General features: G+C 36.1%; 2 protein-coding genes across 2 annotated transcripts; one reads left to right on the forward strand and one right to left on the reverse strand.

The window, feature by feature from the left end:
- Nucleotides 1–411: 411 nt before the first annotated feature.
- On the forward strand, nt 412–33,950 carry trim3a (tripartite motif containing 3a). Its single transcript, XM_079885186.1, has 14 exons — nt 412–582; nt 19,694–19,867; nt 21,915–22,155; nt 23,059–23,210; nt 23,481–23,661; nt 23,800–24,147; nt 25,085–25,475; nt 25,894–25,997; nt 26,991–27,158; nt 29,922–30,090; nt 30,190–30,249; nt 30,543–30,613; nt 30,854–30,994; nt 31,910–33,950. The coding sequence occupies exons 2-14, from the start codon at nt 19,722–19,724 to the stop codon at nt 32,060–32,062; spliced, it is 2,325 nt and encodes a 774-aa protein (XP_079741312.1). The 5' UTR covers nt 412–582; nt 19,694–19,721; the 3' UTR covers nt 32,063–33,950.
- c4 (complement component 4) lies at nt 33,167–48,257 on the reverse strand. Its single transcript, XM_079885177.1, has 41 exons — nt 48,099–48,257; nt 47,777–47,969; nt 47,504–47,684; nt 47,301–47,371; nt 47,132–47,217; nt 46,834–46,916; nt 46,666–46,753; nt 46,472–46,577; nt 46,158–46,284; nt 45,796–45,911; nt 45,503–45,676; nt 45,118–45,315; nt 44,807–45,001; nt 44,571–44,714; nt 44,279–44,408; nt 44,119–44,196; nt 43,827–44,027; nt 43,230–43,347; nt 43,028–43,098; nt 42,786–42,925; nt 42,442–42,645; nt 42,246–42,297; nt 42,076–42,159; nt 41,678–41,881; nt 40,810–40,885; nt 40,470–40,626; nt 40,281–40,385; nt 40,039–40,207; nt 39,635–39,822; nt 37,710–37,865; nt 37,273–37,332; nt 37,090–37,180; nt 36,662–36,836; nt 36,447–36,534; nt 36,024–36,098; nt 35,716–35,818; nt 35,539–35,628; nt 35,354–35,446; nt 35,174–35,257; nt 34,073–34,220; nt 33,167–33,986 (listed from the first exon to the last, which is right to left on the reverse strand). The coding sequence occupies exons 1-41, from the start codon at nt 48,155–48,157 to the stop codon at nt 33,845–33,847; spliced, it is 5,103 nt and encodes a 1,700-aa protein (XP_079741303.1). The 5' UTR covers nt 48,158–48,257; the 3' UTR covers nt 33,167–33,844.
- Between the last annotated feature and the right edge of the window lie 3,039 nt (nt 48,258–51,296).

Consider the following 51,296-nt stretch of genomic DNA (forward strand, 5'->3'; position numbering starts at 1 on the left):
TCATTCGTGGGGAAACGAATATAATGCTCTCTTTTTGGATTTTGGACACCCTTTACTACCTTTTAGTAGATTTATAGACACGCAAATTTGATTTTATTCGTTTTTTTATTTGTTTATTTGGTTGTTTTTCAATGATAACACAAACAGACACTTGTCGACACATACGGGCATGTAGCCTAACGTTAACGTGATTCAAATCAGTTAACGAACCTTAACAAATCTTGTCAATCAAAATATTCAAAAGATTCGAGTCACTGGGTTGAACCAAAAACCCCACCACCAGTGAATCACCCCTTTTCAGATATGATTTTTAAATAATTACATATTCCAAAATACTAACTCTTATTGGCTATCATAGCTCCTCCCATTCCAATGCTGGCCAATTAGCGAACATCTTTTGCATTCGCACACGCCCACAATCTCAGTTCACTGTCCCCTCCTTACCGACTCCCATTCGGAGAAAAGGACTGCAGTTTTTCATAAAAATCGTAATAAACGGATTATTTATCGGACATTGACAATGAAAAACGCTTTCTCCCGTTATTCATGCTGATTCCTCTCTAAATCCGGTCCAAATTTCACGTGAGTGTACTAGTTTCTTACCGTCGCCTCTTCCCAAATTAGACTCGTTTTGTCATTGCGGTGAATGCGTTGATACATGCTGAATAATTCATTGACATACTGGAGTGGAGACACGCATCTCTTTGGCGTGACTGCTGAAATCAGCCCGTTCTTTGTAAATGTTAAGTGTTTCAACGTCCACCATCTCCGAGGATTTTGAGGAAGTCTTAAAATATCTGCAGGATGTAGTTACCCTTTATGTCATGGGGCTGTGCTTTAGGTCAACGAGTTGTACAGTAATTGATTGTTTTCATATTCCATTGTTTTGTGCATGTAGAATGAATGTCATCCCATCACATATTATTATCACTTTTTATAGCTATTAGTGTCCTTAGGCTGTGATCATCCCTGTATATAGACATCTTGTCTCTCACGAAAGTAGCCTAGCCTACATCTTTTTTTAAAGTTTATAAAGGCCTTCTGATGATTAGGTGCTGTATATGACTTGTGTGATGCATAATAAATCACACTGCATGTTTTTAGTAGAGATTGACAATATAGGTTTTTCTATGACTAATTATGATTATTTTAATGTGTTAAGTGCCCCAAAACAATTGTAAAACTGAAACTTGTTTTTAATTATTATTATTGTTATTATAATTGTTATTCTTACACAATGGGAACTAAATAATTACTGGACATCAATAAAACACATTATGCATTTTGCTTATTTTATTTGTAGTCATAATAATAAGAATATTGTTGACACAAGTCCATTATGACAAAGTTGAATGTTTCCGCAAGGAAAATTGGAACATCATTTTTCCGTTTGGTGTAACCTATTCTAGTCTTTAGCACAGTTTACTACAGTCTTACTGTACGTAAATGGCCCTTGTCTCTGCAGCATTTGTGTTCCCTCAACAGTGTCTTAATGGCTTTAGTTTTGTGTGTTTTTTTTTTTTCAATTTCCTCCATCATACACAATTGCTCATGCATGACATGAATTTCAGAGAAATTCAGAGAATTGGGCAAAATTGAATCACTTTTAGTGTCCCATACATCAGTTAATTTGCAGTTTATTAATATGAGTTAAAGACATGTTAAGGTATATTTATGAGGATATATATATATAATATAATATATAATATACACTCACCTAAAGGATTATTAGGAACACCATACTAATACTGTGTTTGACCCCTTTCGCCTTCAGAACTGCCTTAATTCTACGTGGCATTGATTCAACAAGGTGCTGAAAGCATTCTTTAGAAATGTTGGCCCATATTGATAGGATAGCATCTTGCAGTTGATGGAGATTTGTGGGATGCACATCCAGGGCACGAAGCTCCCGTTCCACCACATCCCAAAGATGCTCTACTGGGTTGAGATCTGGTGACTGTGGGGGCCATTTTAGTACAGTGAACTCATTGTCATGTTCAAGAAACCAATTTGAAATGATTCGAGCTTTGTGACATGGTGCATTATCCTGCTGGAAGTAGCCATCAGAGGATGGGTACATGGTGGTGATAAAGGGATGGACATGGTCAGAAACAATGCTCAGGTAGGCCGTGGCATTTAAACGATGCCCAATTGGCACTAAGAGGCCTAAAGTGTGCCAAGAAAACATCCCCCACACCATTACACCACCACCACCAGCCTGCACAGTGGTAACAAGGCATGATGGATCCATGTTCTCATTCTGTTTACGCCAAATTCTGACTCTACCATCTGAATGTCTCAACAGAAATCGAGACTCATCAGACCAGGCAACATTTTTCCAGTCTTCAACTGTCCAATTTTGGTGAGCTCGTGCAAATTGTAGCCTCTTTTTCCTATTTGTAGTGGAGATGAGTGGTACCCGGTGGGGTCTTCTGCTGTTGTAGCCCATCCGCCTCAAGGTTGTGTGTGTTGTGGCTTCACAAATGCTTTGCTGCATACCTCGGTTGTAACGAGTGGTTATTTCAGTCAAAGTTGCTCTTCTATCAGCTTGAATCAGTCGGCCCATTCTCCTCTGACCTCTAGCATCAACAAGGCATTTTCGCCCACAGGACTGCCGCATACTGGATGTTTTTCCCTTTTCACACCATTCTTTGTAAACCCTAGAAATGGTTGTGCGTGAAAATCCCAGTAACTGAGCAGATTGTGAAATACTCAGACCGGCCCATCTGGCACCAACAACCATGCCACGCTCAAAATTGCTTAAATCACCTTTCTTTCCCATTCTGACATTCAGTTTGGAGTTCAGGAGATTGTCTTGACCAGGACCACACCCCTAAATGCATTGAAGCAACTGCCATGTGATTGGTTGATTAGATAATTGCATTAATGAGAAATTGAACAGGTGTTCCTAATAATCCTTTAGGTGAGTGTATATATACAATATATTTCTTTGGTCTGAAAGAAGTTCAAGACACAAGTGGGTTTGTTTTAAAATGGACAGGTTTGTTGGTGACAAAGGCAGTATAATTATGCTGCACAGGTTGCTATGTTCTGTTAATGCATGCAGCAATTAAAATGATATTTAATGCTTTCTCTAGTCAATCACAATGATTTGTAGTCCATATACTGAAAGACTTGTTGTTCACTACACAGTCATCTGACAAGTGCGGCAATAAATGCATATGCCTCAACGATATACAAAATTATGAGAGGAAATGGCAAATTGAAACACTTTGATTCCTGATTCACAAATATAATAAGATCAGATACCTTAAAGTAGAGTTAGAAAGTGTGATTCCAGCTTCCAAGGAGCCACTAGTTTAATGTTAAACTACATGGAGTCAAGACTTCCAAAACCCTGACGTTACACTTGTTTATGATACCCTCATTTGCAACCAGAAACAACTACTGTATATAAAGTGGGATTCTGATAAAATGAAGTAGAAACAGTAGTCTTGAGAAAGTTTTGCCAGCCCGTCTGCTCAATATAACAGCTGTTGCCTGCTTTGGCACAGTTAATGCTCAGCTGTTCCTGTCTTTATTAGTTTGAGAAGAAGGATGAAAGTGTAGTCTTTACATCAGCATTTTTACCCAGATACAGACAATGCATTATCTATCTGCATTTTCACTGACATGTAGAAATGATTTCCTGCAGTGCCATCATGAGAATCTGCTTTCTGAGTAGGATGTAAATGCACATTCAGTGACCTTTCGTTGTTTGCTTTATAAATGCTGGCGAATCCTGAGCCAGTTGGATAGTGAGATGCTACACTATAACTAGACTTAGTTAAACCCCATATGTAATGAAGATAACATGTTACTGCCGTTGATTGTTATAATTGCAACGAAAATAAAATGCACCGTCGCTGTTTATCCGACCAGAAGCATAGCTGTGGAGAAGCTTGTCATGTCATGTTTAGTGTCTGTACAGGGTTTGGTGTTGGCCTTGCTTTTGCTGGACAGATGCTGTCAGGTTGATGTTAAGCAAAGCAAACAGACAGACAGCAACCCGTTCCAGGTGAATCAATGTGCGGGAATCATGTCTTCGTGTGAGTGACAGTTTACTCTGCATTCTGCCATCGAGTTGACGGGGCTGGGCGGCGCCTGGTGGTCTGGAATATTTTGACCTTGCAGAAATGTGCAGTTTGTGTATTACTCTCTCTCTCTCTCTGTGTGTGTGTGTGTGTGTGTGTGTGTGTGTGTGTGTGTGTGTGTGTGTGTGTGTGTGTGCGTGCAGAATTACACACAAGTGCACTCATGCATCACAATGAATCCAATCATGCTGACTAGATTTGTCTAGGTAGTGTGAGATTGATTTTATTGGATATGTCTCTCTTCTTCTTTCTTTTCTCTTTCTTTGTTTCTCTACCTTCATCTTACCATATACAGTCAAAGTAAACAGACATTTAAAGACTTTTTTGGCCAAATACTTTTTTTCAGATTGACTGGTATTTGTGTAACATCTGATCTGACTGATTTTTCCTTAGTCTCATTTCTATTTTTGGTCTGAATAAGAACTAAATAATCATTGGACAATAAAACTATATGTTAAAAAAATCGAATATATTTTCACTATGCATGACTTTAATATTTATGCGCATTTAATTTGTGATCTGAATAGTTGCAAATTTATTTTGACCTACTGTTTACTTCTTAATGCTATGCAATTCTCTCTTAAGAACTGTTACGTTAACAAAGTATAATTTGTTCAAATAATACATTCTATTCTTTTACTCGCAAAGACTGTTTAAAAAAAGTGCATAAGAAATTTAGTTAAATATCAGTAAAAATAAAATTAATTAAAATTATACCATATTTAATGCATCATACATCCTATTACAAATAACCAATTTAGTTGAAAAGTATAAATGCGAGTAAAAAAAATTATTCTTATATCCTATTTATTGTATCACGCAATATCATATTTAATGGAAAGTAAGTAAATAAATAAAGTTAATAATAAATGAATAAATAAATGGAAAAATATCAGACCATTATTTTAATAATATTTCATCATGCCAGACTACTGCAGATGCACTGATAGTGTCCAGATGACCACACCAAACTGCTGGTGGAGTCGGACAGTAACACAAGTTTACATAGTGTGACTAATGACTGCTTTGAAAAATGTGGCTTAACTTGTTCTGCAGCAATTTGCCTTTGCCTCAGCATCTTAGACAAATGCATGGCTTCGTTTTCATCCACTGTTACAGTGTACTAATGAGTCAATGTGGCGTTGAATAATCCTTGGGTAAATGATATGGGGTAACCGATAGGAAGTAATGGACAGATTCATTCATCTGGTTTTAAAGACACATGGAGCTGTGTGGCACAGCAGACAAGGCTTTCATTAGGCTGAACAGTCAGGAGCCAAGCATTTCTCAATGGACAGCCATGTCCTCATGCCTCATAACAGCACTGTTTGGTTATTCAGGATCAGCTGTGATAAGACATTCATGAACTGTCTCGTTTGTGACGAGATCCACTCTTGGTTGTGTGTGGATAGAGATCATAGTTGATGATATCAACCTCCTCTGTTTTCCCTATGGTCAATGACTGTTAGTTCATCTGATGGTGAAACCAAAAGAGCTGTATGATGTGCTGACACATCATCATTGTCAGAAAAAGCCACTCAGTGTTTATGTGACACTGATTAGAAATGGATTGTGTTACCTCTTTTTTTCACACCAGCTTTCTCTAGTAGTCTTTCTTGATTAATGTGACAATACTCTTAGTTTAGTCACTATTTACTCATGTCACATGTCATGACAAAAATATAGTTTTGAAGAATCTTCACACAGCTTCCCCCCAAAAAACACCATAAAAGTATTTTAACTGAATCGGTGAGTCTGTGATTTGAACTCAAACTGGATTATTCATATTTGTGAATGAATCATTTATTTGAATTGGTTCTTTTCATTGAACTGTTGATTCAGGTCACAAATCACTCAGACTGAACGATTCATTGATGAATCAGACTGGGATGCGTTTTTCAGAAGAATTGTAAACTTAAGTAGACCGTAAACACCATTTGGTGCCAATATTTTCAATTATCTACTTGCAGCCCTGGTCTGGTTCTTGAACTCACTGACTCTTTTTTCAGTCCAATTTGTGAACTGGATCAACAATCAGAATGATTGATTTTGAAATGGAACTTATGCAGTTCTTGTGTTCAACTCAATGATGCAACTCTTGAGTTATCATATGGCTTTAGATAGAGGACTTGAAATATAGTACATGAGTCACGTGGACCAATTTTATGCGGTGCCCTTTTGCCCTTTTTTAAGCTTGACAGACAGGGACACTGTGAACTGCTGTGTGAAAGAAGCTGTGAAAAGATCCTGTGAAAAGACATCCTCCATGAGGACATAAAATCTGTTCAACTGTTCATCTATCCCTTTTAAAAGCATTGGAATTACACACTCAAATGTTAAAAAACTGGGCCTTGAACTTTGATCTTACAGATTTATACAGAGAGAACAATAAAACTATGCAAGATCATTGCTCATAGTCCAACTGTGAAATATATCTATCATGCAATACAAATCCATAGTCAGTGTCTGCAAGCCATGTTAAAAGATATTTGAATTTGTTCATTATTCATGGATGTACAAACAGTGTAAGGAAGTAACAGGAAGTAACTATCCGGCCCACGTCTGCAGTTCAAACCAGACATATAAGGATAAAGAACCACGGATGCATCACTTCTGTTAGTGCTCTGTGACTCATGGCATCCCCCCAGACACAACACTGTAAATGCCGCTTACGCAATGCTCAGCATGCAAAATCAACCCAGTTATATGGAATAAATCCATGTGACTGCTTCCTTTTGGGTCTTTAGATGTCATAGGTTTCTTAAAAGTCTGAACACGTGGATATCTGTCCTGAAAGCACTCTCTTACGACCTGGTGTCGAGGATCTTTTAATTGTTTTCTGCAGTCCTGCGGTAAATTGCTTATTGCCTGCTGCGTGCAATATCCTTCAATTAGACACAGGTAATGGAAAGAGTCGCATGCTGTCTTGCTGAGCGGCTTCGCTAATGTTGACTAATTGCCAGAAAGTGAAATTTATGGAAATGATGGACTATCTATTCGGCTCTATTGTCCTAAACGGGCTCTACTGTCCTCTATTATTTAGGTGGCGGTCTCTGTCCCAGGCAGATTAGACCCAGACTGTTTTTTTTTTTTTTTTTTTGTGTGGAATGTAAGTCAGCGTTACAATCCGATTAAACGCCATCCCTGCTGAGAAAAGATCTTAGAATTGGGCATTAAGAAAGAAATGTTAAAGGCCCTTAAAACCTAATGCCTAATACAACCATGATATTTAGTTTCGGCATATTCACCTTTATTCTGTTATGGAAATTATTTTCAGTATTAGCCTGTGGAGATTGTACAAAACCTATATATTTAGTTTTTATCCTAAGCCACATAGCCACTTTGAAATGATGAGTATTTCACAATGACTACACATTGTAGCTGCTGTTGAATATTTATGCTTGCACAGAATGCACACCATAAATGAGATTCATTCAGCAGAAAATCATAAATCACTGTATGGTGAGGTCAGTGCTGTCTGCTGTAGAAGGTACTCTAGAGCTGTACTTGCAATATTCGTTGTGTTGGTCCTCATTATTCTGCAGCTATCTGGGACATCTAAAGACATATTTGTGTAGTTTGAGGTAAAGGTTTAATTTACTGTGTGTTATATGAACTCTCTCTGCCGCTGTAAAGCCAGGATATAGTTGATATTCAGTATGTACACTACCATTCAAAGGTTTGGGGTCAGTAAGATTTTGTTTTGAAAGAAATGAATAGCCTACTTTTATTTAGAAAGGATGCATTACATTAATCAAAGGTGACAGTAAAGACATTTATAATATTACAAAAGATTTCCATTTCAATTTTTTTTTATGTTATTTAGAATTGTTTTATTCATTAAAGATTCCTGAAAAAAAAAAAATGTATCACAGTCTTGACATTCTGTGTGAAATAGTGATAGGAAGATCTTTGAGTCTTGTTCAGCAAAATTAACTAATCTTTTTTCAAGTCATTTCATTTCGTTCACTTCAGCAGAATATAATTGAAATGTTTCATGTTAAAACTTATGCAAACGTTGATCACATTTAGAATAAGAACTAAATAAATAATAATAAAATAATAAAACTAGCCTATAATGTAGCCAAGGCCACATGAAACAGAAATGTATTAATTGCCTAGCTGGGTCAACGAATTTTTTTCAATCGATTTCAATCGATTTTCTCTTAATTAATCAAATAATCGATTATCCCCCCACTAATATTATTTATCACAAAAGTAAAGGTTTATGCAGTGTAGGCCTACTTAGGAAAGTTGTTTACTATGGCTGTTCACACAGTCTCTTTTTGGGATTTACAGCATCAGTTGCTTACCGGTGTGAATCCTGATATGTTTAGTTCATTAAGGAGATTAAAATATAGCTGCTTGAATATGTTCATTCAGCTGTATGATCAAACTGCTGGCAGTGTCCATAAAACCGTGAAGTTTTACTACAATTGACTAGCCTGGGTTTCTCCATGCTGCCTTGCGCGCAGCGTGATTTTATGGACCAGATTTTCCCCTCAAAAAGGGAACCAATCACAGAACGGGGAGGGAGCAGCAAGACGATGACGACGTCTATGCGACACACCTAAGCAGTTTGTTTATATCTATGGATCCAACATGGCATCAGACGCGAAGTTACCTTTCGATGCAGCCTTAGATAGTGTTCTAAGTAGTTTAGAACGCAAGTTTATTTCGTCTTCTTCCTCGTCGAATTTCTGCCGCTCTACATACGTCATCTGGTATAATTGAAACGATTGGCTATGAGCTACGCGAAGGCGCATTTGATAGACATTCGTATCGCCCAATAAACGGCTCTGGGCATTCGTAAACCACGCCTCAAATACGAGAAAATGAAAATGTGGTTCCCAGACCACGTCTCAATGAGACGAGGTCTGGCGTTAGCCAGGCTAACAATTGACAGTGCGTGATTGAAAAATTAGTCCAATAGAAGTTCATCCATTAGCTATTTAAAATAACCAACAACAGCAATAGACCTAAATGCTTTGTAACCAGTTGCAGAGAGCACATTTGAGCCACTTTTTACAGCAGCTCATAAAAACATAATGCTTTATGAATTAAGTTGTATTAAGCACAAAATATTGGATTGACAACCGTATTCTAGTACTGTGTAATAATTCACTGTAATAGTCCAAATACTTACACTGCTCTCGTTGTATTGAGATTGGAGAGCCCCGGGATATTTTCTTTTCAGATGCTCTTGCATAGAAGTTATGCTGCTGTGGTATGCCATTTCAGTTTTTATTCAGTCTTTGTTTAAAAAATTCCCACACTTTATGTCGGGCTCTATATTTTTGTAATAACTGCTGATTTTTAGCATGCCTAGGAGACGGCATCATTGGGGAAAATAAACAGTGCCACGAATCGACGCATTCCACACAGAATGACTAATCTATGTAGATGCATCGTTCCAGCCCTTCGTTCTTTTGTCACGTCACATCCTCATTAGGACTGGGTATTGTTCAAAAATTCCGATATCGATACCGATAATGCCAATACCTTGACTTTGATACCTGGTTCCTGAACTATACTTTTTTCGATACCAGTTTTATGAAATTCGTTTTAACAAGATAACATTACATGTTACCTAAAAAAAAAATTGGTTTGATTTTTTTCAGTTTCTTGACAGTTTACAGACTAAAAGACTCATATAGGCCACTGGGGTGCGGAATAAATCTTGCCGCAAATCACTGGCAAAAGTAGCTTAATGATTATGAATGTGTCGGGAAAAAAATAGGTCAGTAGCCGTGTTTCCATAACAGATTTGCGCAAAACTTTTGTGATATTTTATAATGTTGATAAAAATCTATTGCGAAATGACGGCATTTCCATTAACCGATGTTATGTGACTGAAGTGTAGGTGCAGGTGTTTACAGAGCTTTTATTTATTATATTTTCAATACTTTGCATTTTAGACACTGTCTGTCTGTCTGTTCAGTAGTTGATATATAACTAACAGAAGACACAAATTTAAAATTGTGTTGCTTCTAATTAAGTGATAAAAACAGTTGCAAATGTTGTACAAAGGCACACATACCATACTCATCTTTGCACTAATAAAATGTGCAACACTTTATGTTTTTACTACCAAATTCTATGTATCTAATTTATTTAAAGGAGCTGTATGTAAGATTGTGGCCAAAACTGGTACTGCAATCACTGTATCCCCTCCCCCTCCCCCCTGACTCGAGGTTGCCAGATATGTTGCAGGATCCAGCAGGAACGTAGGCTGCTACAAGGAGCTGCAGCTGTGGTAACTAGAGCAGAGCTGGCAACCCGGATGCCGAAACACTACTGACTTCGTGATTGGTAGATAGGCAGAGGGTGGAGCATCAGGCCAAAACACAAGATGACAACATCAACATCAGTTGAGGGCTGCAACTTCACTTTTTAAATGACAATATCCTGGCCGGACTACTGTTGTCAGTGATATAAGTATTTGAAATGAACATGATTTCTTAATGTCTAGTGACATATCAGGGCCATTTTATGATTAATTGAAATACATTTCTTACATACAGCTCCTTTAAATTACAGTGGAATGTTTTCCTCGACATCTTGCGATTTTGGGGCACATGAATTGCCTGAAAAACAACCTCAGGCAAGCGTGAAAACTTTGTGATATATGACGAGTTTCCATTGGGCATATTTTCAAATCGCAATTTCAATTTACTCAATTTGAAGGGTAATGGAAACGCGGCTTGTGTTGGCTGCAAAGATGACATTGGCGTTGTTGCTGACGCGTCATATCCCGTAGTATTGTGAATGTGCACACGCCTATAAATGCACCATTCATTTGGATCACATAATCAGAGAGTATTTGTTTTCGATTCAAATTATTTAGTTTAAAAGTAGATATTTCAATCTTTCTAAATGCCTATTTCTCATGTCTGTGAGGCAAGTAGCCTATACGCTGAGTTTCGGTTTATTTGACAGTTATTCCGTGCACTGTCAAGTGTTTCATCAGATTTGTCGTGTTGCCGGTCTTGGCAGCAAGTATCTTGTCGTAAATATTGCATCGTTCGCTGTTGGCATCATGCCTTGTGAAATGTATCCACACTTTTTATCTTTTCCACATCTTTTACATCTATGGGGGTTGGAACACTTTCACACTACAGCCTCACATGTGAGCAACGTCTCTGGGTGTAATCGGCCTGAACTAGTGTTTTTCCTTGATGCCTCACCACAGCCAATCATGCTGTATGATTATTGGCTCACTGATATTGACAATATTAACCCCTTAGCTATCGAAATTTGGTACCGAATGACAAGACATTTTTTGATACTCTATGGTATCGAGGCAGTTCGGTCATGCCTAAAAAGTATCGAACTCGATTCCCAGCCCTAATCCCTATAGGCTGAAGCAATGCAGTCTGTACCGGAAACCAAAATGATTAGTTCACCTCTCGAGTTTCTTTGGGGCTGTTTACACCTGGCCACTTCATGTGTTTTCTCAGATCGGATAGCTATCTGATTTATCAAAACGATTCCATTTACACCTGGTCACATAAATGTGTTTTTGCGAAACGGATTTAAATCCGATCTTCAATTCCCGCGCTATATGCAGATTTAATGGAGTGCACGTCACCGAAAGCAACAGATATGAGCTGCGTTTTATTGATCATCAGCTAAAATTTGAAAATCAAAGACCGCAATAAGAGAGAGCGGCAACAGCCCTGGTAATCATTTCGTTTCTTTACTTTTAATGATGATGATTGGGTCGTGTTAAGTGTCTGCGACTTACTTTCACTTTGATTTGCGATAGTTTGCACATTGGCTTAATGAATAGATGCTCAGCTTCTCATCTATGGTGATGCGTGTTCCAGTAGCGTCGTCATATCTGGCTATAACATTACATATAGCATATAACACGCTCTCACACGTTTTTTTTTTTTTTTAGCATTTTTGGGAGGAGTACAATTTACATATGTGGTTTCAACAACCAGATGCATTTACACTTGTCCAGTTTCGTCAGGAATGTGGCCCAGACCACCTCCTGAAGTGGTTTGAGCGATCGGATTCAAATCCGTCTCGAATGCGTTTCGGAGGGCATTTACACCTGGTCTTTTCACGATCGGATAGCTATCCAATCTGAGAAAACGCATGAAGTGGCCAGGTGTAAACAGCCCCTTTGGGTCTGAGTCATTCGTTCATCACAAGTTATGGAAAAGAACCATCGTGACAGAAATTCACAATTGTATAAATTATAAGATGTTTGAGACCAGAAATGCATCATGTAACTACTAACTAACTAACTAACTAACTACGTACTTGTTTGTACGTAAGGTTGGGAAATGGGAATATTAAAGGGGTCATATAATGGGACATGCACTTTTACAAGTTGATTGTACTGAAATGTGTGTTGGCAGTGCCTGTACACAACCATCATAAAATGATAAAAATCCATCCAGTGTTTTTTTTAAAAATCTCCTTATATGTTTTCCCCTGTCGCAAATCAAGCCGTTCAACCGTGTGACGTCACACGGTCGGACGCCCCTCCCACGATTGTTAATTGACAGCAGCGTTTCAACACAGACCCGCCCTCGCTCGTGAGCGAGCTGTCATCATAGTCCGCGCGGCCATTGTTGATACGCTGGAGCAGAATGGCGTCTAAGCGATTGTGGTGTTCTGTTCTTGGGTGTAATAAGGAACACAGCAGTCATTTTGATGTTCCTAAATCCGAACCGCTGAAGACGCAGTGGCTGAGTTTTGTTTTCGAAGGGAATATTCCCCACCACGATCAACAGCAATGCTTTCATGTTTGCGCGAATCATTTCACACCAGACTGCTTTACAAACGAGGGCCAGTATAAAGCTGGTTTTGGTTACGGTTATTGTTACAAACTGTGTACGCAGATGTTAAAGTTAAAGTGGTAATACTACACTAAGCTTACTTTTGTAGATGGTTTGTAACGGTGTCTGTTACTGATTAAGAAGTAATGTCAAAAAAGCAGTTATAACTGCATGAAGATGAATGGTAACACAAAAATCTTAGGTGTCCTTCAACTACTGTTAGAAACATTCCTGCCGTGACCTCATGTCAGTGCTTCAGCCCTGACAGTTGTACCTAACACTGCATAGATAACGTTACGCATCATCACTGACAAGCCTACATTTACCGGATTTTTTTTTTTTTCATGACCATTAGCTGTAACATTAATCTGTCAACGAACTAACGTATACATCAGTAAACACATAGCGTTCGTATCTCACTACTCTACCCTGCCAGTACACACAAAGATAGATCAAAGTGACATTACGTTAACCAACCATTCAGAAACGTCCTGTTCGAGCCTTAATTGTCGAACTTCTTCGGGGCCGTCATTTTGTTCTGGGTCCGACTCCGGTTCAAATTGATACGGTTGCACAGATGTGTTCTCAGAGACTCCCGCTGCCATTCTTCAAAATATACCCTCAACTGTTGTCAAGGCAACACTCCACGTGTGTTGTTGTGTCAAAACGCCCCACAGAACAGAGGGGCGGGGTGAGCAAAGCTCATTATCATTTAAAGACACATGCACTTAAACGGCGTGCTGAAAACAGAGCTGTTTTTGACCAGGTATAATGAGTGCTTTCTTACAATACTAATGAGGATTTTTAATTAAAGTATATTACAAACTTTTAATTTAGACCCTAAAGAATCATATTAGCTTGTACAAAAATGGCATTATATGACCCCTTTAACTAATTTCTGTATCCAATATAAACAATGAACGACTCAGACTTGAGATGTGAACTAATCTTTTCTGTTTCCGGTAAAGAACCTATGAGATGTTGTGCATGCACGGTCGGTCAACACAAAATGATTGACCCATCACTATTGTGAAATCGTGGAAGAGGGTGGGATCACAAAACTAATTGTCAGGTTTATGTTCTGTTCTGTTTTGGTTTAGTTTTTGTGTTCCCAGTTCCTGTCTTCCTTAGTTGACCTAGTTTCCTAGTGTGTGACCTAGTTCTAGTTGTTTTTTACCCTAGCAAGTAGCAACCTATTGTGTCCACCTACCCCTGTTAACTCACTCATTTAGTCTCTGTGTGTATATATATATATATAGTTTCTTGTCTGTTCTTATGTCTATTTAAGTTGGTTGTTCTGTTCCTGCAGCCTGTTCTCTCCTACTGAGTGTTTGTTAATTTTAGTTATGGTTAAAGTTTTACTGCTGCAACTAGAATAGATCTTGCTCCAACTGATCCTTGCTGCTACCACAATGACACTAATCTAATGCTGTTTTTTTAGGAAACTATTGAATATTTTGTGAATATTTATTGAGTATAATGTGACTATTCAAGTTATTGCCTATCCCTAATTGGAGGAATACATAAGGAAATATGATTCTAGAGATAAAAATGTAATGTAATTGTAATATCCAGATATATAAAAGGTGGTTAGATTGTGTTTTGTAATGTGTGTTTTATTTATAAACTTAAACGTATTTATACTTAAGTTTACTGCGTTCATTTATTTGTATAGGCTATAGCATAATATAACTACTTTTGATTGGCTAAATGAGCTAGAGATTAATATTAATAATATCAAATTTATTGTGGAAATTCACACTAAACTCATAAAAAAAACCTTTTTTGTTCAGACTGGATTTGTGAGGGTGTGAATATACACACTATATTCAGAGTTTTCAGAGTATCTGATCCAGACTGTTCATGGTGATTTTGGCTGCGGGGGGTCATTAAGCTATTAACACAGTGTGAGAAGGATTAGACAAGAGTATCGCATTATATGGCTTATTGACACAAGTTGATATTACACATGCTAAGCACCATTATTAATTTAAACAGTTTCTTAATAGTACATGCACTTAAAGGTACGCTGTGTAACTTTTGTTTTGATGTCAACGCCATATCGGGACACTGGCGGCTTCACTTCTCACCAATGGAAGAGAGGGAAGGGGCGTCGTCCTTATTTTTTTACAGTCTATGGTTCAGACCCTACTCTGAAGTAGGAGCTAAATTAGTTCCTCCAACTAAAATCATTCCTAGTTCCTGCGGTGCGAACACGCTGACATCCGGGTGCTTCTGCCAATAGTTCTAGGAATTATGAAAAGGTTTCCTCTGGTGCGAAAGCCCCTTATTGTGAAGGGTCATTTCATTTTGGTTGTTGTAGTGCTGTGCTGGATCTGGAATTTAGTTTCAAGGAAGTACCATGTAGGCAGGGGTATCTCTACTACAGTAACGTCTTCAGCTAGTCAGCTTGAGATCCTCTCCATCTAAACTTTTTATATCTCTTAAGCCTAGTTATAAACTCTTAATGACCAGTACGATAACCATATTCATCTGCACAGTCACGCACAGCCGAAGCACAACCAAAACAATGTTCTTCCGCAAAATGCATGCAGTTTTGTTTTAACTGCTAGAGGGCCAAAAGTTACATATTGTACCTTTAATATTGCAGTTTGCACGATCAGTGGTTTGGACTTCTGATGAAGTGTGACTGACTTTTGTCTGCTCTTATCTCCAGTCAATGCTAGTTAAGACAAATGTTGTCATCATCTACCCATCCTCATGGTGAGACTGGGACTAACTTTCACAAGGCTAATATCTCAGTGACCATAAGGTACAAAAAGTAACATGTTTACAGTTCAATAATGGCACCTTTTCTCAAGTCTGCCCACAGGAAATGGACTGTAATGTCAGACACAGACTCTGAAATGCTACAGCTAAAGGCTTTTCAAATTTCTACTGGGCTTTAGAGTAAGCATAATAATCTCGAGAGCATGAAGAGAGAAGGAGAGACAGCGAGAAGCGGTCAAAGAAGGAGGGAAGGGCAGCTGTGATGTCAGCGTTCAGCTGCTCTCATTCAGGGCTTATGATGAAGGGGGTGGGGCGGGACAGCGAGGGGGGCTGCGCTGGGGTTTCTTGGTTACTGGGCTTGGCTAGAGCGTGCAGAAAACCAAACAATGAGGTCTGCTTTAGAAAATCCACAGCTCTGTCTGGTGTGTTTTTCATGACCATGGATAAGCTTTCTAGTGTTTTGTGTGTGTATACATGGGAATTAACGTCCAAGTGCAGTAGCTAAACAGTGGGGCGAATTTACTAAACAGTTGCACATGGTATTTCAGCTAGTTTTGTGCATCATATTTGCTATCATTAAATTATATTATATATATGCAGTATTTGCAAACTGTCCATCATAGGGCTGGGGTAAAAAGGAAGAAGCAATTTCTCAATTTTAATCAATAAAACAGCTTGCAAAAAATATGTCAAAGCCATTCAGTGATGATAGCTTCTAGAAAAATTAACTATAGAGAGGGGCATTTTGCTAGTAGATATATACTATATTACATATTCATTATATTTTTACTCCACCTGTTCTCCAATATTTCATATATTATTTAATAAATTTATGACAGCCATATTATTTATTATACATTATATTATAACTTTATAATCTTTAAAAGCTGCCTTATGTGTAATTTAAATGTTTGTACACAAATTATTTGTAAATTTATCCCCTAATATTATAGTATGTACCAACTGACAGGGTTCCCTGTATTATTTACAGCTTTTGAGATTTAAGAGATATGTTTTTTCTTTCAGTAAAATGGACATTTACTGTACCTGATATACATCCAAATGAATCAATATCGAATCGAAATTGGTCTGTTTCTCTGACCATAAATCTGCTGTTTTCTTGGATTTTAACTGTTGTATAGAGTCTATCCCTTAGTTCTGACAATCAATCCAGAGGAATATTTTTGGTTTCACTTCTTTTGTCACTTATTCTGTCTTAATTGTTGTTATTTAGTATAAACATGCCTACTTTCCTTAGAAAAGATAGAAAATTAGTCAAATCATTATTGATGGAGCCTTAATCACAAAACCTTTTATTGAAAAGCAAGGGCATTTCTAGTATTTCATAAGCGCTAAGTTTTTCCAAAGCGTCAAGGTATTCGTTTATAAGTTCATGCATCATAGGAATTGAACCCAGCACCATGCTTTACCAGAGCATATAAAACTGTCCCCATATTGTGGTACTCTTTTTGTTGTTGTGTTATAGAATACTGTTATGGATATATGAATATAATAATAATAATAATAATAATCATATTTTGACTTTACCTGCACTCAGTACAGAGTCACTCACAAGCTGCATGAGCAAGAAAGAGCGGTCTTAAAACGTATATTTCGATGTGAAAAACCGCTGCAAACAATTCAGTGCATGAGTGAACTGTCCGAATGAATCACATCAAATAAATCACAAACAATTTCAGACCTTTTACACCCCTATTGAAAAGTGACGTTTGTGTACATTTTCTATTGATCATAACAGAATTAGAGGCTGTTTGCACAGAATGTGATTTTGCATTCAATTGTACATTTCTATTCTGCTGTTTAGCCATTTCAGTTCTTTTCATTATTGCATCACATCTCAAAAGCGTGTCTCGAGACCTTTGTGAGCTTTTAAAAAAAAATCTTTCCTGAGGGCTGCGTCTCACGTTTCTAAAAGCAAAAATTTGTTATTTGTGAATGGCCCCATAATTAATCAAATGATGATTATTATACCAATTATAATATATTATACCAATTGTGTTGTCAAACATATTTATGGCTTTTTAATGTGTCGGTTCAGGTGTCTGGGTCATTTTTTTACCATGCATAATTTAATTTGTGAATTTGGTGCTAAAACAACAAACTGAAACAATGCTATCAGTGGGCATCATTTGTTGTTAACCAAAATTCACCAGGGTTTTATCTCTGTTGTAGGCCTAATATTTTGGAAATCTTTCTTGTCTTTATATTTATTCGAGTGGCTAGCAAGTTGATCTTTCTCGCTCTCTCTGTCTCTCTGTGTGTGAACGGAGGAAGGAACTGGGAGGATTTTTAGGAAGTGCCTTTTAGAGACTTCCTTTTTGTCCTTCCTCCTGCGATGAGACAGAAATGAAAGGTGCGGTGCTCAGATAGATAATATTTCAAATGTGTGTGTGTGTGTGTTTTATTAAAGTCTGAAAAACCACTTTAGGGAGCATAAAGAGAACAGAATATTGCCGCAGCTCCGGGGCACCACAGTCTGCTGCTTTACCACAAGCTGGAAATGAAAGATTACAAGAAGCACAGAACGTCTTGACGTTACAGGTTAGTCATGATGGAATTGGGAGGTTTCTAATCCCAGGATGTGAGGGATGAGTCTGCAGTTTTCCTGTCTTCTCACAGCTGCTGGTGTGCTCATTCATCACACTGCGCTAATGTTAGCTACAGAGTACAGACCCTATTTGATTTGACATGAGTAAAATCCTAAAACCAACAACAGGGAATCAGACATGGGTCAGAGGTGGAATCTCACGACAGACGAGGAAGCACATGGATGCTGAAACAACAAACAATACCATTTGCTTACAAAAACAGACAGACAGACAGACAGACAGACATATGACTCTCAATAACAGAAAGGCTGTTATGTTTTGGGTATCATGGGATTTCACATTTGTTTGTGAATGATAAACTGCTGCTCTGTTGTTCACATTCATTTATTCTGAACAATAACATGTTGTAGTTGATGGAGAGAACAGGGTTAATCTGTTTACTATCTGAGCAGACAGATGTTCACATGGATATAGCTGATGGCCAAAGCTCCTGCTCTCAGACACGTCAAGCTGTTCATTCCTATGGACACTTTTATGTCCTAGGGGTTGGTTTTTATTAAAACTAACACATTTTCATACCACCATTCAAAAGTTTGGGGTTGGTAAGATTTTTTTTATGTTTTTTGAAATAAGTCTCTTATGCTCACCAAGGCTGCTTATTTTTGAGTAAAAACAGTAATATTGTGAACAATTATTACAATTTACAATAACTGTTTTCTATTTTTTCTATTTATTCCTGTGATGGCAAAGTTGAATTCTTATATGCAGATTCGGGGCTCAAGAAACATTTCGTATTATTATCAATGTTGAAAACAGTTGTACTGCTTAATATTTTCATGGAAACCATGTTTTTTGGGGAGATTCTTTGATGAACAGTAAAGTTTAAAATAACAGCATTTATTTGAAATATAAATCTTTTGCAACAATATAAATGTCTTTAATTTTAATGTCTTTGTCTTTTTATCTTTTTAATTAGTCATTGCTGAATAAATGTTTACAAAAATTCTCACTGACCCAAGTGTATAAACTGGTGTAGGAACTTTTCAAATGCCTGTTATATTTTGTTTTCCCCTAGTTCTGGACCCAGATTTTCAACTTAAAAAAATATGAAACTACATTATAATATGAATGATTACATTTTAAATACTTGGAGGGCATATTTTAGATAAAATATGAGATCCAAAATCAATGTAAATATTACTAGAATGCATTACATTGTACTGTGCATCATTTTTAATCAGTTAAATACATTTTTTGTTCTATTGTAAAATTGCAAAAAGTGCGGAAATATTATTTCATTGTATTTAGGTGTGATTTTATTCTAGGTCATGTTTCATTGTACTACCTTAAAACCTTGTCATGCATAAAAACATTTATTGTGTGATTTTGTTTGAGATTATGCAAGATTTCCATTGGTCTTTGCATAAACATGGGATTGTAGAGATGAAATATGCATATCTACAGCTGTATTCAAAGATTAACGTTCTCTTTCTCTCTCTTATAGTCTGAGAGGCCTCTGTCTCTTCATTTGAATGCCTCTCACGATGGCTAAGCGGGAAAGCGGCAGCACCAGCCCGGTGGTGCGTCAAATAGACAAGCAGTTCCTGGTGTGCAGCATCTGTCTGGAGCACTACCACAATCCCAAAGTCCTGCCCTGCCTGCACACCTTCTGCGAGAGGTAAACTGACACATCACAATAAAAGTGTCTCGTGCATGAATGATCGAATAGCCTGGAAGCGACTTTCAGAAAATGCAAAAGACTGTCTGTGTTCACTTGTGTGGAAGAAATTCGCTCAATACTGCCAAAAACACTAGAGGTCTGTTGGTTTGGGGGTGTGTCTGTAAAATCACAGCAATCTAGTTGTCTTCAAGATGATCCAGTGTTGGATAAAAAAAAAAACACACTAAATTAACTACATTTTTAGTAGCATGACAAATAAATTCTTCATTCTTCATTTCTTGTTGTTGTAATATTGTATTATAGCCGAGCAAACTGAGGTAATAATGAAACATGCTTGCCGTCCACTCTCTCTATTATGAAACGTTTGGGAATTTTATTCATTTTAGGGAATCGGATCATTTGGATAGTTCTGTTGAATGAGGCTCACATCCAGATGCTGTTTTTAAGTTCTGTATCTATATTTAAAATTATACAAGAATTTTTCTTAAATACATTAAAAAATAAAATAAAATAAACATAATTTCCCAATTGCTGGAGGATACATACAATGTCAATTTAATACACTTTTTAATTCTGCCATAGCCTAGCCACACTGAACATTTTATAAAATAATATCATATTTATTACATTTGAATAAAATGTGATTACATTAAAAACAAACTTGATTTCTGAATTGCCAGATCAATTTAATACACAATAAAAAAAATTAAAAAACTACCACAGTGTAGCCACACTGAAACAATATTTACAATAATTTTACTAAAAAATATTATATATTCAATTAAAGCTGCAGTCTGTAACTTTTTTTGTGTTCAATATTTACAAAATGTATATAATAAACGAATACATTATGAATCCATTTTCCAAACCGTGTTTTTGTCTTATCCTGAATCACTATGGTACACCTATAATTAGTGTTTATATTCAGACTATTTTAGACTGGCTCGGGTCGTACCACTGCGGAGTATCACAGTACCCGCTTGACTCGTCATAAACGTAAACAGAAAGAAGTAGCTCCGGCTACAATGTTCTTCCGCAAGACGCATGCAGTTCTGTTTATTAACCGTTAGAGCGCCAAAAGTTACAGACTGCAGCTTTAAATAATACTACAAACTTTTTTTTTAATTATTATTTCTGGATTGTCCAAGTACACATATAAATGTCATAATATATTTTTTTAAATCCCACAACAGTCTAGCCACATTGAGAATTTTACAAAATAATATTTATTAAATTTAAAAGTAGTACTAAAATATTAAACAAACTTTATTTCTGAATTGCCACAGTACACATTCAACGTCAATTTAATGCAATTTTGTTAATCCTGCCACAGTCTATAGCAACTTTAAAAACATGCAAACTGCATTTAAAATTAAGTTTATTATTGAATTTAATATAGTAAATTATTTAACAGTCTAATTTAGGCAAAATTTTAAATCGTCACTGCCTTCACCTCACAGTGATTGGCTGCCGCCCATTGCTTTTCACCACTCATTTGCATAAAGTTTAAGATTTCCCAAGATTTCAACACTCTCGCCACTCTGTTGTAAACCGCACTCTTTTATGTGCAGGTCTGCCGCTCACCTCCTATCGAGAATTAATTGAAATACCCCACTCAGATCCACTGTGCCAGTGAACATGTACAGTTTGACTTAATGCTCTTCCTGGGCTTCCAGAATTGTAAGAAAGCAATGACCCAGATGCTGGATTTTGGTTTAGAATGGCTGTCGTATGACATCATGTTTAGAAACCGCCCTGTAAAGCAAAGACAGAGATGACCATATTCCCTCTGCCGTCACTGACCTGGAATGTGAGCCACGTATTTTATAAACAGATCATATGTCCTCACATGACTGTTAACTATTTTTATTTTCTATCATTCTGTCAAAAATATTTACTACTGAGATTTAATGAGACTGAAAAAATACAGACCACTATTTACAGGTTACCACGTCTTGGGTTACATCTTCTTTCACAATCCACTTGATGTGGAGGGAAATCTTCACAGCTTGCTTTTATGTCTTGCACTATGTTTTCATCATAGATGCCTCCAGAACTACATCCCCCCTCAGTCCTTGACCCTGTCCTGCCCAGTGTGCAGACAGACCTCCATCCTGCCAGAAAAGGGTGTTGCAGCACTGCAGAACAATTTCTTCATAACTAATCTGATGGAGGTGTTGCAGAGGGAGCAGGACTGCACCCGTCCCGAGGCCTCCAGTGGGCTGGACTCAGCCGGTGCTGCTACATATGCCCCACCCCTGTCCTGCCCCAACCACGAGGGCAAGGTAAGCACCCACACATACTGACAGGCCAGTACAGATGGGAGTAGTGCAGTGAACTACTAGAAACTACTACTATGAACTAAATGTACATACTTCGCTGCTGATAGGAAAAATATATACATTTGAACAAGTAGATGGCACAAGTATTGGGACATTTGCAGCCTTTAAGTTGTAATTATTATAATTTGTAGTTATGTCCTTATGAATACATCAACCTAACCTTATTTACCAGAAGTGCTATTTTAATATTATATATATATATATATATATATATATATATATATATATATATATATATATACATATATATTTAAAATATTAATTTTCAATTATATATATATATATATATAGCCTATATATATATATATATATATATATATATATATATATATATATATATATATATATATATATATATATATATATATATATAATAGTATTATTATTATTATTATTATTATTATTATTATTTCAGATTTATTTTACCAAATTAAATGGTTACATTTAATTATTAATCATGTAATTATTATACCAACAATATATACATTTTATTTAAGTTTTTGTTGTTTAATGTTTTTAATCTATGTACTATTTTAAAATTTTCAGTTTTCTTTTTAATTTTAGTTTAAATTGAATAATTTTGTTATGTGCTTTTGTCATATTTTATTGTTTTAAATATATATTTCTATTTAAGTGTAATTACATTTTATTTTAGTTTTAGTCATTTTAGTACTTCAACTTAAACCTATTTATTTAAAATTCAAATTTGCTAAGTTTTCTAAATGTAAGTTTTATAATCTGATATTTATATTTTATTTTACTTCAGCTAATATTTATATATTTTTTTATTTCAGTCGTTTCCCATCAGTGTTCAGCATTTCAATGAGTTTTTGCCGCCCTCTGCAGGTCATGGAGTTTTACTGCGAGTCTTGTGAAACGGCCATGTGTTTGGAGTGCACAGAGGGAGAGCACAGAGAACATGTGACCGTTCCACTGCGGGATGTTCTGGAGCAGCACAAAGGCGCGCTGAAGAACCAGCTGGATGCAATCCGCAACAGGTTCACGCAGCCAGAAATAATATTAAGCTCGCTGTTAATCTGAGCCAGCAGCTCATTTTAACCCGTTCTTTATACACTGAATCATTCTTTAGGTTTAAAGCTCAGTTATTTAAATGGGAATAAATGAAATAATAAAATACTACAATCTTGTTTCCCCTTCTTTTTAAACATGTTGTATGTAGTATCTGCTGTGTTTTCAACTACTGGAGTCACACTATGACATCCTTATGGAAAGTTTGGCTGAACATTGTCCTCATTCTGCATCTGCAGGCTTCCTCAGCTGACTGTAGCTATAGAGCTGGTAAATGAGATCTCCAGGCAGCTCACAGACAGGAAGAATGAGGCAGTGAGCGAGATCAGCAATACATTCGAGGAACTAGAGAAAGCACTTACCCAGCGCAAGACTGCCCTCATCACTGACCTGGAGAACATCTGCAGCACCAAGCAGAAGGTGAAAAGCTTACTCCTCAAAAGCATAGTTCACCCAATATTTTAAATTCTGCCATTATTTACTCACCCTCACATAATTTCAAACCCATATGCTATTATGTGGATGCATAATTTGTAATTAGATCGACTGTTGTTGCAGGTGCTGCAGACCCAACTCACTGCATTACTGCAAGGGAAGGAGAACATCCAGAGCAGTTGCAGCTTCACAGAGCAGGCACTGAACCACGGCAGCCCCACTGAGGTGCTCCTGGTGCAGAAGCAGATGGGAGAGCGGATGGGCGTTCTCGCCCGCCATGCTTTCCCTGAGCAGCCCCATGAGAACGGACACCTGGACTGTCAGGTGGAGACAGAGGGGCTGCGTCGCTCCATACAGAACCTGGGAGTCCTGCTCACCACCAGCGCTGTGGGCCACACCAGCGTGGCTACTGGAGAGGGTCTCAGACATGCTGTTGTCGGGCAAAACACCACTGTTACAGTGACCACAAAGGTTAGTAGTGTCAATCTTCTGTTTGAGTTCTAGCATTCTGTAACTTAACCTTTTATTGTGTCCAATATAATTTACACTGCTCCATTGTTCAAAAACAGCCTCTTTGCAAAGTCTGTATTACATTGTGATAGATTCATAAATCAGTCAGTCAGTGTTGTAATATATTTCAAGACGCTTATGTAATTAGTCTTAATTAGAATTGCAGTGATAAAAGTTCTGTCTGATACATATATAATCAATAATAAATTAAACAATAATACAGTTTAATAAAAAAACAATAATTAAAATGAATGATATAAATAAATATAAACAATAACATTACAAGAAATTAAAATATAAAGCAAAAAATTAAGTAATCATTATAAAGTAATGATTTTTTATTTCATTTGAGTGTTTATTTATTGTAAATATATATATATATATATATATATATATATATATAAAATGTATTTTAAATGTATTAATAATTATTTATTATTGACAAATTGTTTATTATTTAAATATTATAAAAAATAAAATATCTTTATGAAAATAAATCATAATATCTCATATCTAAATATAATATTTGAAATAATAATTTAACAATAAATTCAAATTAGATTATGTAAAATACTTTATGATAAAAATAGATTATGATATACTTTTTAAATGTATTTATTTTTATAATTTACTTTATCAAAAGAATGATGTATATATTGTTAAAATATTATTAATGTCTAATCTCTAATAGCTGCCAAAATTTATTTGTATAGCGCTTTTCACAATACATATTGATTCAAAGCCAAGGTTTACAGAAAATGCATGTTGTTGTAGGTTTGATCTAATAAAATGAGCAAAGCACAAACCACATATTGCTTCAGAGGGTCTGTCCTAATAAATGCTGTAGGTCGATTTAGGTTTGTACTTCGTAGCATAAGTCTTCAACTGCCTTCCCTAGGACAAAGACGGTGAGCTAGTAAAGACTGGAAATGCTGCACTGAGGGCTCAGATCTGCGGTCCAGATGCAACCGTCACCCAAACAGACATAACAGACAACAAGAACGGCACCTACGAGATCGGCTACACGCTCCGCTCAGAGGGCGAGTTCTCCTTCTCCGTCCTGCTCTACGGGCAGCCTGTGAGGGGCAGCCCCTTTCGCCTGCGAGCCATTAAACCCTGCGACGCCCCGCAGTCGCCCGACGACGTGAAGAGGCGCGTGAAGTCTCCCGGAGCAGGTGGAGGGGCTGGAGGACATGTGCGCCAGAAGGCGGTGCGCAGACCCTCAAGTATGTACAGTACAACGAAGAAGAAGGAGAATCCCATAGAGGATGAACTCATCTTTAGAGTGGGTGAGTTAAGAGTAGGGTGTTTTATTTTACATCTTTACATCAGATTGTATCCTGAAATCCAATAGTAGATACATTTCAGATTGTAAATATACTTTAAAAGTACAGTTTGTAATATATTTTGGTATGTGAAGGTTTAAACTAAATATATTTCCAATTTAGGTTTTTGTTTTATTTTGTACTAAATGAGATTCCAGCCATGGAAATTTATATAATCTTAAAAGTCATGGAATTTTCAATGTCACAGGAATTGCTTAGCAAATTGGTATGAACTTACTTGCACTGTAAATCTACGGAGCCCCTAAAGGGACATGGTAAAAGAAAAAGTTAATCTGTAAAGATGAAAAGGTCATTTCTGCATTGTGCTTTATTGTTGGCCTGTGTCAGAATGTGTCAGCTTAGCTCTCATTTGATGTGACAGGGACGCGGGGGCGAGAGCGGGGGGAGTTCTCCAACCTGCAGGGCATCTCTACCACCAGCAACGGACGAATCGTAGTAGCCGACAGCAACAACCAGTGCATACAGGTAACACTAAGCAGCCTGTCGGCCACCTTTAAAGGATTAGTTCACTTTCAAATAAAAAATTTCGGATAATTTACTCACCCCCATGTCATCCAAGATGTCCGTGTCTTTCTTTTTTCAGTCGAAAAGAATTTGAGTTTTTTGAGGAAAACATTCCTGGATTTTTCTCCATATAATGGACTTCAATGGCAACCAACGGTTTGAAGGTTCAAATGTCAGTCTCAATGCAGCTTCAAAGGCTCGACACGATCCCAGTCGAGAAATAAGGGTTTTATCTAGCGAAACGATCGGTCATTTTCTAAAAAAAAATACAAATTATATACCTTTTAACCACAAATGCCCGTCTTGTACTATCTCTGAGATGCGCCACACATTACGTCATCAAGTTGGAAAGGTCACGCGTGACGTAGTCGGAAGTACCGACCCAGTGTTTACAAGTTTGGAGGAAGAGGACCGTTCAAAGTTATTGTTTGTTGAATGACACATATTTATATGTATTTGTGTCAGTATAGTGTTTAAAATGGTCCTCACGTGTGCATATCCTGGATGTTTAACGATGTCTCACATGACCTTTCCAACATGATGACGTAATGCGTGGCGCATCTCAGAGATTCAGAGATTGTACAAGACGGGTAAACGTTTTTTTTTTTTTTTTTTTTTTTAAATGACCGATAGTTTCGCTAGATAAGACCCTTATTTCTCGGCTGGGATCGTGTAGAGACTTTGAAGCTGCATTGAGACTGACATTTGGACCTTCAAACCGTTGGTTGCCATTGAAGTCCATTATGAAGAAAAATCCTGGAATGTTTTCCTCAAAAACCTTACTTTCTTTTCAACTGAAGAAAGAAAGACATGGACATCTTGGATGACATGGGGTTGAGTAAATTATCAGGAAATTTTTATTTGAAAGTGAACTAATCCTTTAACAAGTAAATATATGAAGAAATGTAGACTGTGTAGCCAAAATTAGTTTTGGTGTATTCTGTAATCTTATAGGTGTTCTCCAATGAGGGTCAATTCAAATTGAAGTTCGGGGTCAGAGGTCGCTCCCCTGGCCAGCTCCAGCGCCCCACTGGTGTTGCAGTTGACATGAATGGCGACATTATCGTGGCCGACTATGACAACAGATGGCTCAACATCTTCTCCCCAGACGGCAAGTTTAAGGTAAGTTGCATTTCTTTTATGATTGCAGTTTTAATTGTTAAAAGATTATTAATATAAAAAAGAATGAAATACATTAAATATAAAATGCATTAAAATTCTAATAAAATTTTGTAATTCATTAATAACTTTTTAAAATTATAAAATAAAACAATTCTAGAAATCATAGAAAATTAATTTTTGGAGATAAAAAATTCATATGATTTAACAATAAAATAAAATATAAACTGTGATTCCATTCATCATAGTTTTTGAACATTAAAAACTTACAATACAAAAAAACCCATGTATTTTACACACATGACATGACCTCTTCATTAAAGGGGTCCTATTATGCTTTTCCACTTTTTAAATTTTAGTTAGTGTGTTGTTGCTGAATGTATGTTGCTGTTTGAGAAAAAGATCTGCAAGGTTACAAAGCTCAAAGTCCACTCCAAAGTGAGTTATTTTATTTAACAACATCCACTTTCCAAGAACTACAACGAACGACTCGTTTGGACTACAATGTGATTTTTCCTGGATCTTATGAAGTCACAATGGTACTCATTTAAGTAATAAGCAAAAAGGGGACGAGGCCTGGTTGAGCTGCATTAGAGAAGAAAGTGTTGTCGCTATGTCAAAGAGACACTGTTTTGTCCGCTCTGTTTCCAAAACTCATTTGTTTGACATTCCTAAGGCTGACGAACTTAGAGCAGTTAAGTAAGGGATAATGTAGAGTGAGGCGGTTGTTATAGCGAATACAACCCCGACAGGCTGATCGAGACCCCGACGCGAAGCGTCCAAAAGCTACCCACCAAATAAATCAATAATTTGACACAAAATATTGATTTAAAAAGGAGTTTATTGATTTAAAAACAACTGTATTGCTTCCGCTAAAGAAAATAGTCCATTCCGTCTCTACGGTTAGAATCCATAGCAACGCTCTGTTTTTCATGGCAACGCTCTGTTTTTCATGGCAACGGTGTGTTATACTTCGCAGTGGTCTGTTATCAAGAAATAACAGACTGCATTCTACATTGGAATTCAACCAAGCCATGTAATAAAAAAAATTTAAACACTGTTCCTGAATATTATAACCCTAACGTTTATCTGTGCGCTACACAATTTATGGAGAACAGCTTGATTTCTGTTGCTTGTCAAGTCAAGTCAAATTTATTTATATAGCGCTTTTTACAGTACAGATTGTTTCAAAGCAGCTTTACAGAGATAACAGGAAAATGATGCAAAAAAGCTTGTTTCCAAAAGAAAATGGCATCACAGTCCAGCTTTAATAAGTTCAGTGATATTTCATTTTTCATTTTTGTTTTAAAAAAGGTTATTAATTTAGTTCATTTATATATATATATATATATATATATATATATATATATATATATCCTCTCTGGAGTAAACCGTGATGTCATCGTCCAGCTCAGTTCTTGTATAATATGTGTCAATGCAGGCAGATCAATATTATTGTTGAATATTAAATTAAATGTTAAATTGAATGTCCCCAACTAAGGAAGCCAAGCCAATGGCAACAAAGGTGGAAACATGCGATGGTGGAAAGGAACCAAAACTCCATCAGGTGGCAGAATGGAGAAAAAAACCTTGGGAGAAACCAAACTCAGTCGGGGGCCTGTTCTCCTCTGGCCAATGAACGAACAATGTATGATTATGATTCAGGCAGTATTACAGGCCAGAAGTCAGATTGGTTTGGAACAATCAGAATATTATTCAGTTCCATCTGGTTGAAGATCGGAGTCATGCCGGTATGGAGACGAGTTTGTTGAGGATCAGTGCCGATGGCTGTCGTGTCGATGAGGCCTTCACAGAAGGAGAGTCTAGTTGACACAATCTCTGCTGACACTTCAGGGATGTGTTTTGTAAGCGCTTGCTTTTGTAAGACGGTTCACTGCTCCTTAGGAAAATTAGCCATGGTTTTGTAATCGATTACTGTCTGTAATACTTTAGTTGGTGGATAACATCGTACCTATAATGTATAAGGAAATTACAAAAAACATACCACGCTGAAACGTCCTGTGAAATCCGTGCTTGCAAAGTCCGTGCATAAAAATCTGTTCTGTTGTTTGTTGTTGTTGTTTGATCCTCTTGTTTGTTAACATTGTCAGGGTCTGAATCAGGCTCGAATCGGTTTGAAATTGATACCATCTGTAACATTTACACCAGAGCAGAACTCGCAGTTATGGAGGGGCGGGACATTTACTGAACATGCACTAAGCTGTGCCAATCACAACACACTGGGCCAGCAAACCAATCACAGCACATTTCATATTTCGGAAGGAGGGGCCTCATCGAAATTGGCGTGTTTGAGCCAGACTAGGGAGAGAGGTGCTGTAATAATGTAAAATATGTGAAAAATGAAGCGGTTTTTGAATAATCAAGCATGAAAGTATATTCTAGTACACCACAAAAACAAGACTTAGTAAAAGTTCATAATATGACCTTTTTAACATGTGATTATGGGGAAAATCTAAAGTGACAAGAATTAGTATATGATTAAATAAACAGAAGAATGGTGACAGTTGAACATTTTTTTAAATGATAAATTGATGAGTAAAATTCATTCTAAAATCCTTTAAAACTATCATACATCTTGAATTAAAATGTAATGAAGTATTATTATTATTATTATTAACTCACTATTCCAAGCATCAGATTTTGCTGATTTATGTTGCTTGTGGTTCTCTACAAATGTCTACCACAGTGATTTGATTAATTAGTTGCTAATCAAGTGCTAATGTGTTTTACTTGGCTTTCTGGCAGAATAAAATCGGGGCAGGTCGGCTGATGGGTCCTAAAGGAGTGGCTGTGGATAAAAATGGTCATATTATCACAGCAGACAACAAGGCCTGCTGTGTCTTCATTTTCCAATCCAACGGCAAACTGGTGACCAAATTTGGTGCCAAAGGAACATCAGAGAGGCAATTTGCAGGTGATGTCTCTTATTTTGTCAAGGTTCTTGTGCTACTGCACTGGTCTTGAGCATTTAATTCATGGCCAGATTATGTTTTAATTTTCTGTTTCTCTGCAGACAAAAGTACTCCGAATACACCAACTGAGCCAAAGCAGAGTAAATCTGGCCCTGCCTTCAGTGCGTATTCAACTTTTTTCATTTTTAGATTAACTATTACTCTTTGTAGATTGTATTATTGATTATTGAATGAGGTCATTTTAAAACAGAAAAACAGAAAACAATGAAAGCATTGTAAGATAATCGATTACCCACATAAAGAGAGCAATGCTGAGAGAAATGTTTTTGGTGTGTGTGTGTGTGTGTGTGTGTGTGCGCTCTATGCTGCCAGACTTCCTTAGAAACAAAAGAACACCTTCTGAATGTAACAGTAACTCTTTCTCTCTCTTTCTCTCTCCTTCTATGGCCATAAGGTCCCCATTTTGTGGCGATAAACAACAAGAATGAAATTGTTGTGACAGACTTTCACAATCATTCTGTTAAGGTATGCTGAGCTCTTCCCTTTTATTGCGTAAATTGTTCCACATGCCATAACATGTATTCATCCAAATCTAACCAGGTCTGCTGTCTGTTTTTATGTTCTGCCTCTAATTAATGACATTTCAACTTTTGCAAATTAAAAGATGCTAATTTGATACACATTTCTTAACATTGTTCGCTTTTTTGTGGTCTTTTTTTTCCCTCTGGATTTAACATGGATTGTTTGATTTACGGCTTCTTGCAGGTTTACAATGCTGATGGAGAGTTCCTGTTTAAATTTGGATCGCATGGAGAAGGGAACGGCCAGTTCAACGCACCCACCGGTGTGGCTGTTGATGGCAATGGGAATATTATTGTGGCAGACTGGGGTAACAGTAGGATACAGGTTGGCTATGGAACACTCTGATTTTTATCTTCACATTTAACATAATTTATAATAGTTTTATAGTTTGGGCCAATTCATCAATTTTTGTCATAAAAGTATATGGAAACTTGACTGTTTCTATGTAATGACCCAAGTATTTGCACAATTTAGACAGAATTCCAAATTTGTGAATCTCATTGCATTAGATAAAATATCAAACAGCATCTGCAAACATTCAACTTATTATAGATCTTTCCTCAGAACTAAATTCTAAATAACTAAAAATCATTTTTATAAAAAGAAAAAAATTGACTTTTCTGAGACATATTTGCAATTACTAATTTTATTTAAAAACTGTTTATTTCATTTTATTTTATAATACAATTATATATTTCATTTAATAATGTGATTATATGTTTATTGTATTTTCATTTATTATTTATTGTAATTTCTTTTTATATTATAACATAATTGGTAACACTTTACAATAAGGTTACATTAACATGAACTAGAAATGAACAATACTTCTACAGCATTTATTAATCTTAATGTTATTCTTAAAATTTACAAATCCGTTTTAAGATCAAAAGTTGTATCTGTTAGCTGCACTGTGAACTAACATTAACGAAAGTTAATAAATGTTGTAAGAATATATTGCTTATTGTTAGTTCATGTAGTTAATTCATTAACTAATGCTAACAAGACCTTATGGTAAAGTGTTACCATATAATTATAGATATTTTTATTTAAAATTTGTATTAATTATTTTATTTAAAAAACGATTAACTGTTTCTTAACTTTTTTTGCTTTTTCTTTAAACCACCTAGCCCTGATTTATTTTTATAATTTTATTTTGTGTATGTATATGTATATATATATATTTATTATAATTATTATTATAAAATCTACTCAAACTACATATTTTTTGTCATGTAGGTGTTTGACAGTTCTGGCTCTTTTCTGTCGTACATCAACACGACGGCGGATCCTTTGTACGGTCCTCAGGGTCTGGCTCTCACGTCAGATGGTCACGTGGCCGTGGCAGACTCTGGAAACCACTGCTTCAAAGTATACCGATACCTGCAGTAAAGACTCGCCGTGATGGAAGAGTTAACAAATATACTGTAAGGTCTTTGGCATTTCATGTTTTCCTTTGCACAAGTCTCTGCACATACATTTCCAGCCATTTGACTGATGTTGATGTGAACAAACCCAGGGCTTCATGAATGTTGCATCTCTATTTGATCAATTTGTGTTAATAGTCATTTCCTAAATGAATGTACTGTATATTGAACCCTAGCAAGTAATAACAGGCGCTGTGTATGTAACAGTGACCGAGAGGGCAGCTATATTTGTGCTTTTTACAAAATTTTTCATGCAAAACTTAAAGCTGCTTAACAAACCCCTCTGTTAAATTTAACAAGCATTGCAGGGAATAAAATGGCAGTCAATAAATGTTTTCTGGGCAAATCATTAATGCAACAGCTTAAAAATGACCTGTGGATAGAGCTCAAAATTCTCACATCGAACTGGCCTTTTGTGCATTGACTAGCTGTACATGTGTACGTATTTGTATCATATGGTGTAAATTTGATCGCCATTGATTTGCTGTAATATCTTATTTTGAGTTCCACTCTCTCTTAGTGCGCTAAAGCTCAATATTAAAGTAACCCAGCTGTCAGTGTGCTTTACTGGCTTTACTAGAACTGCTTGTAGGTTCATCGTGCCTCTGATTTTAAAAGCGACTTGGGCTTGCTACATATCACTGACCACAACAGCACAATTGACATATTGCATGCTTTGTATTCACGTAAAAAGGTTATAAAGCAAGTTTATTTATTTTGTACACAATGGTATAATGTACAAGTTATTTTTCTAAGTTGAAGTGTTTTGTTTTCTGCAGTTATCTGCCGCCTTCAGTGGTTTTCACAAGGTGTACAAAGCTAATGTCTAGTGAAGTACAACAGTTTTTTCTCATGCACATGATAGTCACCACATCAAAGGGAATGTGTCATATCAAGACAACGGAAAAATGAACATAAAACAATAAGGGAAAATTAAATCACACAGCCACTGCTGCATTTTAAGTTGCCAAATTCATGGAAAAACAATTTGCAGGGTACTTGCCATAGTTTACTGTATTACTGAAGCATTTACTACTGTTTTTTAATTTGTTTTATTGCTTGTTTTCTTAAATTGAATGTAGGAAAATGAATGAAAAATGTTAATAAAAAAAAAATTAAAAAAAAAAAAATTATTTACTGCATTGACAATTTGATCATTTTGGCCCAGATGTTACACCACGACGTTCACAAAAGCAATGAATTCACAGTCAGGACATCATCTGTACTTTATATGAAGTCATGAACGAGTGCAAGCGATACAAAGACAGTGTTGTTTAAGCCACTAAATACAGTATTCCATAATAAAACTGTACAGTGTATAACCACAACAGGACACATGAAGCATTTTAAACATAGTATTTAAACTGCAATAATGCACTCTTGAATATTTCTCCGAAATGTAGCATCTCTAAAAAATACCCCTGAAAAGAGGACCCTTGTTTTATGGTGTTGCAATACTGAAAAGCTAAAGGTCAAGTCGTGTCAAAGAGATAATATCTGGAATTATTGTAATAAATTTCTTCCATTTGACTTCCCTCTATGTATCAGAATGAAAGGTGACGTGAATCTACTGTATTGCCAATACACACAGAAAACTGAATTGAAATGCTTGACTATTTTCCAATGTACCAAACAACTGTAACAGTCTCTTTATATGTCAGTATATGCACTAGAAATAAAAGCACATGATTTACAGAGCCAAATAATGATGTTTTAAGTGGTTATTTTACCATCTTCGTTATGTTTTCTAAATATCACAGAGTTTAATGGGGTGTTTCTTTATAAATTCATTGAGATGAAAGCAGGCAGAGCGACTTGAGGTTGCCTTGCATTTCTTTTCTTCTGGTATCTTCTCGATCCACATGTCATTGTTCAGTACATACCTGAAACTTCAGAAACAATAGAAGAACAATGTTTTATGAATCAAAAAACAATTTGCATTTTGTCTTTTCAATAAACTGATTTCAAGGCTTACTGTTGTCCATCGTTATTCAGAACTGAGATTGCTTTGTTCTGACCCATGAACAGATATTGTGCTTCGTTATTCAGCTCCATTTTATCACAAGATAAGCGCAGTATCATCTGGCGCGTGACATCTTTCTGGATACCAGAGTCCATCATCCCTTTAACAAGAAAGGTTGTGTTGATATATTATTTATTGCGGTAACAATTTACAATAAGGTTCTACGTTATTAGGTATAATGAACTTTGCAGAATCCATGACTTGAAGTATGTACGGTCATTCGGCAATTATCACAAAATAACTCCCACCAACGTGGTCAGGTCGGGGTTTATTTTGTGATACCAGGCTAATGATACATTACAGATATCACATAAACAAATATGTGGACAGTAGACAAGAAATGTTGGTTGAAATAATCGTATGATTTTACCTGTATGTTATTTTAAAGATTCCGCTAAGAAAAAATAGTCCATTACAACCAGGGCCTAAAACTAACTTTTTGCCACACCTGCCAAAGGCCGGTGACTTAAAAAAAAGTGCAGCGAATAAATATTTTTACTGGCCATGAAACAAAAACAGGCAGTTATGAGTTATGACACCAAAATTTTAGATACCAGTGAAATTCCCAGTTTTCACAGAAATTTAATGAAGTAGGCTTGTCAAATGTAAAATAACACTGCATAGTCTTCACAGTATAAACTTAGATTAAAGTAGATTAAACCTTATTAAAGTTACAGAGCTTATTCAATCAAGAGCAGTGAGTGTTTTTTAACAAACACAAAACCCCACAGATAGCTGCAGATATATTAGGCTGCTGTCACTTTAAGACCACATGCACAGATCTAACATACTAATAGATTCTGTGCACGTGCATTTTCTCTCTCAACTTAGTTCAAGACACAACCGACTATGTTTACTAGGATACTCGTTATGATGGGCATTTTTTTAACATCATTTTGATCGAATTTGCTAGTGGATGGCACGATTCGCCAATCAAAACCAAGTATTCAAAACTGCCATAGAATAACTAATAGTTATAACTTTAATCAATCTACAGAACCTTATTACAACTTGTTTCATTTTAAATGTAAAAATACAGAGGACCAAACTTACCAATCTGAAGAACATCAGTGATTAATGTGGTGTAGTGCATAAACACTTCATCTCTGCTTGAGTTGAGAATTTGAATCACATAGACTATAGAAAACAGAACACATTTAAAATATAAGTTAGTATAGTGTTAAGACTTGGCAACATACCGTATTTGTACATTATCTGACTTTAGTTTCTCACCATAGTCAACGGTAGGATCGTAGCATGCATATCTGCTCCGGGTGGTATCTTTCATATCCTTGCTGAAGGTGACTTTCAGATCTGGACAACCACCTGAAAAGTGTGAAATGGACATCTGGTTTTCACTTATGCATTTGTGGCCCATGTGTTCAAATATAATCACAGTACACAACAGTTGTTCCAACCTTCTGCACATGTACACACATCCCCAGAACACAGTTTGGAGATCATTGGGCTTTTCTGAGGGGCTGTATAGAATATGCCACATCTCTTTTCTGTGTAACACATTGAATAGCATTAGTCAGTGTTCATACTCAAAAGTGTTGTCAATAAAAAGTGTTCTGTTCATAGCGTTTGATGACCTGGGCTGTAATAGTCATAGATGACAGCAGAAGCAGGTTGGACAAGGCCCATGGGAACGACCTGGTCAGCACCAAACTGAAGACACTCCTCGGTTTCGGTGATCTGTTGACATGAACCATGTAATCAAATTATTCTTGTCTACTGGATCTGTTGCATAAGCACTGATGAATTAAAGTGGAGCCAATTTAACTCAATGACATTTATTTTCAAATTCAGCAAAAAGAAAAGAAAAAAAAGATGCAAACCATGCATCAAAAAGAAACAATTTAAAATTAATGGGATTCTTGACTAGAAACTATTCCATTACCTTCGCAAAATAAAGAAAGACTTTATTATGGTGGGTTTCGTAGTGATCACTGAACTTCTCTGAGCCCTTTACATTCTGTGGGGGAAAAATGAGAGATAAAAAATACTTTCATATTTTATATCACATAGTATTTATATTATTTGTAACTCAACAAAGTCAGGAAATTACAGAAAACTTCCAGAAATATGGCACTTATTGTAAGAAAACGTGCTCTAATTTTTTATTTATTTATTTTATTTATTTTGATGTTTATCTAATGCTTAATGATAGAAAAAAAATACAAATTACGAAAACGGTAAATAATGTAAAATATTATTAATACTTACATTGTAATAACAAGTAGAATACTAACAAGTCATAGAAATATAATGTATTTTTGAGAACTACATGTAATAATAATAAAAATGATAAATGCATATGCACATGTTCCAAATCCTTGATGTTTGGCATCAGTCCACTTAGGAGTGAGATGTCCACCATGACCATGCCAACAGAATTGTTCTTTTTCATGCTGTGGGAGAACAGAGGAGAAAATGGGCCAAACAATTCTGCTGAACATTTATATAACAAATTATTTATATAACATTTATATAACAAATCATTTTTAAGTGCATAAAAAGACTGTTTACTGTGCTCACCCCACACACACTGTGTATATGAGTGAACTCTCTTTCTTTGGCTCCTCTGAGATTTGTCTTTTTCTGCGGCTGCGAAGATCAAACCATTCTATGCTGCTCATGGGCTCATCTTTTTGATCCTCCTCGGCTTCGTAGTTGTAATAATCATCAAACGTTTCTTCCTTATTGTACATTTCTAGAGAAGAGCATATTGATTTTAAGTCTTATGATACCTAGTCTAGATTATTATTAGATGACGTTTGTAACTACTCCTCCTCGCCACCTGAGGTCACCCTCACCCAAACAGAGATGTGCAACTTTCATTTAATGAATAGTTTTTAACATCCTGTCTGGTTGAATAAAACATTTATACTTTTCACAATTCAAATTTAATTTCTTATTCAGAGTGACCTACAACAACAGCGGCTATTGCATTATATGTTACGTACTGTATTCCAGCTCTCCTTCCACTGTAACACTAAGGTGAAAAAGATCACAGTATGTTTCATCCTTCTTCATAGTTCTGTATGTCTGCACAACCTGTAATGAGCAAAAAGTCATTTAAAATAGCATTAACTGAAACATCATAGATAATCAATAATGTTAATTGGAGAAAAAAAAAAAAATCTTACTGCTAATGTTCCACGTCCCGTTCCCTGAACATTTAGGGTAACTTTACCAGCATTTCTGACCTGTGTAAACAAGTGCACATATAGTGAGGGTTTTTTACTTGTTATGGCATACTTTATCACATATTTAAAGACCAATAAAATCACTTGAGTTTTCTGCACTCTGTATATATTCCCCATTGAAACTGGATGTTTCAACATTTCAAAACGTTTGTTCCTTTTTTAAATTATTTGCACCAAAGCCATGAACCTACTTTCTAGTTGCTTGAATATGGAATTAGTGGGAGGGGCTTATTCGTTCAAGAAAGAAAAGAACATCTGGACAGTACAGGATGAGTCATCACTATTTTTAAATGTAAAGTATATGCATATATCTGCTGAAGATAAATAAGTCACCTTTTAGGAATAGTAAAATTACTGTTTTAAGTAATCTTTCTTACCTTAACAGCTTCTGCGGTGAGCGCATTATATTTGGTCAAGTGTAAATCTTGCTTTTTGCCATTTTCAAGGCACATTTCCACCCTTAGATTCAGGTCTCCTATATCGTTGCTCAGTATGCTGTATTTCGTCAGAGCCTCAAGGGCCACGACTGTATCCTATGTGTATATATATATATAAAAAAACAAGGATTAATGCAAACTAGAAAACCAACACAAAAGATGGAAGAAATGGGGCTGACAAGTTTTAAAAACGCTAATGTGCCAAAACTTGCTTGGTCTTGGGCCTATAATTTTCACATTATTTGTCTTGTCATTAAAAAAAAATGCAACCTTTTTAAAAACAACTTGTGCAGCAACTTGAGGTTTGTTGCCTACTGTCGTTCAAGGCAAGGTCATAATGGTAATAATGGTAAAAAATCTTTAGTTCATGGAGCACTCTTTAGTGTATTTCAACCTGCAACATATCTTTTTATTATTATGCCTCACTGCTTTTTCACATTTGAGTACACAAAGTTATTTTATGAGTGAGTTTTTAACTTAGTAAGAAACAGTCCTTGCACACAGTCCAATGCAATGTGTGTGATTGTGTATTAAGGATCTGTTACCATCAGACAAATTAATAAAAGGTACACTATTGTTCAAAGGTTTAGGGTCGGTAAGGCTGTTTTTGTTTGTTTGTTTTTGAAAGAAGACTCTTTCCTAGGCTCCGTTTATTTAATCATAAATACAGTAACATTTTTGAAATATTATAATTTAAAATAACTGTTTTCTATTTTAAAATATTAAACAAAATTATTTACAGTATTCTTGTGGTAGCAAAACTAAAGAACGACTCCAGTCTTTGTCACATGATCCTTCAGAAATTATTCTAATATTCTGATTTGATGCTTAAGAAACTTTTTATTATTATAATAATTAATATTATAAATGTTAAAAACATGTATCACTTTCGTGGAAACTGTGATTTTTTTCTTTCTTTCTTTGAATAGAAAGCTCAAAGAACAGCATTTATTTGAAATATTAATCTTTTTTAACATAATAAATGTATTTACTGTCACTTATGCTCAATTCAATGCATCCTTGATAAATGTAAGTATTAATTTCTTCCAAAAATGTTTTAATGGTAGGTATTTCAGGCTATCTAACAGTTTAAAAAAAAAAATTCTAAAAACAGCAGTACAACACTTTTTTGATATTGTTTTATAAGGAATTAGCCTATTCAGAATTAGGAGTAAAGTCACGTTTCAACATTTTATAGTTAACTCTTTCCCCGCCATTGACGGAAATTTCAATCATTTGTGAGAAAACACTTCTGCGCGGAAATTTCCGTTTTTTCACTGTTATACGGGGGTGCTATGGCATCTTCTGAAAGACTGCTGAATCTCCTAATCAAAACACATGAGAAGAAAATGCAGAAACATGCGTTGTCATATGTAAGCTAATCATATGCATATTATGTAAAATAATGCGATCAACAGCATATAAATCAAAACTGCCTAATGCTACTGAATGAAATGTAGACCCAGGACGAGCTATATGACTGTGCAAGCTTTGGGGATGTTGATGGACTCGATCTACTCCATTTTGATCATCGTTCTGAATCTGATCTGGATTTAATCTTTTACAAAACGCTATTTTCACAGCTTTTTCTCAAAATTGTGCTTTTAAAAAAAAAAAAAAAACGTACCCACACTGAAGTGTTAATTAAAAAGTTTTTTCTGTTTGTTTATTCGTTTGCTTGTTTAAAAGCTGAGGGTCTGTTCTTTCTTTTGATATACTGCATGTTCAGATAGGCCTATTCATACAACAACATATTCTGGGGGCCATGACACTTTTGTGAAAATGATCAAAAATGCTCGCAGTGGTTGGCAACTTAAAAAAAAAAATGCTGGCGGGGAAAGAGTTAATATAATTCCGCAACCCACCTGTGTGGACTGGAATCCACCACCATATTTGCGCTGCTCTGTCAGCCAGTTTGCAGCGAGTTTAGCAGTCTTCATGTCACTCACTGACAGCATACTGAGTAGAGCATATGCTGTGGTCTCCACAGATTCAGCCGTAGCTTTACCCACTGATTCGCCTCTGCCACCTTTGGCATTCCAAAAACACTTTTCTGTGCAGAAAGGAGAGAAAATATGATGCATGGATTAGATAATGACAAATGAGCTAAAAAACTGTGACCAATTTTTTTTGCTGATTCTTTATTTATTAAATATTTAATGTGTATAGACTATCTTCTATCTGAGAATATCTTCTTCTGTTACGTGAATTATGTTCTAAGAGAAAGAATTCAAGATGTAAAATTGCTGGTAATAATTTAATTACTGACTGCTGTCACAATTAGCAATGTCTTTTAGCTTCTGCTGCACTCGCCGGGCTTCTGCACTTTGATGGTCATGCAATGTCAAGGCATAAGCTGTGATGGCAAGCGAATAAGGACTCTCCAAAGCATCCAACTGCCCAACTAGATAAGACTTTGCTTTGTCAATAGCTGCTCTCTGGAAATAAACAGAGGTTTGTTTATTCAGTAGTTAATGAATTGAATTGATGTCACTTGAGTTAATATGTTACCAGTTCTGTATCACTTCCCAGCTCGTAGACTTTCAAAGCATGGTTCATTGATATAAGGAGAAAAGCAGTTAGGGGAACATCATCTTTCGCCTTTCCAACTCCTCCCTGGGGACAAATATTTGTCTATTTTCAGTCAATGTTAGCAATACAATATTGATAAATAGAATAAATATACCCTTTTAGCTGTACCTTCATTCCTCTGTCATATAGGCGATTGGGATCATCCCATGCACCATTGCTCTTCTGTTTGGAAATTAGATAAGACATGGCATCCTGAATATATAAGTCATTCACATTGATAATGTCCCGGGACTCCGTCAGCTCCTTGGCAATATATGCAGTAAGCCTACAGGAAGGTTGGATAGAATAAAAATAAGAATAAAAAAACGCTTTTGTACTAATATATATCAAAAACAAAGTCAAAATATTATGTGTGGATTTCTTGTAGTTAATATAAAAAATACATATTAAGCATTCTTGGCATTGCTAGTGTCATGCTAGAGTTGCGCTAGAGGAACCAAAAATGTACCAAATACTGCTGGGAGTCTGCAGAAAGGCTCCGTAAGAGCCATCTGTTTTCTTGTGTGTGAGGACTGTGCTGTAACCTGGTACATAAGAAGTTAAAACAAAGATGTATGTGGTTTAGGTATATATGATGTTTCAACATTTGTCAGGTATTTTAATATTTAATACTTTTGTATAATGGTGGGCACAACCAAAACTCTTGTCTCACATATATTGGCAAATATATGATTTGATAATACTCTTCAAAAGTTTGGGGTCAGTACGATTTTTTAAAAGAAATTAATAATTTTATTCAAAAAGGATCTATTACATTTAAGAAAAGTGACAGTAAAGGCATTTTTAATGTTACAAAAGATTATATTTCAAATAAACACTGTTTTTCAAACGTTCTATTCATCAAATAATCCTAAAAAAAAGTCAAAGTTTTAACAAAAATATTAAGTTTTCAACATTGATAATTATAATGAATGTTTCTTGAGCAGCAAATCAGCATATCTGAATGATTTCTAAAGGATCATGTGACCCAGAAGACTAGAGTAATGATGCTGAAAATTCAGCTTTGCCATCACATGAATAAATTACATTTAATAACATATACAAATAGAAAACAGTATTTTGATCAAATAAATGCAGCCTTGGTGAGCATAAGAGACTTTTATCAAAAACATAAAAAAAAAAAAAAACTCCAGGAACGCGATTTCAATCGAGGAGGAAGAACCCGATTAAAATTGTGGGGGACACATTTTCCACCAAGGAGAGCCCCCAGCAACAACCTGGGTACCCTAGTTATGGCCCTGCTCATAGCTTATCACCTATTAGAATATTTACTTGATTTTTTTGTCATCTAAAGGTATCTCATAATGGATACGCACCAGTTTGGATCATTGATTGGGCCTCATCTCTTCGTTCAGCTTTCAGTGATATCCATTGGTTGGTGGCATCCAGGTACCTCATGGCATGAATAGCAGGAGACATCTTCACCATAGTCTGCTCCGCACAGCCAGTGGGCAGCTGAATGAGTTTATCAACACCCTCCAGGTTTAGACAGTTCTCTACCGACTCGCCCATCACACCACCTGGAAAATAACAAGGTCATTATCTACTGTACCTCAACTCCATCCATCCATCCATCCACACACACACACATAGGCTCACGCTCTTCAGAAACATTCACAGAATAAGAATTCACTTACTTGATCAGTGGACTGAAAACTTCCCTGGAGTTTAGCGGCTTAAAACCTTATACATATATACCTTATACAAATCTCACCTTTTAAACTCAAAAAGATGTCCGAGTCTGTCCCACCAGGGATCTCATCAACAGGGACTGGAATATCAATCTCTAATTTCCTCACTGCATAAAAAGACAAAAAAAAAAAAGTTTACTGCAATGATGGAAAGCCTATGAACTGATTTACTATTTATATGCTGGATTCTTACATTTTGGATCAATGTTGAACTCCCTGTCAATAGAGGCGATTTCTCCTTCCCCCTAAAGATGAAGAATTATCAAGAGAGTTTTTGGGTGAATACTGAATTACTTGTAGGAAACAAGAGTATTCCCATGATAAACACCTTTAATTTCTCAGGTATGTGACACTGAAGCACAGTAAAATCGTGGTATGCCACACTTTACCTCCACACGGAGCTCCTTTTCTACTCGATCTTGGGCAGTGTCTGAGGCATAAGCCAGCACGGTGATGGGGATATTTCTGATAACAAGGGGCACCACGGTGAAATACACGGCCACTGCAGAGTTACCAGGAACCGTGACCTCCTCCCTCACCTCACTGCCGCCAGCAGTGCACAAACCTTCCTCCTTATTCATCTTCACTATTACCTAAAGAGACACATAATATGGCATTCTCGGCCCTTAAACAGGAACTAGAGTTTTGCCGAGTTTCAAAGCATTTTAATCATTTTTCAGGCACATGCACTGTTTAAAGAATAGCACCTGAAATAAAGATGAATTAAATTTACCTGTAAACTCTCTTGCTTGTAATTGTACACAACAGCTTTAACCTGAAGCTGTTCATTTCTCTTCACAGAGTAAGGTAGGTTGACGGACAAAAAGAAATCTTGGAAGACCTTCAGGGGTTTTGGCTCTGCAATGCAGAATCCTAAATAATAATAATAATAATAATAATAATAATAAACACCTTTTGAAAAATAATCAGCATCTAAATAGCACACCAAATGGCAGATTTTAAGTAAATAGCAACCTTTTGTGGAAGAAATGCCCACAGCCTGTATTTCCCAAGTGGTTATAGAATCAGGAGCAACTGCATCATGCCTTTAAGTTTACAAAAGACAAAAAAGTATTTACATATAAAAAAATGATGTTAGAGGTGATTTATTCTATTCATCAATATATATAGTCAAACTCATTATAATATTTATTTATTTATCTGATTAATTGGTAACCTGATAATGCCAGTCCTATCTGATTCAATGACTGTCCACATCCATGACTGTGGGAAATATTTACGAAGGTAGATTGCATCCTCATTAATAACAATTTCATCCAGTGTGTCGTCAGTGACTACAGTGACAGACAGAAAAAGAGTAGATTTCAGCTTATATATACTTTTTTATATTTTAATACATTTTATAATTTAAATTGATTGTATATAAGTGTAAGCAGCCAATTTAATATTAATATTGACAATATTGTAATAATAATTATAATAATTATGATTATATACTAAATGACTTCACTGCTCAGTAACATTTATACTATATTTTACTATACTATATTTTTAAACTATAGTGGCAAAAAAAGCCACTGATATTGACAATATTTTAACATTATTATTATTATTATTATTATTATTATTAAGGATATTAACACTAATAATAATAAAAAAATTATATTATTATAAAATAATAAACTGACTTCACTGCTCACTCATTTCTCTGTTTTTGTTTGATTTAGAATGTCAAATCACTGTAGAATTGTGCAATAAATGTGGTTTTAATCTAAGAAAACCCTTCCAAGAAGTTATGCAAGACAAATTGTACCTCTTCCAAGGCTGGTTTTTCTCCTATCAAATTTCTCCTTCTTCCTCCTCTCATTTGCAGCTTCGCAGCATTGTTTAAAAGCCTTACGACAGCTGTCCAAAGCTTTTACTCTTTTGAGACGCTCATCACAGGACGTATGCAGTTTGCTTGGCCTTACACCATCAAGACAACATTTCCTGTCTTTGTTCTTATAGCTGTTGACTGTTGATGATATTATCAATTGACATATGATTAAATGACAAATCATGTGAGGAATGATTAAGGGTTGTCAAACTGTTGTTTTGCATCTTACCAACTGCATTGTATTTTGCAACATAGTCCGCTGCTCTCCTGATACGAGGGTCAAGTTTAGAGTTGTAACACTTATGCTCTGAGAAGTAAAAAACTGTGTTGATCACGCTTTCATGCTCTTATGGTTCTTGAATAATAATTCAATACAATAGGTATTTTACTTGTGGGTAAAGGGGTTTCCAGATCACAGTTACAAATGAAAGTTAGCCCAGCTCTCTGCAGAACAGCACTGGAGTCCTCTCCTCCTCCGACAGAGCAGGCCAAGTCATACAAGTTCATATATTCAAACATCTGTGGGAAAAACAAAAACAAATCATCTCCATCATGAGCGGCAATACTAAAAAGGTACATGCAGTACTTTTAGGAGTACACTAGCATAGCGTACTAGATATCCACAAAACTCCAGTTTTGATTTTGTACATAGTGTACAGCACATAATCCCAAATGCATTACCTTTTGAAGGCTTAGTTTGTTTTTGTTCAGAATGTAAACAGCGGAGTCCACTGCGGCAAGAGCCACCTTGGCCTTTGGATCTGTTCTGACCGTCACCTTAAACTCAGTTGCAGGTTTTATCTCAGCCATTGGATCAATTTCTACCTATACAAACAAAACGGTATGTGGAAACACTCGCTTCTAAACCAATATTTCACCATATTTAGATTCTGAATGATAAATCGTCTCTGCTGTACCTTGCCTTTACAGACATCTTTCACATCGACCCACACAGAGTCAGCCACTATTTTTCCTTTTGGTGTAAGGCCTGTAAAATAGTAGGCGACCAGGCGAAAAGAAGGCACCATTTCCACATTGAATTTCAGATTGATTGTTGTGATTTCAGTTCTTGGCACCCTCCCCACCTGCACAATTCGTCCTTTACTCCAAACCTGTTTGGGGAATTATTTATTTTTTAAATGATGGAAGACATTAGATTGAAGATAAAGCAAATCTGGTAAAGACCTATTCAAAAAATGACATTCAAGCTGATTGCCCGTAGTCTTACCATAAAATAAAAGAAAGTTGGTTTTTCTGAACCCTGAGGTGTAATGTCCCGTAATGTGGCTTTTAAGTCTTCTCCAGGCTGTAGGAACTGTTGCTCCACTTCCAAACTAAGATAGCTGTGTTCTTCAGCTTTTATTGCACTGGCTGTCATTTTTTTATCACTACGAATTACCTCCTGGTCTCTCCCCTCGGCAAAAACCTGCAAAATAAGGACCATATTAAATGGACAGTCCCAGTCCTGGATGTTGATTGGTCAATACCAAAGCCACAAGGATACACAAAAGGTTGATACTGTTGTTGACAGCAGATTTAAAACAAGGCCATTGTATATTGTGGCCACTTTGGAATGGTAATAAAGAAATATCAAATATCATGTGAAATCTCACCGTTATAGCTAAATTCTTAGCCTGTGGTGGTATTTGAAAGGACATGGCTACATCTCCCATTTCATTTCCCCAGCCCTCATTGCTCAGAATCTGCTCTGGTGATCCTTTTATTCCAACAGTGGCTGTAAATTTCAAGTTTGGGACTCTTTGGCCATCTGGATATGTTGCAGTAGCCTTCAAAAGAAATGCAGAAATGTATTTGTGTATGCAGGTGTGATACTAACATACATTTTAAAGCCAGAGAGGGATAAAAAGAACATATTTGAGTTAAAAAAATTATTTAGGCCACATACCAAAATGGAAAACATGCCACCCGGGGTGAAATATGTCTTGGTTTTTGACAGATCAACAACATATGGTGATGTCACAATCTTCACAGAAGAACTTTCTGCTTCCTCTAGATTGCCACCTGCATAAAATAAGTCAAAATATTCATTGTGATATGATTTTCAGTCATTTAACATATTTTAATACCCATCTGAGGAATAGTAACTTTAAGTAAATAAAATAAGTGAATAAGATGACTGGTGTATAATAAGACAAAGAAACACATATTATTTCATCAATATACTTTTGCACTTGTGATAACTAGAATTCATTTTATTGCATACATTTCCTTATCTAATCATTAGGCTACTTTCCATTTATTACTCACTTGCTTTTTCCAAAACCGAGACTGCAATATAAAGATAATATCCCTCTATATGGCCTTGAGTGTTATTTTTTGACTCTGTCTTTAAGTCCTTAGTGAGTACTTCTGTAGTTGTAGTGCCATCCTCTACCTACATAACAGAAGAATATAAACAAATAAACCAAATCAGATACTGATAAGTATTTTACACACACATATACATACATATATACGTTATAAATATATATAATTTTTTAGACAATTTTTTTTTTATTATCTGAAAGACTTAATTGTCAGAAACATTTTAGCTTTTTTCTACAGCAAAATGATTTTCTTACTGCTATCTGCTGTTCAGTGCCTGGGAGATATATCTTATTCCCCATTTCATCAATAAGTCCAAATCGAACATATGCTATCCCGTTGACCCCCTTCCCATAAGTATATCTGAAAACATCAAAAACTGATGAGTTACATGGCAAAATCTGAAGTCAACAACAAACCCCATCAGCATGTGATGGAGTAGTGTACATACCTGGCAGAGATGTTGAATGGAAAGGACTTGCTCATCAAAATAAGGTAAGGCTGTGTAGACTCAATCTTAACCTCAAATGTGGGCAAAACTGTGATAAATGAAAGGTTAAAGAGACCGATTAAACGAGAATTCTTCAAATAGATGCACCTGCAATTTCATAATACCTACCGTATTCCTTGACCTCAAACTCCAATGCTGAGATAGATTCAGGGTACTTGTGGAATGACGCAGTGATTTTCCATTTCCCAGCCCTGAAGGATGAATTGTACACACAATATATCAATGAGGTTCATTACAAGTCCATAGCTGTCCCCTATAATGTAATGTTGCCCATTGTATAAGAATATGTGCACTGTATATGCAAATGTGATTTTTACAACCAAAGCTTTAAACAATTACTATATACACACTTTATTTAGTGTAAGTGTTGTTTAGTGTTCATGTAGTATTAATGTAGTTAACTTACTGCTCCACTTCCGGTATAGTGATAGTTTTTTCCAAGATTTGGTCAGAAATCAAAATATGATTGTAAACAATCAAGCCTTTGCAATTCTGTAAAAAGAAAGTTTTTCACCTGCTCATTCCAGGTATTTGAGCATATTGTTCATGTTTCATCATGGATAATAACAACTTACTGCTATTTGAACGTGAATTTCATCCTTTATGGGGAGCAAGTAGTTGTCTAGGGTGAAGATTCTGTATTTTACTGAAAAACATGGAATAAAGAGAAACTAAACTAATGTGTGCATTTTTAATACTAAACAAATAATACATACTTAATAAAAGTAAATAAGTAGAAGAAAAGAAAAAAAGAAGAAAGTGAATAGTCATACAGTACCTTTTTCCCCTGGATTATAAATGGGCTTGTCTGTTTGGATAAAAATGTACCCCCTTTTAGTTGACAAAAAGATGTTGGCTTTTTTTACTTTTTTTACTTGGTCTGCAAAGACATCATTGCTTTCGGCTGCAAGCTGAACATATGAATCCATTTTTTCACTTCCATACATCTTAGGATCAACCTACAGTACATTGGTTTGAAAAGACATTGGCAGAGTTTGCTGTGGAGAAATAGATTTTAACCCTTTTAAAAATCTCAAGTGTACAGACTTACTTTAAGTTTCACCACAGCTTGGTAGTTATTGTCCTTGTTAAGGATTATAGATTTCTTTTCTGACAGACACCTCAAAGTTTTCTGGTTTTCAAAATATAGCTGCATGCTGGTTTCTTTAGTTGCTCCATGAAGCTGCACACTCACAGTCTCTTCCACTCCCAGGTGAATTTTATTTGGAGCAACAATTAGGCATCTGCGGTATAAATGCAAACACATGTATATAAGCACTGATAGGATAGAACAAAATGCAAGAAGTGGGTAATTATGAGAAAACAATTTTTTTTTACATTTTGTAAAATTAGTCAATAATTCTAGTACTTACGTGGGTCTTGCATCCACTGCAAGAAAAACCAAAAATGCAAAAAACAGAGGGCAGATCATCTTGCTGTTTCACCTTGCTCATATGTGATTATTCCATTAGGACAGCGACTAACATCATCTACCAACTAACTGAGAAAGGACTACGAGGGCTATTTCCCACCTCCGTCAAATTGGGCTTTGACACTGAAAAAAAAGGAAAATCTTGGCAAGAAAATGCATGGTCATGTGGTTTACAAGAAATCTTGTTTATAACAGAACACAGCAGGAACAGCAGCTGCCTGGAGCAAAGGCAACAAGAAAAGAAAACACCAGTCTAATTAATACAGTAGGCCTACATTCTAAATGTTATGCCACGTCTTTGTATTCATTTTATTAATGTGATTGATTGATTTGTATCCCTTAGATATTCCACCAATATGATAGGGTTGGGTATGGAAGTTTGTTTTCACCACGGAATAAAAAAATGTAAAAGATAATTGCAACTTTATATCTCACAATTCTGACTTTTTTCTCATATTGAAAGATATAAACTCGCCATTGCGAGTTATGTCAGAATTGTGAAACAAACCCGCAATTGCAAGAAGTCAGAATTGCGAGATAATGTATAGGAATGCCTAAACTCGCAATTATGAAGAATAAAGTAGAATAGTGAGATGTACATTTTTTATAGTTTAGCCTATATCTCGCAATTTTGACTTTTCTCAGAACTGAGATATAAACTCACAATTGGAAGTTATAAAGTCCAATTCTGAGGGGGAAAAAGATTCTGACTTAATAACTCATAAAAGAGTGGTGAAGGTATGAAAACTAATATGCCACTGCTTCCAGAGATTTTCCTATAGGTTTTTTTTTTATTATTTATGTGTAAACCCCCATAGGAAAATCTAAGGAACCAACAGCGAATTAGACTTCTGGTTTCTGACATCATACTGAACCTGCAACTGTCAGAGATGAACGAGACAGATGTAATCGCAAATGCAGTAAGGTGAATTTATTAGAATTACACTAGTGTGAACAGCAGGCAAAGCCAGTTAGACACTGGTACAGAGAGTCGTGGATATCCACGCAACAACCAGAGCCACAAACAGACAATCCATAAACAAGATCTGAATTCATCAGTGTAGCAATCACCCAGATTGGAACAGGAGGCACAACTGTGAGCTGGAACACACTACACAATAAACACCAAACTTCTGACAACACAGAACAGAAAAGGCACAGGTTAAGTAGAGTCATGCTAATGAGGACCAGATGAGATGACTCAATCAGCACTCATGAGCACAGCTCTCCCAATTGACCGTTCGCAAAGACCCGCCCCCTTTAGTTATTAGGCTTGTTTGAGATAAGCAAAATCTGCTCAGAGCCTATCACCGGTGATCAGCGCGAGATGCATGCCGGTTAGAAATGTGTCCGAGTGCGGTTCGCCTTGCTCTGATGTCATGCTGACGTATGTCAAAAAACTCTTGCGAGCGCAAGGCGGACGTGTCGGATTCTGCAGTTGAGCGCAGTTGCTCTCCTCTGACTGCGCTGATCAAAAGCACGATGGGAAACGACTTGCTGACGACACAGCTTAATGATCATTGGCTTAAACAACCGTGATTTGTTCTCTTTTAAAAATTTTGATTTTAAAACTCTGATATCATGTTTTATGTGTATACGTTATGTGTGAATATTCCCAAACTATCTGACAATGTGATCTCTATGGGTTATGCATTGTAATTTTTATTTAAAAAGAAAACACATTTGTACGTCTGTATTAAAAAAAAAAATAGATTGATAAACATGTATTTGGAATGGAATTAAATAAGAACTTTGGGTGTCTTGTTCATTATATTTATTTTCATATAAAAGCAACAGAACTTAAATTACATCCAGTTTATTAGCAACACAGTACAAAAAGTATTCTCGTCAATTTATAACATTATAGTTGAACCACTGTAGTCAGAATAACTTGAGTGCTACCTATATCAACCTCCTGAAACTGGCAAACTTCATTAAAACCGGGTGGGATTGGACCATTTTCGTGTTGTTTTTTCAAGAACATTCTCGTAGCCTTTACCACAGAACTATCCATTTCTGAGAGTTGTCGTATAACCTGTGATAGGGGATGGTGAGGAGTTCTTATTTTCTTTATTTGTCTCAAGAAATTTTCGAATGGAAACCCAGATATTCGAAACCCAGATATTCGAAATTCAAAGTCTTCCATGTTTTTTGACATCCTCAGAAAGATGGGTTAGCCCATGTACATTATAGCTAACATATTCAGGACCATACAACACACTAAAATGCTTTACGAATGACACTAGCAAGCTGTGATCAAAATCATTAAGACTTATACACAGAGTTGGACTTGAGAGAATGATAATAGCCACAGATAACAACATAAAATTGTTGTACACTGGTTCTGACAGCACATTGTGAAGAACCACTGGACCTGTGTATAACAGAAACTGTCGCAAGTCTCTCTGAGATTTGCCTAGGTTTCCTGGCGAAGTCCACAGCAATATAACGTCTCAAGCTAATGAGAGCATCTGAGATCAAAACACTTTGGCGCGCAGACAAACGACAGCATAAAGGCCCGGAAGCAAGCCATAAATCCAGCAGTTTTCGCATGACACCAAGACATACAAGGTGCATGTAATCATGTGGAAAGCATGATACCATGCCAATTCCTGCATCTTTAAAAGGTGAAGCTTCAAGATGATGTTCTTCATCCAACATGTTGAGGAAAGACTCATCAGTCCTACACGGGCTGTTGACCTCAGGAAAGGTCATTGTGTGGCTAATATACACGCCAGATTGGATGCACTTATCACAACCTGAAAGCTCTAGCTGGAGCATCACAGATGATAGACGTGATTTTTAGGAAAAATTGGTTTCCATTCATGACAAATCCATTGCTTAACTCTTGCAATTCACTGACTAGATCTTTTAAATATTCAGTTAGTGATGTTGGCTTTGATTTACCACAGAACAGAGCAATAACAACTGGTTTCTTTGTATAATCCTGCAGTAACCCTATAATGGGCCAAAACTGCAATGATGAACTTTTGAACAGAGGTAAGCCATCCATGTTCAGCTGAATTCTGAATTAATTCTTATCTGGAACCGAAGACCAGATTTTTTCCAAGGTTTTGGAAAGAGATTTAACAATACCAAAATAATGATATGTACCACCAGCAACATTTTGGATACTATA

Source organism: Squalius cephalus, assembly GCF_949319135.1.
Source record: "Squalius cephalus genome assembly, chromosome: 11".
NCBI classification, from domain to species: Eukaryota; Metazoa; Chordata; class Actinopteri; order Cypriniformes; family Leuciscidae; genus Squalius; species Squalius cephalus.

Coding starts and splice junctions, on each gene's coding strand:
- trim3a (XM_079885186.1), top strand. CDS start 19,722: ATGCCTCTCACGATGGCTAAGCGGGAAAGCGGCAGCACCAGCCCGGTG. Junction 23,662..23,799: donor TCTGCAGCACCAAGCAGAAG/GTGAAAAGCTTA, acceptor CTGTTGTTGCAG/GTGCTGCAGACCCAACTCAC. Junction 24,148..25,084: donor CTGTTACAGTGACCACAAAG/GTTAGTAGTGTC, acceptor TGCCTTCCCTAG/GACAAAGACGGTGAGCTAGT.
- c4 (XM_079885177.1), bottom strand. CDS start 48,157: ATGATCTGCCCTCTGTTTTTTGCATTTTTGGTTTTTCTTGCAGTGGAT. Junction 43,348..43,826: donor AAAAACCAGCCTTGGAAGAG/GTACAATTTGTC, acceptor CTGTCACTGTAG/TCACTGACGACACACTGGAT. Junction 35,629..35,715: donor CTATGACTATTACAGCCCAG/GTCATCAAACGC, acceptor TGTGTTACACAG/AAAAGAGATGTGGCATATTC.